This window comes from Gossypium hirsutum, chromosome A02 (genome assembly GCF_007990345.1).
Source record: "Gossypium hirsutum isolate 1008001.06 chromosome A02, Gossypium_hirsutum_v2.1, whole genome shotgun sequence".
Lineage (NCBI taxonomy): Eukaryota > Viridiplantae > Streptophyta > Magnoliopsida > Malvales > Malvaceae > Gossypium > Gossypium hirsutum.
Window position 1 is genome coordinate 57,218,854 of NC_053425.1, and position 72,089 is coordinate 57,290,942.

The window sequence follows — 72,089 nt, forward strand, 5'->3', positions numbered from 1 at the left end:
AATCCTTTCCCATATGTGTCAAAAAAGCATAATTGCATCCATCGTATACCTTTTTCCAAAATGATTACTTGGATTGCTATTAAAAAGAACATAATGAAAAAAAATATTGCATCTTTAAAAAGTGAATATTCTAACCAAGAAAATTGTTTAAACCATGATGGTGGAAAATAACGAGGAAACTTTTTTGAATTAGAAGCAGGATATTCTAAAAGAATAGGTTCATATGGTGCATCCTTTGTAACAGCCCAGTTTAGACCCTAGTCAGAATAGTGATTTTGAGACCATAAATCTGAGGTCAGAAAATTATTTTCTTATTATTTTTGGTGTTTATAATATGTGAATTGATATGTTTGAAAGTTTCGTGTGGAAATTTTATCGTTTGTCGCAAAAAAGACTTAATCATAGAAATGCAAAAGAATGTGTTCTATTTGCTAAAGTGTCAAATTGTTATGTTTTTATATAGTGGGGTCTTTATGATGCAATTATACCATTGAATTAATGCATGGACATTAATGGACATGAGATAATGGAGTTATAATGAAAATAAAAAGGTTAAAAATGTAAATGGCTTATTAATGTTAATTAAATTAAAACAAAACATGAAACAAAGCCATTATCATCTCATATTGCCGAAAATACAAGGAAAAGAAAGAAAAATACAAGCTTAGGGTTTTGGCACTTTGATTGGTGATTAAGGTATGAGTTTTGTTCAGTTTTTGATAATTTCTATGTTTTTATGATCGTTGCACTGAATTCTATCAAGCCCATGCCTGAATTTTGGAAATTGTTGATGATTTTGAGTTGTGTCATTGTTGATATTATAAGTTTTATGAAGTTTGATGATAGTAAATGAAATATATGTGTTAGATAAATATGTTTTGTATTGGAATTTTTGATGAATTTGAGCATTTCAGGCTAAATTATGAAAATGAGAAATTGAAGGACTAAAATGTGAAATAAGTGATAAATATGGGATGATTGGGACTATAGGAAAGTTCGACTAAGGCATGAGTTTGATGAATTTTGTATATTTGGTGTTTTGTGTAATAAGGACTAAAATGTCAAAATGTTTAATTTTAGGGGCTAAAGTGCAAAAATGCCCAAAGATGTGTTTGTATATTAAATTGAATGTATTAGTGATTAAATGAATTAATTTTGAATACATATAGATCAAGAAAAGAGGAATTCGAATTCAGATCGAGGGAAATCGAAGGTTATCGAGTAAATGATCCGAATCGTCAATTATGAGTACGAGGTAAGTTCGTACGTGATAAATGATGCTACAATTTAAGTTTTAATGCTTTGATAATGTATAAATTGTATATATTTGATTATGTTTTGAACACGATGATAAATCGACTATGTTCGGCACTAAGTGTGCGATTCAAAATAGCTTCTGCTATAAATAGCACTAAATGTGCAAATTGGAATAGCTTTGGCTATATGAGGCACTAAGTGTGTGATATCGAGATAGCTTTGGTTAGTTGAGATGGTACTAAGTGTGCAAGATTGTTACAGCTTCTACTAATCATTAATGCACTGAGTGTGCAAATTCCTAAAGCATGGAAAGACTTCTCAACAAATTAATGTATTTGAACGAGAGATGAGAATAAAATGAATAAATACGAGAAAGATCAGGTATGTACGATACCTATGTGGTAAATGTTATTATGTGTATGAAGCTTGATAAACTTGTATGAACAAGTTAAGTGTGATGGAATAGAATTGAAAGATAATTTGTGATTATTAGATGATGTTTCGTATTATATAAACTGTTGATTATATTTGGTATGAACTTGCTAAGCTTTAAAGCTTAGTGTGTGAAATGTTCTCTGTTTTACAGTGTTATAAAGTTAGCTCGAATCCGGGGATCGTCAGCTACTGATTCACACTATCAGACATCTATTTTGGTACCATTTTTAGAGTTGTATATATGGTATATGGCATGTATAGGCTAGATTTATTTTGGTATGTTTTGTGTTATGAATATTTAGCCATGTTATATAGCTTGGTTTTGGTTGTGTATAAGAATGAAGTATGGTTATAATCTTTGTGATGTAATATTGTCAATAGGCTATATTTTGATGTGTATAAAAAGGGCCTTGTGAGAAATGGTTGATTAGATATTTTAGAAATGTGAATTTGCTATGGAACATATGTCTTGGTATGATTATAACTTATGATTTGGCATGATTTGGTATGGATGACAAGCATAAAATTTATTGATGATGGTATGGCATGAATAGTGTATGTTTTGTGTGTGAATTGGTTGAGAATTTGATTTATAATGGTTTGTTTTGGAGCTTGTAGGGAGGACTCAAAATGGGTGGCAAATTTGGTTTTGCAGATAGCCTATTTTTGTCCACAAGGGCAGAAACGGGCATGTCTCAGTCATGTGTGACACACGGTTATGTTGCACGGCCGTGTGTCCCCTAGAGCTCCCTACAATTTTAAGTCAGTATACCCTACAGTTTTGACACGGCCTAGACACATGGGCGTGTCTATCAGTCGTGTGTGGCACATGGGCGTGTAGTAGGCCGTGTGACCCAAGTTAGTAGCCTCCTTAATTTTCACACGACCTTGCACACGAGCATGTCATGTGGCCATGTGGACAAGCCAGTATGTATGCCCTGTTTTGCCATGGCTTAGACACACGGGTGTGTCTAATGCCGTGTGAGGCACACGGCCTATTCACACGAGCATGTAACCTTTATAACTTTGAAAAATGTTTAAGTTATAAAAAAAATTTATGCATTTGGTTTAGTCCTGACCCCTTTCTAAAACCCCTTTCTAAAGCATGTTTAAGGTCTTGTTGACCTACGTAAAGGACTCTGTATTGATGTATGACTATGATGCTATGATGATTGTGAAATGAATGCTAAATGTTTCAATATGTTCGGTAATGCCTCTTAATCCTTAGTCCGACTACGGATACGAGTTAAGGGTGTTACATTTGATTGGTATCAAAGCTACGGTTTAGTCGATTCTAGGACTAACGTAGTGTATGAGAGCCTAGCTATACATTCCATATATATGAATTGTGATATGTGATGATTCCTAACATTTAAAATGTGTTTTTCATATAGCAAATGGATCTCAACGAGTGATAGCTGATAATGTTGAAAGCAATATCGAGTGTTGGTAACGCAAAGGATGTAAAGCCTGAGTGTCAACAATGTGGAAGACGGCATTTTGGAGATTGCTAGGGAAAAAGTAATAACAGAGCTTGTTACAGTTATGGTTCATGAGATCACTTTATAAAAGATTGCCCAGAGTTAGCTGAAAAAGATAATGCTCAAAACACAAGGCCGAGTAACATAGCACCACTGAGAAACACGAGAAATATGAGTGGTGGTAGAGGTGTGACATGAGACACTACAGCGAGATCTGATGCTAAAGCACTTGCACGAGCTTACGCTATTCGAGCACGCGAAGAAGCGACATCTCTTGATGCTATTAACGGTACGTTTACTCTCTATGATACTAAAGTTATTGCATTGATAGATCCAGGGTCTACTCATTTGTATATATGTGTGAATTTAGTATCCAGTAAGACTTTGCCTGCAAAGTCTACTGAATTTGTAATTAGAGTATCGAACCCCTTAGGCAAGTGTGGTTGATAAAGTATGCAAGAATTGTCCATTGATGATTCAGGGTAATTACTTTCCGGCTGATTTGATCTTGTTACCATTTGACGAGTTTGACATAATCCTGGGTATGGATTGGCTAACATTGCATGCTGTTGTAAATTGCAAACGAAAGATGATTGATTTGATATGTCAAAGTAATGAGATTATTTGAATTGAATCAGATGTTTTGAACAGATTATCAGTTGTGATTTCAATGATGTTAGCTCAGAAATATGTGAGAAAGTTTTGCGAAGCTTATTTAGCTTATGTGCTTGACACGAAAGTGACTGAAAAGAAGATTGAATCAGTGTCAGTTGTTTGTGAATATCCAGATGTGTTTCCTGATGAGTTATCGGGTTTACCTCTGATTCGAGAAGTTGAGTTTGGTATTGAACTAATATTGGGAACTACTCTAATATTGATAGCTCCGTACAGAATGGCACCAACTGAATTAAAAGAGTTGAAAGCTCAATTACAAGAATTGACAGATAGAGGTTTCGCACGTCCGAGTTATTCTCCCTGGGATGCACCAGTTTTGTTTGTGAAAAAGAAAGACAGAACTATGAGAATGTGCATCGATTATCGATAGCTCAATAAAGTGACGATCAAGAACAAATATCCTTTATTGTTATAGATGATCTGTTTGATCAGTTGGAAGGGGCTACAGTGTTTTCAAAGACAAATTTGAGATTAGGTTACTATCAGTTGTGAGTGAAAGACTCTAATGTGCCAAAAACTGCTTTTCGAATGAGGTACGGACACTATGAGTTTTTAGTTATGCCTTTCGGATTAACGAATGCACCTGCTATTTTTATGGATTTAATGAACATAATTTTTAGACCATATTTAGATCGATTTGTTGTCATATTTATTGATGACATTTTGATTTATTCGCGTGATGAAATTGAGCATGCCGAACAATTGAGAATAGTGCTACAGATTTTGCGAGATAAGTAGTTATATGTGAAGTTTAGCAAATATGAATTTTGGTTACGAAAAGTTATTTTTTTGGGACATGTTGTGTCGGCATCTGGTATCTGAGTTGATCTGAGTAAGATTTCGACTATTTTGGATTGGAAGCCTCCGAGAAATATTTCTAAAGTCTACAGTTTTCTAGGACTTGCTGGTTATTATCACTGGTTTGTAAAAGGCTTTTCTATAATTGCGACACGGTTGACAAAATTGTTTCAAAAAGATATGAAAGTTGAATCGTCTGAAAAGTGTCAGAAAAGTTTTGATCAGTTGAAAGCTTTGTTAACCGAAACTCCAGTGTTAGTTCAGCCAGAATCGAGTAAAGAATTTGTAATATATAGTGATGCATCTTTGAATGGTTTGGGATGTGTTTTGATTCAGAAAGGCAAAGTCATAGCTTATGCCTCAGACAATTAAAGCCGCATGAAAAGAATTATCCAACGCACGACCTTAAATTAGCTGCAATCACTAATTATTCGGTGAGAAATGTCACGTTTATTCCAATCATAAAAGCTTAAAATATTTGATGACTCAGAAAGATCTAAATCTACGACAACGAAGATAGTTAGAGCTGCTAAAAGACTACAAACTTGTAATTGACTACCATTCGAGAAATGCCAATATTGTTGCTGATGCTCTAAGTCAAAAATCATTGTTTGTATTGCTTGCGGTGAATACTTAGTTAACTTTGTCTGATGATGGTTCGATTTTAACTGAGTTGAAAGCGAGACCATTATTTATTCATTAGATTAATGATGTATAGAAGGTTGATACTGAGATAATAGCAAAACGAACTCAGTGTGAATTGAATTCTGATTTAGAATTTAGAGTTGATGATGATGATTGTTTGAGATTCCGAGATCGGATTTGTGTTTCTAGAAATTCTAATTTGATTCAGATGATTTTAAACGAAGCTCATAATAATCGTTTATATGTACATCCGGGAAGTACGAAAATATATAATGATTTGAAACAACATTACTGGTGGTCTGAATGAAAGAAGATATCTCTAACTTTGATTCGAAATGTTTGATCTGTCAACAAGTTAAAGCTAAAAATCAAGTGTCATCTGGTTTGTTACAGCTGATTATGATTTCAGGGTGGAAATGGGATAGAGTGACGATGGATTTTGTATCGGGTTTGCCCCTATCTCCATGAAAGAAAGACGCGATCTGGGTTGTGGTTGATAGATTGACGAAATCAGCTCATTTTATTCCGGTATGATCTGATTACTTGCTTGATAGATTAGTTGAGTTATATATTTCTGATATCGTGAGATTACACGGGGTATCTTTATCTATTGTGTCAGATAGAGACCTAAGATTCACTTCGCGATTTTGGAAGAAATTGCAAGAGTCTTTAGATACGAAATTACACTTCAATACTACTTTTCACCTGCAGACAGATGGTAAATCCAAGCATATTATTTATATTCTCGAGGATATGTTGAGATGTTGTATTCTTGAGTTTGAAGGTACGTGGGAACAATATCTGCCATTGATTGATTTTGCTTATAATAATAGTTTTCAATCAAGCATTAAAATGGCACCGTACGTAGGCTTATATGGTAGAAAATGTTGTACACCATTGTATTGGTCAAAGCTTAGTGAGAATAAGATACAAGGGGTCGATTTGATAAAAGAGACTGAACAGAAAGTAAAAGTGATCCGAATTAGTCTAAATCATATGCAGATTTGAAAACAAAAAGACATTGAATTTGAGATTGGCGATAAAGTGTTTTTGAAAATGTCTCCGTGGAAGAAAGTACTTCGATTCGGCAGAAAAGGCAAATTGAGTCCGAGGTTTATCGGACCATATGAAATCATAGAGCGTGTTGGGCCAATTGCATATAGATTGCTACTGCCGCCTGAGTTAGACAAGATCCATAACGTATTTCACGTATCGATACTGAAGATACAGATCAGATCCTTCGCATGTTATTTCCGCAACTGAGGTTGAAATTCAGCCTGATATGTCTTATGAAGAAGAACTGATACAGATTTTAGCTCGTGATATCAAAGAGCTGAGAAATAAAATAATAGTGTTAGTGAAAGTATTATGGCATCGACACGGAGTTGAAGAAGTTACGTGGGAACCCGAGGATGCTATGAGACCTTAGTCAGAATAGTGGTTTCGGGACCACAAATTCAGGTCAAAAAATTATTTTATTATTATTTTTGGTGTTTATAATATGTTAATTGATATGTGTGAAAGTTTCGTGTGGAAATTTTATCGTTTGTGTGCTTAATTCGTAAAAAAGACTTAATCGTAGAAATGCAAAAGGATGTGTTCTATTTGCTAAAGTGTCAAATTGTTATGTTTTTATATATGTGGGGTCCTTATGATGCAATTATACCATTGAATTAATGCATGGACATTAATGGACATGAGATAATGGAATTATAATGAAAATAAAAAGGTTAAAAATGTAAATGGCTTATTAATGTTAATAAAATTAAAACAAAACATGAAACAAAGCCATTATCATCTCATATTGCCGAAAGTACAAGGAAAAAGAAAGAAAAATACAAGCTTAGGGTTTCGGCACTTTGATTGGTGATTGAGGTATGAGTTTTGTTCGATTTTTGATAATTTCTATGTTTTTGTGATCGTTGCACTGTATTCTATCAAACCCATGCCTGAATTTTGGAAATTTTTGATGATTTTGAGTTGTGCCATTGTTGATAATGTGATTTTTATGAAGTTTGATGATAGTAAATAAAAGATATGTGTTAGATAAATATATTTTGTATTAGAATTTTTGATAAATTTGAGTATTTCAGACTAAATTGTGAAAATGAGAAATTAAAGGACTAAAATGTGAAATAAGTGATAAATATGGGCTGATTGGGACTATAGGAAAATTTGGCTAGGGCATGAGTTTGATGAATTTTAGTATATTTGGTGTTTTGTGTAATAAGGACTAAAATGTCAAAATGTGTAATTTTAGGGGCTAAAGTGCAAAAATGCCCAAAAATGTGTTTGTGTATTAAATTGAATGTATTAGTGATTAAATGAATTAATTTTGAATACATATAGATCAAGAAAAGAGGAATTCGAATTTAGATCGAGGGAAATCAAAGGTTATCGAGTAAACGATCTGAACCGTCAATTACGAGTACGAGGTAAGTTCATACTTGATAAATGATGTTACAATTTAAGTTTCAATGCTTTGATAATGCATAAATTGTGTATATTTTATTATGGTTTGAACACGATGATAAATCGACTATGTTCAGCACTAAGTGTGCGATTCAAAATAGCTTCGGCTATAAATAGCATCAAGTGTGCAAATTGGAATAGCTTTGGCTATATGAGGCACTAAGTGTGCGATACTGAGATAGCTTCGGTTAGTTGAGATGGAACTAAGTGTGTGAGATTTTTATAGCTTCTACTGATCATTAATGCACTAAGTGTGTGAATTCTTAAACCATGGAAAGACTTCTGAACAAATTAATGTATTTGAACGAGGGGTGAGAATGAAATGAATAAATACGGGAAAGATCAAGTATATACAATACCTATGTGGTAAATGATATTATGTGTATGAAGCTTGATAAACTTCTATGAACATGTTAAATGTGATGGAATGGAATTGAAAGATGATTTGTGAACTACTAAGTGATTATTAGATGATGTTTCGTATTATATAAACTATTGATTATATTTGGTACAAACTTGCTAAGCTTTAAAGCTTACTGTGTGAAATGTTCTCTGTTTTACAGTGTTATAAAGCTAGCTTGAATTCGGGGATCGTCAGCGACTCATTCACACTATCAGACATCTATTTGGTACCATTTTGAGAGTTGTATATTGGTATATGACATGTATAGGTTAGAGTTATTTTGGTATGTTTTGTGTTATGAATATTTAGCCCTGTGATATGGCTTGGTTTTGGTTGTGTATAAGAATGAAGTATGGTTATAATCTATGTGATGTTATATTGTCTATAGGCTATATTTTGATATGTATAAAAAGGGCCTTGTGAGAAATGGTTGATCAGATAAGTTAGAAATGTGAATTTACCATGGAACATATGTCTTGGTATGATTATAGCTTATGATTTGGCATGATTTGGTATGGATGACAAGGATGAAATTTATTGATGATGGTATGGCATGAATGGTGTATGTTTTAGGTGTGAATTGGTTGAGAATTTGATTTAAAATGGTTTTTTTTGGAGCTTGTAGGGAAGACCCAAAATGGGTGGCAAATTTGGCTTTGCAAATAGCCTATTTTTTTCCACACGAGCAGAGACACGGGCATGTATCTCAGCCGTGTGTGACACACGATTATGTTGGACGGTCGTGTGTCCCCTGGGGTACCCTACGATTTTAAGTCAGTATATCCTACAATTTTGACACGGTTTAGACACACGGGCGTGTCTATCGGTCGTGTGTGGCACACGGGCTGGCACATGGGCGTGTGGTCTGCCGTGTGACCCAAGTCAGTAGCCTCCCTAATTTTCACACGGCCTTGCACATGAGTGCGTCATGTGGTCGTGTGGACAAGTTAGTATGTATGCCCCGTTTTGCTACGGCTTAGACACACGGGTGTGGCTAATGCCGTGTGAGATACACGGGCGTGTGACCTTTATAACTTTGAAAAATGTTTAAGTTTTGAAAAAATTTATATGCGTTTGGTTTAGTCCCGACCCCTTTCTAAAGCATGTTTAAGGTCTCGTTGACCTCTGTAAGAGACTCTGTATTGATGTATGACTATGATTCTATGATGATTGTGAAATGAATGCTAAATATTTTGATATGTCTGGTAATGCCTCTTAATCCTTAGTCCAACGACGGATACAGATTAGGGGTGTTACATCATTAATACAAGCTCTTCTAATTATATCACGCGAATTTAACCGGATTATTATATATTTGCTTATGTAACCTAGGATCACGTTCTAAGTTAGACTCATCTTCAACTCTAGGAATTTTTGAAGGATTAACATTAGAGTTTAAAGGAGTAAACAACGAAGGTGGTACCTCAATTTGTGATACTCTGAGGGTGATTGTATTGTCTTTGTATTTTTCTTTTCAAAAAATGAATCAACTGTTTTCGACTTCATAACTATAAAATCTTAAAAGATAAAAGAAATTAATAACTATAAAATAAAAATAAACTATAAACTTAAAATATAATAAAAACGATAGTAAAAAGATGAAAAAGAAAATTCTTAAAAGATGAAGTCAATACCGTAATTGAAGGACAAACACGACATTGATAACATTATTTGTTAGTAACAGTAGTAAAAGAGACTTCTTTTTCACTAGGTAACAAATTAAATTTTAATTGTAATTCATATTTAATGTTAAATTAAAAAATGACCAACTATCATCCAAAAGAGGCATACTAGAGTTTAAATCATGGAGACTTATGGGACCTTTTATATAATATATTATATAAATATTTAAAGTTAACATAAGAAAAAAAAAACATTGTTGACCCTTCAAACTTGGAAGTGGCCAAATAGCAACTAAAATAGAGGCCAACTTTTAAAAGTCAAAGAGACTAAATAATAAATATACGTTTTATAATTTTAGGAGGCAGCCGCCCGTCATCCCCTACTTTACCCATTGCATTAAAGAAACCATTGAAGAGCATTCAAAATCACCTGTAAAGTAGTAACTTTTTATTATTGATAATAAAAATTGGACGTGAGAGGACTTCGGATTAGTTATTGATAAAAAAAACTTATTAATATTTTTACTTATTTGTTTATTTATGTCATTTTCACGTTGCCTTTTAATTAAGGATGAAGTCAGAATAAATTTTTAGGGGCTGAATAAAATTTTAATCTTTTATAATTTATATTTTTATAATTTTTAAAGGACTAAATCAAATTTTTATAATTTTAGGAGAACCAAAGTACAATTTACTAATTTAAATTTTTTAAAAAAAAATTAAAGGCTTAAATAATAATTTTACATTTTAAGGAGGCCAAAGTCGGGGCTGAGCCCCTAAATCCGCCTCTGCTTTTAATTAATTTTGTGTTATATTTTAATATCTTTCTAATTTTTCATTGTGAATTCAATCAAAAAAATTTTAATTGCATAAAGCTTTATAGTGATTCAATTCGTCAATTATTTTTCATTGTTTATCATATTGTACTGATAAAAAATAAATGATTTTATTTTATATATCTTATGCAATTAATATTATGTTCCTTTACTTTACTTTAATTTCCCGAAATGAAATGAGGGCTTATATTCTAGTAAAATAGTTAATATTTTAAAATTGTATTACGATGACATATTCACAGAGTTAAGTTATAGGTTAAAAATTTAAGATAGTTTATATAAAATATATTAAACTTAAAATTAGATATAACTGAATCTATTTAAAATATAAATCAATCCGAACTCATGGTTTAATGATTAAAGGTGTTTAACGTATTCATGAATTAGATCCAACTCAATAGCCTTAAATATTTTTATTACGCTAATTAAAAATGCAACCATTTTTCATAATATTATTTTCCAATTTTATGCAAAAAAGAAATAGGTCTACCATGGCTGTTTTCCTCAATTAAGCTCATAACAAACCGCCCTTTCATATAAGTTCACCACTAAATCAGAATATAAACATGGTTGAAAATATTTGATGATCATAACGTATTTCTCAAAAAAGTACGTGTTACAACATGTCAAAGGGAAATTTATATTACGAATGACATAGAGACATGTAAAAAGCGGAATAACGCTGCCGCTAGATGATTCTTCGACTTCGCCACCACAGCCCATCCCTGCCCATAACTATTATACATAATTTTAAATTCTAACCATTAAAAAAATGGATTTTTCATTCTTAAACAAATTAAAAATGCAACTAGCAATTATTATATATTTTGTAAATCAAACTTAAAAAATTTTATACATGACTTATTTTACTATTTAAAAGTTATACCTAATTCGTTTTAATTAAAATGAGTTGTTTTACTGTAAAACATTAAATATATATTATTTTCATAAATAAATTTAAATAAAATTATTATTTGTCTTGACTTAAATAGAATGACAGTTTAAAATTGTTGCCCGACATTAATTTAATATAAATTCAAACTGTGTTATCCTATTCCACTCTTAAAATTATTATTTAATGTGACTTAAAGTAAAAAAATTCTGTAGGGGCTACTCATTTATTATATTTTAATTTATCCTTTTAATTGATTCTTTATATATTTAATTTGTCTTGTACATAATTACACAAATACAATTACAAGTACTCAACATTCAAATCAAGGTTAGATTAGCACGTTGTTGAACTTGAAAGAGTTGTATTATGACCCAATCTCATTGGCATTCTGAGAAAGAAGTCGAAAAAATCTCTTTCGATAGCTTTGGTGGTGGAGTGTTTTTAACATTTTTTAACAGAGGTGGATGGTTTGGTTTGAGAATGAGATGAAAGAAGACAAGCGGTGCATCCTACGTGCCTTGGAGTTGGAGAATTCATTGATGAGCTTTGCTTTGGCTCACCCTTTTAATGCCAAACAATTTGCTTCATTCAGCTTCGTCTCCCTACATAACCCAAAGGGAAATTTACCTCCCTAAAGTCTAAACTAGGGGATATATCTCCAAACATCATATTTTAGACTCCAAAACAATTATTGTTAAACGTATAAACATAATACACATCAAATTATGAACAAAATGCAAGTAGATGTCTGCTACTCTTTCTTGAAAATAATACAAAATTTCCACCTCTTTCCTAATTATTATAGGAAAACTTTTTGAAAATGACAAAAATACTCACCTACAATCCCGAGTAATAAAACAGAGTTTTACCTGCCCAAGAGTAGTAGTACAGATTACTGAACGAAAGGGATTTATTCCTGCTATCAAGTAAATGATGGTGTCTCCACATAAAGCTTTTCCAGAAAGAACAAATGAATTGCTGCGTCTCCGTATATCTTCAACATTGTGGCTTTAAGATGAATTTGCCAGTTTCACTGTAAGTTTGCTCCAAGTGCTCCAATTTGTTGATTTTGAAACCCCTGATCCTCAGCTCCTCGGGGCTACTCGAATCTTTGTAGTGAATCCTCTCAAGAAGCCAGCCCTTGTTTTGTATTGATCCTTCTACTTTAACCTGTTTCCGAAACCATTGTTATTACACAATTGTTCTCCAACTGAACTAAGCTTGAATCCCAAAGTAAAATTGTCCAGAAATGCAAAATAGCCTTCCACACTTGCAAGTAGAGAAGACTCATATTCTTAACTAGTTTAATATATCATCTAATGCATGATAAGTGGACTGAGTGGATAATGAAATGATAAGAAACACAATGATCAGGCATGAATTTCGAAGAAAGAAGAATGTAAGAAACTAAAAGCCATGAAAGCCAACATATTTTATGCTACAACATCTCTTGCGATATTTCAAAATACGGCACCAAATTACAAGATATATGGAACAATCAAAGCTTAAAACATCAGATTATGACAACAAATATATTAAACTTGTTGCAAAAGAGTGCAAGGAAAAAGATCCAAGGAAGAACATATTAAATAATAGAATGCACTGACCATCAGTTTATAATGGCATACCTCTGCACCATCAATAGAGTTGATGATAAGAGCTCCATCCAAGGATAGATCTTCAAGAAAGATATTGCGGCCCTTAAGGACCATGGTAGATCTTTGAGACACCGAGCAACTTTGACGAACTTTGCTTTTGATCTCAGAAAAAGTAAGCCCCCATTTAGGCTTCCATGTAATACGCGGCCACACTTCCACCTCTTGTCCATTGAAAACCTGTTGTACTGGACCCTCCACTTGGACACCAGCCTGTCAAATGTAAAAAATTTGACACCAAAAGATTTAACAATAACAAGAGAGAGCGAAAATATATTCTAAATGAGACAGATTCTATCACTTAAAGTTAGCCTAAGAGCAGCATGACCACCTTTACAAGGATGAGACTGTTTGCACGATAAATGGCCATTTCTCCAGAAGTTGCACTGTGATATGGGTTTCCTTTTGGTACCTTAATCAAGGTTGAAAGAACATTAATAGAATCAAACAGACAAAGGTAATGATTAGAAATATTCAAATAGGAGCCTCGGTACAAAGAGAGTAGAGACAATAAACAGCCTAAACGTTGCTTGCTTGAAGATTAGCCAAGAGCAGTTTAAGGGAGATGGAAATTGAATAGGCTAGCATAAATCCATCTAAATAACTTTTACCATATCCCTTGAAACTGTGTTGTTCTTTCCAGAAAATAAAGAAAGAGGTAAAATGGTTTCTATTAAACTTTGCGGCATAATTATACCAAAGAAGGTTATTAGCATATTAAGGCTGTATGATGTGAGAGAACAAAAAGAAAAACGGTTTTCAATCAGAAATTTTCACACTCTGAAATAGACTCCTGAAAGAAAATGCAGAACATAATCTGCATGTTAGAAATTTTCATATTTTGATCTTTACAGAAGACCCTAATTAGACTGTTAATCAGTTGTTTATAAACCAACCGACACTAGAAATCATGGATTTGGGACATACTAGATTGTTATAATTGAAAAAAAAAACAAAAAGGGGTTAAATAGAGAAAGATGGCAGAAATTAATAAAACATCATTTCACCTTAGAAGCATCCTCAGGGTTGTTTTTCACAGGTGCATAAGCAAGCCATTTATCCATCACCTATACAATAGCATGGCAGCAGGTTTAGTGATGAGAAAATATTAAATAGCAAATTTTACATAATCAAAATAGAAGCATCTTCCTTTCTCATGGCAGATCACAAGAGAAGCACGTTCGTATTGGATGGAAGATAAGTAAGGTCTGTCAAAGACCAAAAGCTTAAGTGAAATAACAGGGAAGGCTTGAAACCATCAATTACCGTAAATCCAACTCTTGCCGTTGGAGGCAATGTTTTAGGGTAGTCTTGCATCATACACTCTAGTCGAGTTGAGGACTTAAATGATGTTTTACTGGCATCTTTATATCTGCAGTAGCATAAGACAAAGGAGATGGCATTGTCAAGACTCACTCACTTCTATACAATGAATTGTATAGGAAAAATTCACAAAGTAGGATCCTGTGATATCAACTGTCAGATAAATGTTAAGTTGTTGAAGATTTTTCCACCATGATTTGGAATCAACAGAATCTAACTTCTTTAATGGCTAGGAAACTAACACTTATAAACTAGAAGACATTTCTTACAGCAAGAAGTTCTAGGAACTAAATACAGTTCTTGAATGTTTGTGACAACCAGCCATGCGAATTCAACAGATGATGCAGATGAGAATACCGTGTATTTCAAAAATCCAGCATTTACATTTTTTTCCAGAAATTCTGTTTTCCTCATATGCATATAAGCTTTTAGGTTTATAAAAGAATTATCTAATTAAAAAAGAACTACAAACCTTTTAATCTAAATTCTTGTTATAAGCAACAAGAAGCTGTAAAATAATCAATAAAGCAGAAGACTAACAAGTTTCAATCATAATTAGCAAAGATGAAAAGGAAGAATTACTTAGGGTTAACAAATTCCTTTATCGCCCCTCCTGTTTTTGTCAGCTCCTCAATGTATGGACCAAGCTCCAAAATAAGCTGTAAAACAGAACCAAAATAATAGAACGTGGTAGTAAATTATACAAACCAAGATCAAATTTCATGAAAGTCACCATGATTACAATGACAGTTTCAGTAGGTGAAAATTTCATTAGTCATGCTATTTTCTACCATCTTGATTATAAGTAAAGAGTTCATGCTATAATCAAAATAAACAAATCAGATAAAACATCAAAAGCCTCATTTTGTTTATACATCATGATAGACATCCCCTGGAAATGAAAATAATTATTTTGAGCTTACGTGGTTTATATTTCCTGGGAAAGGAGAATAACCAGTCTCACAATCAGCATCTCCATCAGGATGTCCAGCAGCTCTAAGCAGAGGATCAAGCTGATTGTACTCCACATTGATCACCATTGATCTTCCTGAAGCCAATTTCATGGGACGTTACTAATAGTGAAGCATAAATTACTGGGCCTTCAATGCCTAAAAGGCCTATATGGCGTAGTTGTATTATATCTATGTGTGTGAGAGAAAACAAAAAGGAGTAGGTGGAGAAAAAGAAGCAATTATGCACCATGCTATCTCCTCAGCTACTTTAGAATGAACTAATTATGGCATATCCAAGATGTAGGAGAAAAAAAAATATGTAAAAAAATGTATTTATAGAAAAATTATGTAATGAACGAATGAGGCTTTGGTTGAAATGGTAAAGTCGAGGCTTTGGAGACTATGGTGTCCTAGGTTCAAGTCCAACCATGTGTGGGTACTTTTCTAGGTTTAAATTGATTTTTATAGATTTTATATAAATATGTATAAAGACAAAATACCTTCATGTAATATTTGTTACTTTGTAAAAAAGTTGAGTTTTTAGTCATTTCTCAACTGAGTTGATGTCTGGTTGACTCATGAAACCAACTCAATGAGAGACTTAAATATATAGTATAGATGTAAAAAGATATAATACCTTCATATAATATTTGTTACTTTGTAAAAAGAAAAAGTTTTTAGTCAACTAAGTTGATGTTCAGTTGACTTGCGACACCAACTTAGTGAGAGACTTAAATATAGTATAGATAAAGCACAAGGCAAAAGTGACACCAAGAAATCAGAAATTACTGAAGTGTAAACCTATTAGTCAAATGTTCAAATGTCAACATCCATAGAGAAATAGGTTAATAAGAAAATACACTCACACACGCTATTGGCAGTTCTAGGTTCCAAGAATTATTAGTGTTTCATGTATATACCATCACTATGAGTAAGTCTTGTAATTCCTCCCATGGCCTCTTTTGCTTTCCGTTGAACAGCAAGAGAGTTGACCTGGTATTGATTAGTAGCACTGACTCCTAGAGATGCTGGAATGGCCTAACATTGAAATCATAGAAAATTTTATTTATAACCAGTTTTCCACTGTTAATATAAGAAAACTATAAATGAAAAGATTGCAATTTTAGCTGTTAACCTTGAAAAGAAGTCCATTTGTGTCTTGAAAAAAGAGAACCCATCTCAAACCAGCATCAAGCCTAGAAAAAAATGAATATACAAATATGATGTAAAATATAGAAAGTTATAGTTAATCCAATTTCAAAAGGGTGGCATTTGACTTCTTTATGCAATGTCGATAATGTTGAGACAAGACAAGTGGGCTTTACAAAAATGTTACTTTTCAGTACATGATTGCTTGATTTACCACCTCATGCACAGGGTCACAGTTTGTTTGTTTCAATATTATAGCTTAAAATGGATCAGAAACCACAATTTTTTTGCCTTACTAATATAAGGAGAGACAATGGCAGGAGCAGACACAAAATATCATCTTATAAACTTTGAGGAAACTTGCAAAGGCATGAAAGAAATTCTCAATGCCAGATTTTAGAAGCATTGTAAGATTTTGTGACATACCATACTTTCAGAAGGCCACTAGAGTAAAGAAGGGAGTGCACATCACCATGGCCATGAGGTTTTGTCTAAAAAGGCCAGAAAATAGTTCAGGAAAGAACCTAATGGTTTTATCAATTAAAATATAACCACTGTTTTGCATACAGTGTTTACAATGGTTACCTGAATTTGGTATTTGTTATGAGGGTCCAAAGCAAGCCTAGCATCATTATCATCTAAACATGCAACTTTTTCCTGCAAGAAAATATGACATTGTATGTAAAGCAACTTAACAACAGCTTTAACCAAAAACACATCAATGAGTGATTGCAAACCTGCTTAAGAAGTTTGACTTGTGTAGGTTTCATCCCAAAGTAAGAATTTGATTCCAAAACCTCCAATGTGCGGGTATGTGTGTCATCCGATGTCATGATAACAATTAAGAATTTGATTCCAAAACCTCCAATGTGCGGGTATGTGTGTCATCCGATGTCATGATAACAAAAGGAATATCTTTTTGAAATGTGCCTAAAATTTAGACACAGAGAGAGAATGAACTTAAGTAAATAAAAGAGCAAATAAGTTATAAAATGCAACTAGCAATGCAATATTTTAGAAAAGAGGTTGTTTAATTCCTTTTAACTTATAGAGGCAAATATGAACTGCTTCTGCTAGCTGGACCAGGGAGATTGTTTACAAAGTATTTAACAAGCTCAGGTGACATAGATGGTTGCACCATAGCTGTTTATATAAAGCAAAATTTTCAAACAGATACATATATGCATGCTTTCTTTGAAAGTGGCCTTTCTGATGATGGCTAGATTCTAAACCTAAGTTATCCAAGTGGCTTTCTTTTCCATGGTTCAGGCACTAAGCAATTGCTCATACATTTCAACAAGTGAAATAGAACTGCTCAGTTAATTCTCATTGATTGCTGCCATTCATAATACTGAAGGGAAATAACACTTGATTTTTCTTGATCACATGGAGAAGCAACATTTAAAATGCTATATAATGAGGAACGGCTACTAACAAATGAGAGATGTCATACAAACCTTGTGTGAGCCTACAGCTACCTTCCTGAAGAGCAAGAATAGCCTCAATGTAGACTTGTAAGAAACATGTTCCGGTAGTGGCCTCTGCTAAAAGTGCCACCTACAAGGTGTAAAAAGTAGCTAGTCAAATATTTTCTTTGGGAAGCAACACTGGTTAAGGGTGTTTGAAAAGGTTTAATTGGTGCAACATCAAATATGTGATCAACCCTCTTTGAGGAAAAAGAGGAAAAAAGTGTCCATGCTATATCTAGTGCAGACAAGCATGAATCATGAAACCATCACTAAACACAAAAAATATCTCAAAATTTTATTTCAACTACATAAGTTCTGTAGTTTTTATGAAATCAAAAATTTAAAATTAACAGCAAAAGCACAATATTATCCATCCCTGTCACTCTATCTACCTTAATTCCGTTGTATCCAAGACGTTCACCAAGACCCCCTGCAACAAGAACAAATGCAGCATTTTGGGCTTCTTTAACACCTGCCTCCTCATATTTGATGAAATTATCATCACCAAAAGAGAGAACCTCTCCTGTGGGAACCTGCAAAAGACATCCGCTGTGTTTAAGACGAAGTTGAATGCAAAATTGAAGAGAAGGACATTACAAGGGCATAAAACCATATACTAATGTCAATTTACATCTGTTAAAGCATCCAATCTAAAACCAATTGAGCTTCTGTCAAAAAAAAAACAATTGAGCTATGCTACCCTTTCCAGCCCAGGATAAATTGCAATACTTAATAATAACACCAAACTTCTATATACGACGAACACAGAAACCCAATACTTAACAATAACACCAGTTAACAACTGGATGTTGATTACACCACAAGAATCTGAAAAAAAAAAAAATTAAAGTTTCAGCGTGAAAGACTAATTTCGTTACCGAAGGTGTGAAGCCATCATATGGGCTCTTCCCTACTTTTGAATCCGCTAAGAGCTCCCTAGCATTTTTAATATACGATGCCAAACCGCCAGGATACCTTGTATTTAGCTTCGCAACCTATAAAAGAAAATTTATTCAAAAATATAATCCACAATACATATTTCATCAAACATATCTAAAATAGCAGAGACTTGAGGGAATGAAATACTAAAAATCAATTTGATGATTAAAAACAATTTAAATCACTGTAGGATTCGATAGCTATAGAAAAAGAAAAGGAGACCTGATCGAAGAATGCTTTCTTTTTGTCGTCCTCGACGCCAGCATCTGTCCATTGCTGAAACAAATGGCTCTGCCCCATCTCCACCAACATCTTTCCCAATTCAATCTGCCAAAAGCACATAATTCACATATTCGTATATCTTATACGTATATATCTATACAGCTTTTTTTTCTTTTGGAAAATGCAAGACCTGGTCCGGAGAAAGGAGGCAGAGATTCTTGACAAGATTAGAAGGCCAATCCCCGGCGTTGATGTTGAGGTTGGAGAGAATGTCCGCCTCTGAATCCACCGTCGCCGAAACCATTCTGGCCGGAATTGTACTTTTTTCAAATATAAATAAATGAAACATAAAGTTGAAAAGAATTTTACGTAATAAAAAAAATTCAAAAAGTGAGTAAGAAGAGAGGAGGAGAGAGGAAGAACTTAGAAGCAGATCCTAGAGAGAATGTCGCCGAAATGATAGTGACTGATTACTAGATATTACAGGTCACCAACCGTTAGTTTATTTGAAACCCACCTCTTCACTCTTCAACAGATCTACAATTCCATCAGCCTTCCTGCCAAACCTTTGTTCCTTAAATATTTTCAAATTCATCATTTTAAAATTAATTTTTATTTTATTATAATTTTATAGCCGATAATAATATTCAATTTATTGTAAGTTTCACTAATCATTTGAGTCTCTTCCTACTTTTTTCTCATTATTTGCTTTGGTTCAATGGTTTTGGTTGAGCAGATCTTTCTGAGCTTGTTAAATTTTCATTATTTATTCAGCATTCATACGGTTTAAATGGAATTTCTTCTTATAGAAAGTTAGTCTGTTACTCTTTGCAGACCCAAGATGAAAATTGAAGAATCCAGGCATTGATCAACACCAAATTTAATCTTTTCCATTGACTTTTGGAGGTTAGTGTTTCTCATGGATTCCTTCGTTTTCATCCTGCCCAAGGCCTCTTTAGATGCTACTATATTTTCTCCGGAAAAATCTAGAGCTGGGGAAAGAAGAGGGTGGATTTTGAAACTGCAGTTCTTTTGCATTGTTGATGAACCCAGTTTAATGGAATTATCATTCAGTGAAAATAAGACACTGGATTAATGAATCCTCAATTTGCTTCTATATTTCAGAAATGAAGATGAAACTTATATTATTGGGCATACTTCAATTTTATCCAATGTACTTTAAAGTTGTTTTGAATCAAGATTAAAATTTTATGTTCTTAGATAAACCGGAATCACCTAGCTATAAGCACACAATAATAATAATAATAAGTGTATAAAACACTTATTAACTTGAACATACATGTCCATAGCATTATTAATAACTCTTTTCTCGTTCAGAAATCATAAATATTTGCATAGATTTTCGTGTCATTATTAATACACACATGGTTGCTTGATGCAAATTGCATAAACAGGTGTTTATAACTATTTCCCTTTTTAGCAATGCCTCTAAATCTGTAGTACTTGGTCCTAGGTATCAGATATGTCTAAGAAGGATATGTTCAAACTTTTTCTGAGATTTTCATGTATTTGAGGAGTCTTTGCAAGATTATATCTCCATACTCATATCCAAATATGCATCAGACACGGATAATAGTTGTGTTTGTTTGTCAGATGCTGCTCAAGAAGGTGCATTTCAACCTGTACAAGTAGTATATGAATGCTTTTGGATGAGTTGAGATTTTATTTAAATTAACATCAATATCCCTGTATTATAAAGCAAATCTAGTGTAGCAATGGGCACACATGCATAAGGCCTCACCTGTGAATATTTTTTACTATTAGTGAATGTAAACATCAGGTTTCTCTGCCAAATAGGTAAGTTCCGATGACCATAGATTCTGCACTTGATACAACATTATGAAACTTAATATATGGCCCTCGTCTGTCTATGCCCTTTTTGTGAGAATCGTTATCATTTATCCATCTTGAAACTGCCCATCATTGTTGTTATTGAATAGAATGCGCGGCTTTCCCATGCTGAAGTTTAGTACCTTGGCATCCATGTTGTATTTAATTTCTCCATCATATAGTAGCTTCCTGATATAGTGCTCTATGTCTGAACCTATCAATCGAAGCGTGTACTCTGTCAATGGCGCTCCCTGTTCGCATATCATGCATTAGTTCTCTTTAAAGCAGAAAGTTGAGCATGCTAAACAAATCGAAAGGCAGTTGTTTATCATCCGTCTGACATTTAATTATGGGGTCAGATAGAAATTTTCATTTTTGAAATGATTAGGCTGATCTAGACATGAATGCAAAGCTAAACGGGTTCAAGAATTAAGTACTACGATTGAAAATTGAGCTCACTCCCCCAAGAAACTCAGCTAAACCCCAACTCAGAAATCCCTGTTCCTGGTTCTGCGATCCTTTAGCTATGTATTTCCCAGTTTTGATAGTGATAGTTCCTAGACTGATTTACTAATATCAGCCAAGACTTAATAGTTTCCACTAACCAAACTCAATCATAGAATCAAGAAAGAAAAGTGGGTTACCTCATAATGATCCACAAGCTCTTGGAAGTACGAATAAACTTTATTGCAAGTTTCAGGAGTCCAAACAAACTCATCAGTAGGGTCAAGTATAAGGGTGAGTTTATCCATCTGAGTTTGATCGAACTCAGAGGTTTCAGGATCAATGTAGGCAGCATAGATCCTGACGTGCCTCGTAACACTGCTAAGCCACTGTCCTCCATAATCTTTGCCCATGTTTTTGCTCTTTACATTCAGTTGTTTTTCCACTGGCCTTGGTTGTGTAGGTTGTTGTTGCTTAACCTTTTCTTGCTCTTCCTGCACTTTAGCTTCTTGTGTTTCACCAACTTCAGCTTGCTGCTGAGCCGAAACCGAAAGAACCCTTTTCATTCTCAAGTCTCTTTTCCCTCCACTCCAACCCAACATGGAGAATTTTGTGCAGGCCACGTAAGAGGAAGTTGCAGCCATGTTTGAAATCTTAAAGGTTGAGTGGATTTTTCAGAAGCATAATGCTTCTTTATGTATTTCTTCATCCCGAAATTTCATTTATGGGCCTTTATTTTTGGTGAATTCATATTAAGCTTGTCAAATTTGATCCTTTAGTTTTGTGGATAAGTCTTTTTGTTTTTTTTCCGAGGGGGGGTTGGCTTGGGCTGAGCTTGCTTTTGATTGTGGTGGAGAAACAAAGGAGATTGCCTGCCATCAATTCGGATAATTTGGCCTTTGGGCAATAATAATCTCTTTAACTTAAATTAATAAGTTAAATTTTTTATATATGCATAAATTTTGATGAATTAATAATTTATATTATTATCTTTTGAATGTTTTAAGTTTTTTTTTTTTGCTCTATTTCGCATAATCAGATTTTAATCTAACTTGAACAATCTGAATTCTTCTGCAATATCTACTTCCTGTTTTAAGAGAAAACTGAAAACTTACGCTCTCTACTCTGTACACCATTATATATCTCCCTCTACTGTAATGTGATCAGATTATATCCAAAATTGATTGCTTCATCACTTGGACCAATATTACATAACTAGAAACTGAGCAAACGGTTCTAATTTGGTAAAAGACTGAACACCCCAACCAAAAAATTAACCATTCTTTTATATATTTTTATTTTATTAAATTATTGTTTGAGTTGCAGTTTAACCCATTGAATTGTTTCAATAAAAATTCAATGATTTGATCAGTTCAACCACCGGTTCAGTTCTTACATCATTGACATTCTTAGCTTTACTACACAAAAACAACTTAATCATCTTTCAATTTTGTTGAGATTTTGACCTCTCGAGAAGAAGTATGTGAAGTGTTGTCCATCGAAGAATAATGGACCCCCTCAACAAGTCATGTATTAGGTCTAAGTTCCTATGCTCGATTTATCCTAGGATTTTTTCTCCCGACTCTACCAAGAGTTTGAGGAGGTAGCAAGTTCATAAAGTAGGAGTTCCACCTTCATCCGTTAACGAAATGTCAACATTTTGCTCTCAATGGGATTTGAACGTGCACCCTGTATGGTATTTGTGGGTAAGCTTAGAACAAATGCCATGTTGACATTTCCTTTATGCGCAAAGGCACTCCCGCTCTATGAACCCACCACTTCTCAAGCTCTCAATGAAGTTACTATGCAAACCCACTCAGGCTCTTAGTAAAGTCAGGAGACAAAACTAAGGCTAAAATCGAGTATAAACACCCCGAGCCTAATGTTAGACCTATTGAGGGCTTCTGTCAACTCTTGACGAATGACATTTTGCAGACTTCTCTCCAAGAAGTCAAAATCCTCTTAACAAATTTCTATTAGCATTTAGTTCCAAAGTCCAGACATGGAGTTAAAAAGCACATTAAGATAATATTTGAAAAGCCACCTAATAATGAGATTTGGGTGTAATTGGTTGTAATTATATAAAAATGACATGTTTGGATAACTATTGTAATTAATGGGTCCCACCGAATTAGGTGTAATTCGACAGTCAAATTACACTTTTCAATTCCTAAGTGGATGTGAGAATTTAAAGAATTAAGTAGGTAATTACACCCAAATATAATTTTAAAACATTATTTTTATACAAGTAATATAAATTATAGTATAAACATAAACATATATGAGTGTTTGGGATGGTTATGACAAAAAATTTCTTATATTATAAATCCTAAAAATTATGTTATAAAAATAATTTATATATTTTATAAAATTATAAAAACAATTATATTATTTAAATCCTAACAAAAATTCTAAAGTTATGGCAAAAAAATTTATTATAAAAAATATTTTACATGTTATAAACGTATTATAATATATTTAATCATAAAATTTTCTGGCCAAAAACTATGAACATATTTTTTTATGGGTCCATGCTATATATTATAAAAATAATATATTTATTCATAAAAAATATTATAGTTTTTTATTTTTATCATAACTTATTTATTAAAAAAATAGCTTTCTAAAGTGATGATAAAAAATATACATTATTTATAAGAAGTGTTAATAAAATTTATTGGACAATTTATAAAACCTTTTTTATATAGGTTATATATTATAAATTTTATATTATTTTTTACTTAATTTATGTATTATAAAAGAAAAGATATAACCCAACATAACTTTTTTCTCCAAATTAACTATATATAAGTTTTTATAATTAAAGCTATAAACTATTTAGATTGTGAACCCAAATATTATAAGGTTGATGCTAATTATGCAAATATAAAATGTTTCTTACACCATATTGTAGGGTATGATACCATTTGAGAGAATGGTGCCATACACAAGCACTATAGCTAGCTCATGAACTTTTTAATTTGAGACATTCAAGGCTTCGAAATGTGACTGAGAAGATATTTATTGTTCTAAAAAAATATTTCCCTTATTAACATCACCTTAGTATAGCATAAAAAAAAAGGTTGGATCGTACTAGCATATTGCATATTTCATAACTTCAATCATAGGTGGAATTAGGATGATTCATACTTCGAGGAGTACATGAAGAAGGAGATCTTAATAATCTTAATGATACAAATTCAAATGCAGATGATGATGAACTCGGTCAAAGATGATAAGAAGCATATGTTAAATATTAAATAGGGAATAACCCAACAAATATGCACTAGGACAATTAGATAAAATTGCATATGATGTTTATTTTTCTTTTTATTTTATTAGTAATCGTATTATCAATTATTTTTTTAGACTAACATAATATATATGATGATTTGATTTTAATTTTATTACTTGTTTAGAAATTATTTTTATCATACTAATAATTTTTTATAGTAATTAATATTTTTTAAAAATATAATTTGTTATTGTGTAATTAAAATTTGTACTACCAAACATTATTTAGGGGATTACGATATAATTATACTTTGTCAGCCAAACACGTCTAAGGAATTACAATTCTTTATAATTACAAAAAAGTGTAATTACTAGGGTAGTAAATACATTTTCATTTAAATACTCTGTGTTGTCCAAATAGACCCTAAAATGAGAATAAAAATCACATGTGAAGCACTTGATATCCTTTTAAAGAACAACTTGAAGAATCCATTTGGTAACACAATGAACCAATAAAAAATATAACTTCTCGTGCAACTTTAAGTATTTACAAAATAAATCATTGTAGCATCTTTTTAAAACCATACATAACATAGGTTAGATAGATTGCCATCACCTCAAAGTCTAAAAAATAAAAAAGAAAAGATGAGTGTTCTTCATTGTATAACAAGCCAAGATTTTGACCTAGAATTCTATCATGATGATTTATGAAAATACACAAGTACTTTGCCTAACAAAATGTGGTAAAGCTCTTATATTAAGGTTGATTTTCTAATGTTTTAATATAAGAAATTGTATCTAAATTAAATTTGGTAAAATATTTTTTTAAGAAATTATTTTCAAGCTAATTTTAAAAAAACAAATACATATTTTCAAGATGCACCAGGTTAGGTGCGGTACCTTGACCAAAAAGGTGTGGTACCCAAGAGTTAGTAGGCAAAGTGACTTAAGGGGTAATAGACCCTTTTGTAAATGGAGTGATATCTAAAAAACTATGAGTAAAATGGATGCAGAGATATTGTACCCCTTCTCAAAGGAATCGCACCCCATCTGGTTCTTTAAGACACAATATTGCCTAGGTACTGCACCCTCCATGAAGAAGTACCACACCAAAAATGAAGAGGTACCGCACACATCCAAGCTGAGGTGCAGCACTCGTGGCTCCAACAGTCACATTTTGACAAAAGAAACTAGACCCTTATGGCTTGGGTATTGATACTTAAAACCTTGCAGAAGAATTTATTATTGCAATTAAAGGCTCCAATAGCTTCAATTTATTTCTAACTTGTAACACCCCGATACCAAGCTCGATCATCGAGTCCGAGTTACAAGGTGCCACATTCATTTCTAGAGCAACTACGATCAATTTACATTCAGTTTCAAATTGCTAAACATTCATATGTAACTAAACAAGTGTATAAAATGATACATATTCATTTTTGGGTCTTATATGAGCTTACGAAAGCTCATTTGCTAACCTAAAGTCAAAATAGGAATAAATTGTAAGAATTTCAAAATCTTGAGTTGTTGTCGCGACACCACATATTGTCTTAACTCATATCGATGTTGAGAGTCAGTTGTCGCAACGTGACTCTCTGTCCAGCCCTCGTCATGATGTTGAAGGACCTATGTCACGACGTGATCCCCTGTTTTATTCAAAATCCAATTGCATACATTGCTCCACAAGCATATTTCACAAACACGAATGCCTTTAAAGCTACAATTGATCGTTTACCATAATCCAACATGTTAACAACAATATGCCAAAGCATCAACATCCTTTTTATGTATATTTTTCAACTATTTCAACTATTTACAATACTAACTTTCACAATGACTATTGGAACATTTGAACTAGAAAAACCTAGGCACATGCCATTTGACCAAAGTGAGATAAGTTACAAACTTAGTTGATAAAAAATGAAGGTCTGAATGTTGACTTCAAGTCTCAAGGCTACAAGAATCACCTCAACATGTGCACGGAGGAGACAAATCGTACACTGAGCAATAGGCTCAATGGTACTTTAATAATTCAAAATAGTAAAGCATTACATTTTCAATATACCATGACGCATACAACTTGAAATCTATCCATTTATGACTTGTAACATCCCACTTGGTAAAGCCACAATATTCGAGTACTGTTATTAGAAGTAAGACTTATAGAATAGGTTCTGAGTGAATATTGTACTAGATATGACTAAGTGCTCGAAGACTATAGAATACACCTTTGGGAAAAATCTTTATTAAAGTCAGCTTAGGAGTCTAGTAGACTCCCTTACAGGGTATACGCCACCCCAGCTGATAGACGTTAATGTTTATTCCTTAAGTGATAAGCTTTTAGTTTAAAAGAATAGTCGGTTTTATTTTTATTTTATTTAGAACCATTTAGATGGCCTAAAGAGTACTAGTTAAAATGGGATAAGGTTTCTGAAATTGAAAGGACATGCATTTAAGATGAAAGAGAATGTTATTAATCACGGGTACCAAAGGAAGAGTGGTGGGAGGATAAACTTGCCCACTAAGTTTTCCTTTCATGTGCACCTGTATAAAGCCAACATTGGCTTCTTAGCCAACATTGGCTTCTTGGCCAAGTTTTGTGCTTTCTTTAGGAAACTTAATTTTTTTTTCTCTCCAAAAAATTTCTCTGTATTTTCCTGAAAAACTTGAGAGCTAAGACGTTCCTGAAGGATCAAGTTCGTTATATTCAGCAAACTCGATCAATGTTGGTACCTGGTAAATACCAATGAAACTCAAGTTATTTTCATGGTTATTTACACGGCCCTATTTATGCTTTAGGGTTAGTTTAAGGGAAACAATGATTAAACTTTCAAATTCTATGTTTCCTGTTAACACTCTTGTTAGACATGTTTAGTTTCTAGTAAAATGATCTGATATGATAACTCTTTATTTTATAGCTCAAGAAACTCCTGAAAGCTCCCCAGATAAGGGCAAGGGTCTTGTTGTCTAATCTTTTCTGCAACTTTTCTGGTGAATTCCTTCATACTCTGTGAATGTGTTATGCTTTTGTTCATGTCTAGTATAAGGTAAGTTTATATATTCTACGAAGGTAATGTGTTTGCACCAAAGTAACGAATGCTTATTATGAAAAGTCTAGTCTAGCATATTTGTATAAACGTTATAAGGGTTTTGCTTCGCGTTGAGTTGATATCCGTATACTCTAAAAGGAACCATATGGTCTAAACAAAAAGGAAATGAAATCATGGTTTTGCCTTCAATAATATGAGCATTGAACTAGTAGATCGTGATACATGAGAATGGTTATGTAACCTCTTGTAGGGCAAGTGTAATTGCAAACCAGATTGGCAAAGCATTACAAAGGAAAAGATATGCATGAATGATATAATAGGAGAAGAAATGTATGAATGATATGAACTCTGAACACAAACTAGGGTTTTTGCCCAACACGAAGAAGGTTGTCTGCATGAATGCATGGGCGTAATGTATGGGCCAAAGGAACTTAGTCTGCCATAAGATCTGTGTAAGTTTGGTATTTCACCAATGGGCGAATTATATAAAGTCTGCTTATGTCTAGTATTTGTAATAGCTCATTTTTCAGTGGTGACAAAAATAGTAGTTTCGGGGCCACAAATCTGACAAGCGAGTTTATAAATATTATTATTTAATATTTACAAGGCAAATATAGTATTAAAATAAATTTTGAATTAGCAAATTATGTTATTTGAATGACTAATTAAGTTCAAGTGGTATGACCCTAAAGTCAAGTGTTTTTAGAAAATGTGATATTGGGACCTCGTTTTCTATAAATCGAGCCGTAAATATTTAATAAAATATTTACGGAGTGTTATTAAGGTCGTATTAAAATTTGGTTAAGAAATTTTAATGTTTAGATAGTTAATTAATTAAAAATGACTAATTTGTAAAAAGTACGAAAGTCAATTATTATTAATATTTAAGTCCCCATTTGTATAATTTAAAAATAGATGGTTTAATATGGCAACTTAGCCATAATTGGTAATAGTGGACGGTAATGTAGTTTAATTTTTAAGTTATTATTTGAAATGTTTTATTAAATTAATGTTTAAGTAAAAAATAATATAAATTTATTTAGTAATAAAAAAAATTCTGTCTTTTGACATGAGGGATTCGTCTGTCTATTGACACGGGTTTATTGGTTTTCGACTGGTTTTTTAGTTTTGTTTAGGGTTTTTGTTGGTTTGGTGCTCTCTGTTGCTGGTTTTCTTCTTTGCTATGAAGGAGGATTTGGGTAAGTTATATTTGACTAATGAGGAAGAGGAGGCATTTCATGAGGATGCAGGGACTATTGATCAAAACTATTCTCTTTGTCTGGTGGGATGCTGTTTGACTGATAGCATTTGTAACAGCCCGATTTTGGGCCTAGTCGAAACAGTGGTTTCAAAACCACTAATCTTAGGTTGAAGAAATTATTTTTAATATTATTTTACGTTGTATAGCATGATTATATGAGTGCATGAAAATTTTGGTGAACTAATTTTAGCGATTGCTTGCTTAATTGCGAAAAAGGACTAAATCGCATAAACTGATAAAGTTTTATTCTACTAGCTAAAAGTGTCAAATAGTTATGGAACATTAAAGTAAAGGTCCTTACTGAGTAAATAGACCAATAAAATATTAGTGGCTGGACATGGAGCCTTAATTCAAGGGATGGTCAAATGTTAAGTGACAAATTGATAAAAAAATAATAAACCTAAAGACTAGCTATCATCTTTTTCATTTCTTCCCTTCACCACCGAAAGTATTAGCCATTTTAGGGGTTTTGGAGCTTCAAAATTTCAGTCACTCTTTACTCTTGCAAGTAAGTGATTTTGATGGTCTTTCTTGATGATTTTTATATTTTTGGGACCTTTATAGCATAAGCTAACTAATGGGGGGACTATTTTGCAAAATGTTTGAGATTTTAGGGTTTTTCCATGAGAGTACTCATGTTGGTTGCTGAAATTTTATAGAAGAAAATGAGTTATGGTTGTTAAATAAACAACTTTTGTGAAGTAGTTTTCATGAAAATCCTAACTAAGGACCATTTTGCATAAGTTATAAATTATGTGGTAAATGTGTAAAATAATTGGAATTGTGGGCTACTTCTAGTTTACAAAGAATTCGGCTAGGCTTGGTTAGTGAGAAAATTTGATGGAAATCGATTTATGAGCCTAGAGATAAAATTGTAATTTTGTGAAAGTCTAGGAGTAAATTGGTCATTTTGCAAAAAAATGTGGTTTATAAAATGTCTTGATTAATGTAATGATTAAACTAGTAAGATTTATCATTATAGATTAAGAAATACGAAATTCAGACCTAGACCGAGGGAAAGCCAAGCTAGTGGATTAAAAATCGGCTTGTCGCCCACCTTTTGTATACCGAAGCAAGTTATACGTAAGTAAAACAACTTTATCATTATTATGTGTTGAATGATTGATTTTGCATAATAATGTTGAATATGCGTATGAATAAAGCATGATGAAATTTAATGTGGTAAATTCCCGGTTGAACCTAGGAATAGACTGGATATCCATGCCATTACATTTGGGTGATATGTGTGCTAGTGTAAGACCATGTCTGGGACATGGCATCCGCCACATTATGAGAGCCAGTGTAAGACCATGTTTGGAACATGGCATCAGCCACATTATGAGAGCCAGTGTAAGACCATGTTTGGAACATGGCATTAGCCACATTATGAGAGCCAGTGTAAGACCATGTTTGGAACATGACATCGACCACATTATGAGAGCCAGTGTAAAACCATGTCTAGAACATGGCATCGGCATCGAGACGAGAGCTAGTGTAAGACCATGTTTGGGACATGGCATCGGCCTTGACATGTGAGCTAGTGTAAGACAATGTCTAGGACATGGCATCGGCAGTTTACCCTCTTGTATGAGGCTTATTGGATATCCTTTAGTATTCCAAATGGGTTCACGGGTTATTTTAAAGCTTATCATAAAGATATGGAATGATATAATTATGTTCTGAGTGGTACAGGTTCTTATTTGAAACTCATGAGATGTGAGTCTTGTTATGTTGCCTTAATGGTAAGAATAACATGAGTAAGTTCTATCTATGAAAATGATTTTGGGATGATTTTGTAATCTTTGGCTTACACTTGTTATATATAAGTATGTAGAGATATCTACATTTGTTCACTTAAGAATGTTGGGTTGATTTATAATATACTATGTGTTTAAATATGCATGGTTGATGTTGATACTTATTTACATGCAACTTACTAAGCTTTATGCTTACTCCCTCACTTTTTCATTTTCATATAGTGTCGCGAAGCTAGCATCGAGAATCAAGGGACGTCGGAGGCATCGATCACACTATGACCTAAAGCTTTTGGTATAGCTAGTTTAAATGATTTGAGTGTGGCATGTATAAGGACTTGGTCTTTTTGTTTAGTGTTATGTTAATTTAGCCACATGTGTTGGCTTATATGGATGTGATATTCATCTTGTATAGGCCATAAATGTTGGTTGATATTGATTATTATTAAATGCATTTGATGAAAATTCTCATGGTTGTGGCTGTTTTGGTTATGTATGTTTATGCTTGGATTGGTTATGTTTGATATTGTGTAGGTTGGTGCAAGTAAGGGTGGCAAAAAGGGCTTGGTAGATAGCCTTGTTTTTGTCCACATGAGTAGACATACATGCGTGTGTCTAGACCGTGTGTGACACACAGTTTACCCATGGGCGTGTAGTCATGCCGTGTGTCCCCTACACCTAAATTTGCCAAAACAGAATACCCAGTAGCAACCACACGGGCAAAGATATGGCCGTGTGTCTCAACCGTGTGGAAGACACGGCCTAGTAAACGGGTATGTACCATGGCCGTGTGCCCTTAAAGGGTTGTTGACGTTAGAAACAGAATGTCAAGATTTTTGTATACGGACTGAGACAAGAGTGTGTCATGCCGTGTGGGGGACACAGGTCATGGACACAGGCATGTGCCAGGCCGTGTGAAAACCTCTGTAGGTTCGAATTGAGAAATAAATTTGCACGGGCTAGGAACACGAACGCGTCCCGATATGTTCAGGCCGTGTAAGCCACACAGGCCTTCAACATGACCATGTTAAGAAGACACACGAGCGTGTGCCCCTGTCTGTTTGAAATTTTACAAAATTTTCTAGAGTGGACAGATTAGTCCCGAATCAATCCCAAAGTGTGTTTGGGGCCTCGTAGGCCCATAGTAGGGACATTAAGGTACTGTGAAAATTTTTAAGTTGGAGCGAAATTTTATAAATAGGAAATGTATGTTTGCATGTGTTGAGATGGGTAGCGCCTCGTACTTTGTTCTGGCATCAGATACGAGTAAAGGGTGTCACAGTGTTGTTCATGCTCCTTCTTTACGGAATACTTTGGCAGATCTTTGGCATCCTGCTAAGGGAATCTGTATTTCAGATTTGGAAGCGAAACGATTCATTTTTCAATTCTTTCATAAGGTTAACATTCAAAGAGTACTTATGGGTACTCCATGGTTTTTTAACAATTATTTACTCTTACTTCACAAGAACTAGGTGAGAGAGAATCTTTTGATAGTCCCGTTAAACCTAGAAGAATTCTAGGTCCAAGTTCATGATCTTCCCCCAGGCTTGATGACGGTTCCTAAGGCCAAACAATTTGGAAATTGTTTAGGACAGTTTATTGACTATGATATGTCATTTCCGTCATTAGGTTTTCAAACTTTCATGCATATTCAAGTTCGTTTGGAAGTGTCAAAACCGTTGAAAAGAAAAAAGAAAATTCTTATCGGTAATGATCGAGTCATCTATGCCGGATTCCAGTATGAGAAACTTAGCCTATTTTTCTTTATTTGTGGCAAGCTTGGACATGGTGAAAGTTTCTATCCCCTTGACACAGTAATTGAGCCATCTAAAATTGTCTTTGGATGGGATATTACTTTACGAGCGGTGCTACACCGGTGAAATGTTTCGACCAATAAGTGGTTGTGGGAAGCTGACGGGTCGAAATTGTAACGCCCCCACGCCCGAGACCGTCGCCGGAGTCGAGTATGAGGTGTTACTAAGCTTAATTTAACATTTTTAGAACTTTGGATTATTTGTTTCTACATTCACAGCTTTTAAGCTACTTGCGTCACAGTCACAAGAAAAATCATATCTCGAGTTAGGAAACTAGAAATCAAGATCCGTAAATTTTCCCCGAATCTAGACTTATATACCTATCTACTAATTTTTTTATAAAATTTTTGGTTTGGCCAATTAGTACAGTTTATTAGTTAAAGTTACCCCTATTTCAGGACTTGACTGGTCTAACCTCTGTTTACTACGAACCACATTTCTATCTGTAAACAATTCATATGACTATGAGGTTTGTTTCTACTAAAACTAGACTCAATAAGGATTCTGAGTATATAAAATACACCACATAATTATATCTTTACAATTTATGGTGAATTTCTAAAGTAGGAACAGGGGATTCAGAAACTGCTATGAACCTGTTTCACTAAAATTCAAATATCTTCTAACATATAATTCCTTTACCTGTTTCATTTGTTTCATGTGACACTAGACATAATAAGCTTCAATTTGATATGTAGTCCATCACCAAATTCAATTTCTATGATTTTTAGTAAATTTTCAAACTCGCGTCAGTGTTGCTGCAGTATTCTGTTTATGGCAAATTTCATCCCTCTTATGAGTTTTTATGCACTAAGTATCTTAATAATTTTCCTTAACATCAAACATAATCTAAACTTACCATTTTCATAATTTATCATTATCAAATATTTTCTCAACCATTCTGTCACCATATCATAAGATCATTTACACAAAATAAGTATATTGCTATACATGCCATACTTAAATTTAAGTATATTCCACTCCACTAGTACATTTTCTTCAAGTCATTATACATCTTCGTACTGCTCGGATGAACCGCTAAACAACTATTATGTGCTTCATGCAAAATCTTTTGAATCAACTCATCATTTTTCGATGCAGAAATCTGATTTTTAAACATCAAACAACCATCAGAACCGATTCTGAAATCTGATCCCGTATCAACTTCACACTGTTTTCTCTTGGCTAGCAAATCTTGATCATTTTTCTGAGCTTCAAAAATCTCTTATAAAAACATCGGTATTGCTCTTAACTCTGCTAGAATCGAACCATCATCTGACACTTTCAACTGAGTGTTCATAACTCTCAAAGCAAACAACAACTTTCTGCTCAAAGCATCAGCAACCACATTCGCTTTTCCCGGATGATAATCAATAACAAGCTCGTAATCTTTCAATAATTCCAACCATCTTCGCTGTCTTAAATTCAAGTCTTTTTGTGACATCAAGTACTTAAGACTTTTATGGTCGGTATATACCCGGCACTTTTCACCATACAAATAATGTCGCCAAATTTTCAAAGAAAACACCACTGCAGCCAATTCCAAATCGTGAGTAGGATAATTCCTCTCATGAGGTTTTAACTGCAAATTTCATTCAAATCAAATTCATTCATACACATGCAAATTGTCCTTTATATGGGTCTACGAGGCCTAAAACATACATCGGGGGTAGTTTGGGACTAAACCAAGAACTTTAAAAAACTTTGGGAAAACTTAGAAAAATTTTCATGAAACAGGGCACACGCTTGTGTGAAGATAGGAGACACGTCCGTGTGCCCGAGACACGCCCGTGTCTTCAGGCCGTGTAACTCTCTATTTATGACGTCAGCACCAAAATATAGTCACACGGCCGTGTCACACGCCCGTGTGGCTAAACCGTGTGGTTGATTAAAAAATTCATAATTTTTCATAAAATGGTGCGGACTTCACACGGCCTGGGCATACGCCCATGTCTCCAAGTCGTGTCCCTCACACGGCCAAGACACACGCCCGTGTTTTTACTACTAGGCATTCTATTTTGCAAAACTAAAGTGCAGGGGACACACGGGCGGACTACACCCCCATGAGGGCAGACCGTGTGTCACACACAGCCTAGACATATACACGTGTGTCTACCCATGTGGATAAATTCTAGGCTAATTTCCAAGCCATTTGCCACCCTTAAACACTCACATACATAATCTCACTTGATGGCATGCAACATAGTCTATTTAGTCACTCAAATATTCACAATCATGATTTATTCATGACTTTGTAATGTCAACATATCACATGCTCAAACCATCATGCTTTCATACGGCATTCCACACCAATTTCATATTTATTCAACCTTATAAACATACCTTAAATCTACTAAATTATACCATAGCTATGGTCATTCCTATTAGTCTCAATTCATTCATTAAGCATTTGTGCCATTTATCACGTCCATTTTCAACAAGCAACCATCAACCACATCACAAAACATAAACACATTGAATGCATGCATAGCTAATTAGGGTTACAACCCGAGAAGCAAATATAAGCCACATCTCATGACCTTATACAAAATGAATCATAATACCATCATGAGCCAATACATTTGGCTAATCAATAAGAAACATAAAAAAATGACCAATTCCCCTATACATGTCGTACTCAAAATGTTGAGACTAACTATACCCAAATGTCCAATTGATAGTATGATCGAGTTTCCGATGTCCTTCGATCCCCAAGCTAACTTGGCGACACTATAAAAGATGGGAAGGAAATGGGGTAAGCATTAAAGCTTAGTAAGTTTATATGCAAAAAATATGCAATCTAAACAAGTATTTAACATACATTTAACATAATGAACGTAAATTTGTATTTCATCAAATCACTTAAACTTACTCATCACATAACCAATCTTGTCATAAGTTCATCACATACCAAGGCATTACTTATGAGTTCGGTATACATACCTGTATCAACTCATAACATAATCTCTTACTCATTCTTCTCATTGACTTACCCCTTGGGTCTTCTGTCAAGTTACTCGATAATTTACCTGTTGAACACTCGAAATTCTATTGGATACACAGAAAGCTCGTACATAATTGCCACATATGTAGCTAAAGCTACCTCATATCACATAACACATAAAAGCTCATTCTCGAGCTATTTATGGGTCTACTCACACAAGCTGTTGATCATGACGTAGCTATACGGGCTGCTTACATAAGCTGTCAGGTATCACAACACATGCCGGACTACCCAGCCACCGGTAGGACGTACAAGACTAGCACCCGGAACCACATAAACATATATCACATATCTCATGAGCTCATAAATCACATGGTTCTAGTGACATGTTACTTGTATCTTAAACTATTCCTAAAGTTCAAACGGGATCCTTCGATATCACATCTCTGTCAACCTTACTCGTAATGTCGATCTCAATATCCATAATACCAATCACTTACTCCTGGAGCAATCAAAGCATAACTCATAATAGCATTAAAGAATTTAAATTCACATAATACTCAAGCATCAAAAATATAACATAACATCACATTATTTGTATATGAACTTACCTCAGTACAAAATGATGAAAATGAGCCTATTCTTCGTAAACCTTATTTTCCCCCGATCAAGACCCAAATCACGTTTTTCTTAATATATAATGCCAAATTTAACTTGTTTATCACACACATTGTTAAAATCGACCCATAACACATATTTTAGTAAAATTACCTTTTTACCTGTAACACCCCATACCCGTAACCCAGGCCGAGTGGAGTATAAGGCATTACCTCACTTGATCTCATATTTACGGACAATCTCAAGTTACTGAGATTCAGTCAAATTTTAAAACTTTTTCTATATCTACTTTAGACTTCTTATTATGGGTCTACGAGTCCTAAATCGATCATCAAAAACTAATCGGGACCATTCGAGTCCCTAAACCAACTATGAAAATTTCGTCCTTGAACAGGTCACACGCCCGTGTGAAAGGGTAACACGCCCGTGTAACCATTTTAACATGGTCGTGCTGATGGCCCGTGTGGCTCACACGGCCTATGAACCTACGGATACTCTCATGTCCAATACCCATGTAGAATTAAATTCTAATTCACACCTATAGAGGTTTTCACACGGCCGGATACACGCCCGTGTCAATGGCCCGTGTCAATGGCCCGTGTCCTTCACACGGCCATGACACGCCCGTGTGAAAAAACTTGGACATTTTGTTTCTAACTCAGCATCACTAAAATGTAACATGGCCATGGCACATGCCCGTGTACTAGGCCATGTCCTCCACACGGCTGAGACACATGGTCGTGTCTCTGCCCATTTGTTTTATACCATACATACTGACTTGAATTTTTTACGTGCAGGGGACACACGACCGAACTACATGCCCATGGGGCAGACTGTGTGTTACACACGGCCTAGACACACGCCCGTGTGTTTACCCGTGTGGACAATATAAGGCTATTTACCAAGCCTCATTTCCACCCTTATATACCTAGTTCCATGCAAATACCAACCAATACCAAGACAATACCTCTTTTATAAATCAAAATGAGTGTTAGCCACCATTCAAGGCTTAATACAAAATGAAGGGTCCCAAACCCGAGTCATTGCGATTGGCTAATTCTCAAAGACACAAAATGATAAAGTCTAAGGCCTATACATACCATATTCAAAGATATAAATCCAACTATACCGATTCTTCAACTGATAGTGTGATCGATATCTCTGACTTCCGGCAATCTTGGAGCTAATTAGGCAGCACTGAAAGGAAATGAAAAGGAAAGGGAGTAAGCATTAAAGCTTAGTAAGTTGCATATAAGTAATATACAACAACAATGCATCAACAATCACCATGCTCATGATACTAAGGTAGGCATAAGTATAACTTACTCATTGTCGTCCATACAACCCACAAATCATGTATATAGAGTTTATATCTCATACGTACCAATTAGGTACCTGTACCACTTACAACACGGTTATATTTTTCTTCATTAAGGTAAAATCACTACTCTCATCGTTGAACCATTCGGAACACTATCGGATATTCCATAAGCCTCAAACATGGGCAAGTTGTCGATGCCATGTCCTAGACATGGTCCTACACTGGTTATCACCACCGAAGCCGATGCCATGTTCCAGACATGGTCTTACATTAGCTCTCACATATCCGTGCCAACGGCATGTCCCAGACATGGTCTTACAGTGACACATTTCGTAGCCGATGCATGTCCCAGACATGTCTTACACTGGCTTATGTCCCGAGGCCGATGCATGTCCCAAACATAGTCTTACAATGGCTCTCATAATGCGTCCGATGTATGTCCCAGACATGTCTTACACTAGCCCACAATAACCCATATGTCATGGCATGAATATCCGATTTATTTCCTAGGTTCAAACGGGAACTCTACTATCTCTATTATCATCATGCCTTCTCAATTCCAAAATCAAGCAATTTGTGCTATGTTAGTTTCAAGTATAATTTAGTACATACATTAACAATGCATTTGTATTATTTATATACAACTTACCTCAAATGACAAAACGTACACGACTAGTCGGTTTAGTCGATTTGCTTGGGTTTCCCCTAGTCTTGGTTCGGATTTGACAATTCTTGATCGATATTAGCAAAATAAACTCATTTAATCACTAATTACAATTAGGCAATTGAAAATTTACATTTTCGATAAAATGATCATTTTGCCCCTAGACTTTGGCAAAATGATCATTTTACCCCTATGCTCGAAAATTGATTTTTATCAAATTTCTTTGCCTCTTAAGCTTAGATGAACTCTTTTTTTACTCTTATAGAAACTCCAATTTCTCTCTATTTCACACACTTATCACTTATTTTGCAACTTATGCAAAATAGTCCCTTTAGGTGTTTTCATGCTAACACCTTTCACAAAAGTTATTTATAAGACAACCAAGACTCAATTTCTTCCATAAAAACTCAGAAAACACTACAAATCCATTAATGTAAAAACCCTAAACTCTTAATCATTTTACAAAATAGACCCCTCATTTGAAAGCTTATGCTTCAAGGAGTCCAAAAGTATAAAAATCCTTAAGAGAAACTATCAAAATCACTTACTTGCAAGTGCTTCAAGTTGCTGAAAAATTTAAGCTTTCAAACCCACTTTCATGGATGATATTTTCGGTGGAAAGAGATGAGAAGAAAAGATATTGACGACTTTTTCTATTTTATTTCTTTTTGGTCAAAATAGCTACCAAATTTCCACCTAATTTTGAAAATTGTCTCCCCTATGTCTCATGGACGTCTATACTATCAATTAAGGGTCTATTTTTCCATTAAAGACCCCCAATTTTGGTTCTCTAACAAAATAACACCTTTAGCTATCAATTTAGGCATTTACACTTTATGCAATTTAGTCCTTTTTCGCAATTGGGCTCACAAATGGCAAAATTAACTTACCGAATTTTTCATGTACTAATATAAACATAATATGACTCTAAAATAATAATAAAATAATTCCTAAAACTTTAGATTTGTGGTCCCGAGACCACTATTCCGACTAGGCCATAAATCGGGCTGTTACATTACCCTTACCTTTTCACTTATTTACAAATTGGTCGTTAGGCTCGTAAAACAAAATGCATGCATTTTCTTTGTTACCCAAGCCTAGCTGATTCATATTCCTACTTTTAGCAGACCATATTTTTCTTTATTTCACATATTTACTACCTATTTTACAACTTTTACAAATAGGTCCTTTTTAGGTGTTTTCATGCAAAATCACTTTGTAAAAGATGTTTATCACACATCAAACTTTCATATTATTCCATTAAACCCTACTTCAAAATAAGGGTAGAAATGGATAGATCATACTTCAAGGATCTTAAAAATGTAAAGAACATTAAAAACGGGCTTAAAGGTACTTACAATCAAGCTTGAAAAGTTGAAAAATCCTAGCTATGAAGACCACCTAAATTTCGGCATGTAGGGAAGAATATGGACATGAATTTTGCTTCTTTTTCCTTTTTTATTCTTTTAATTACTAAATAACCAAAATGCCCTCTAGGATTTTCTTTCAAATTTTTCCTATTCATGCCCATTTTTGTCCAAAATTTTAGGACTTAGTTAAATTACTATTTAATGACCCCTAATTAATAATCCATAGCAATTTCATGCTTAAAGCTTCTAGAACTCAAGTTTTGCAACTTATTCAATTTAGTCCCTAACTTCAAATTGGACACTTTAGGCATAAAATTTCTTCATGAAAATTTCACACAAATATGCATTCATATCATGGATCATCAAATAATCATAAATTAATTATTTATACTTTAGATTTATGGTCCCAAAACCATTGTTCCGACTAGACCCTAATTCGGGATGTTGCATGGTTAGAATGGAACTAAGTTACTGTAGTTGATAAGACTAAAATTATGATGAGACTACTTAGTCACGATTATCGAGGAAGGGTTAATGGGATAATTTGACCTTTCCACTAAACCTTACTTCTGTGCTTAGTTGTATAAAGTTAGTAGGACTTCTTAGACAAGTTTTACGTCTTCTTTGCATCCATTTTTCCTCCCAAATTTTCTCTGCTCAAACCCTCTCTGAAAACTTAGACCAAAAACCTATTTGAAGTTGGGTTCGCTATATTCAGCCAACTTATTCGTTCGTTTTAGCACTCTGGTAACTATCGATGAACTCTAGGTTATTTTCTTGGTTATTTACGTGATTTTTAGCACTGCATCCATTAGTGTCAAAATAGTATGCAAGGAAGGAAACTTCATGGTTCTAGGTTTTATGATAATGCTTCTTGCAAGCATGTTAGTTTCTGGTATAATGATCTGATAAGTTTAACTATCTATATTACAACGCAAGACACTCTTAAAGGATCTCGTGATAAGAGCAAATATCCTGTTGTTTAGACTTGATGCATTTTCTGGTGAGTTCCTTCTTACATCTATGTGTGAATTGTCATTATTTATATTTTACTTAAGGTAAGTATTCATACTTTGTAAATATGAAATGTCCGTATATAAATGATGGTCATTCGGAGTTGTTAGTCTGGTTTTGGTTTAGATGTGTTAAAGCGTAAGAACTATTCTTCATGTTTAAGCCACTACCCTTTGACACTAGTGTATGTTTATTCTTTATGCTTCTGGAAAGATAATATGGACTAAAAAATAGAAATAAATCCATGGTGTTGCCTTTGATGGAATAAACATTGAATTGGCAAATCGCGATACATGAAAATGCTCATGTAGTCTCTAGTAGGGCAATAGTATGTTGCAAACTAGATTAGCATATCATGAAAAATGAATATAAATGAAGTGCACAATATGACTCTGTCTATGGACCTGGGTATGTGGCTAACATGAAAAAGGTTGTTTGTATGGTCGTATGGGTGTAATGTATACGCCAAAGGAATAGTAGACTAACGTATAGTTTGTCTGTGATCAGTACTTACCAACTGGCGAACTATGAAACTATGTTTGAGTTTGAAATAATTTATTTGAATATTTGATAACTATGGTAATGCCTTATTTTGGAACTTACTAAGTTCTTTGAACTTACCTAGTTACTTTCCATTCTCAGGCTTGTTGTTGAAATAAAGGAATTTGGGGGGACTATGCCAGAGGACAATTGTTGTTGTGAGATTTCTAGTGTTTTGTATTATGCCTGACATAGGGGTGATTCCAATATGTTTAATTTTGAAGAATGAATCTTCTATTTAAATTTATGCTCAGGAAAGTATGATTAGAATGAAATTACAGTGAAATATTTATGTTTCCTTTTTAAAATGTACTATTTTATGTAGTCTTGTACGCAGTTGGTTTATATTTCATAACATCTTACACTATAGTTTAATTAGTTTGTGCCAAAAATAGCTTTAAAGATAATGGTTTTAAGGTAGTGACACAACATTCTTGGATCCTCCTTAAGGATCATATTTGGAGTGTTACAAGTTTTGGTATTAGAGCCAAGGTTTAGCCAATTCTCAAAAAAAATTGAAGGTAGTGTCACACCCCTATCATACATAGTACACCTCTAGTTTAATCCTTAATGCTTTGTGCTAAGATAAATCTTCTTTTGTAGTGAGATAAGAAAATGTCTGATAGTTCTATAGAAGTCACCGGTAAGAAAATGGAAAGTCATGCACCTACCCATGAACAAGTTACTATTGCCAACAACATGGGTATTACAGAGAATGCATTTAGAAACATGTTCTTCGCGATGATGACTCAGTTGTTCAATCAATTTATAGGAAACAACCAAGAACCTCAGCTACAACAACCTCATCAACCAAAGCCTGAAGTGGTTCGTCTGGCTCAACCTGCTGCGCTTGTACCTACTATGACTCAACCTAAGGTTGAACCTATCAAAGAGATTTAGAAAAAAGAGCTAAGGAGTTCCTTGGTGATAAGGGAGATGACCCCACTGTGGTTAAGCAATAGTTATATCAGTTGTGCAGGGTTATTAAAGAGCTGAAATGTACCCCTGAAGATAATCTCCAATGTACCCCTCAAGGACAAGGTAACCTTTACAACACTATCTTTTCAATAGGCAAGATAAAGTCATTTCCCTTAAGGTTTTCTACCCAAAAACCTTAAACAAACCCTTACAAAAATGAGAAATAAGAATAAGGATTAAAAGCACTTGTCAAAGGAAGATATTACAATGATTAAGCTCACTAAATGATAATACAACACTTGAAAGAATGAAAAAGATAAATTCCCAAGTGTGTATATGAAGAACAAAGAGAATAATAATGAAAAGATTGGATTTTTGTACAATTTACTTTACAAACTTGTTTTTTTGTCTTCAGTATAGAGCTATTGACTTCTATTTATGCCTTCTAACAATCTTAGGGATGTTTGGAGGCGGTGAGAGTAAATTAGAGCCATTGCAACATTAAATTTGAGCATTAATTATAGATTGCAGACCACTTGTATCAATACAAGTGGGCTTGTGTCAGTAGAAGTCTGAGGGTTTCAAGGGTTCAGACTTGTATAGATAGTTGTATCGGTAAAGGTGTAGGGGAACCCAAAAATGCTCACTGACTTACTTGTATCAGTAGAACTTCTTCCAAGTATTGATAGAACTGTAGATGTATCAATAATAGAGCCCCCAAGTATCCATAGAAGTCTGGAGGAATACTTAGGGTGCTCTTTGGCTTACTTCTATCAATAAAAGTATCCTAGTAAGGTAAAAATAATCTTGAATCAATATTTTCCAATGGAATTTAACAATTTTGCGTTTCTAAGCACTTTGAAAATAATTTTAAGAGCTTATATCAATTTATGAAAATAATTTTAAGAGCTTATATCAATTTATTGCAAATTTGGTTAAGTGAGAATTTAAATTTTGACTTTGTCATATCAGAACATTTGAAAAATTAGGGCTAACACAGAGATTAATCCCTAGACATGTTAATTTTAGTTCTTTTATTTAAAAATTATATAAAAATATACAAAGAGTAAAAGGTCATCAAATTAATAATAGTAGTAGTCATTTAATAAAAAGATATGTTAGTCATTTCTTAACCGAGTTGGTACCCAATTATCCCGTAATACAAACTAAATCAATAATTTTATTAATAGTATAAATATCTAAATACTTAAATTATAAAATTAGAAATTTCATCAACTCATTTATTTCAAATGCACAAACTAATAATTTTTTTTAGACAAAGTGCATAAACCAATAATAATAACAATGGTATTAAACTTTTTATTTTTTTTATTTTAGATTTAATTAAAACATAAGAATAAGTAAAATTTATTATCTTATGCAATATATAAAATAATTAATTACTATCACTTGGAATGAAATATATCTATATGTATAAAAAATATATTATACAATGGTTAAATTTCAGCTATGATCCCTCTACTTTTTTATATTATATAATAATGGTCAGATTTTAATTTTGTTATTTTCACAATGTTCAAATTTTAATCTCCATAATCTAATTTTTCATACAATTTGATTTCACAACATTTATAATGTAAGGCCTTCCTTACATTACAAGCATCTAAGTCTGTTTTTTACATTATATGATAATGATTCAATTTTAATTTTGATCCTTATTTCTTTTTTAAGATTATATAATAATGATTAAATTTCAGTTTTGGTCCCTATACAATTCTAAAATTTGAGATTTAGCTATGCTTTTTTTTTACATAATTTAGTATTCTAACTTTTACAATGTCATTAGTTAGTCTAAATACTTTGTTTTAATTAAAATGTTTATGTGAATTTTAAGAATTGTTAAAATTGTTACAATTTTTTGTTAAATTTAGTTATTTAGGTTTATTACAATTTCATTTTTTTCACATGGCTACCAAGTGAGTATTTTTTTTTTTAATTTCAAAATGTCACTCTAGCGAACTTAGCAAAATAAATTTAACGGTGTTAACAACTAAACCTGAATTTTCAAATTCAAAAAGTTAAGGGACTAAATAAAAGTATGGGAACTAAATTCTATAGAAACTTAAGACATATTGTAACCTTAAAATTTTTGTTTTCTAATTTAGTCTAAAAATTTAACCCAATACAAAGCATAAGTGAACCATACTTGTAACTATCTATACTATTATTAAAATCCTTGACTAAGTTGGTGTCACAAGTCAACCGAGCACCAACTTGATTAGAAAATTACAAAAAATGACCTTCCATATTTAAAACAAGTTATATTATTTGAAGGTACTTTAGTCTTTTTAATTTAAAAAGTAAAAATATACATATTGTGATATTTGAATCCATGCCAATTACATTGAAAAAACTTTAAATTTATCACTTAACCAAGACTTCATTTTAATTTTATTATGCACACTTTATTTCCTCCATCAATTGTATATCTATACTATTTGAGTTGGTGTCACGAGTTAACCGGGAATCAACTCGGTTAGAAAAGTTACAAAAATGTCATTTCGTATTTAAAATAAGTGATATTATTCAAGGATACTTTAGTTTTTTAATTAAAATAATAATAAAAATTATGCATATGACGGGATTTGAATCTATGCTAATTGTATTGGTAAAACATTAAATTTGCCACTTAACTAAGGCTTTATTTTAATTTTTTTTATATTTTTTAATATTATTATGTACATTTTATTACCTATATCAATTGTATATATTAATTTAATCTAATTTTTAAAATTTTAATATCGTAAGTATTTCACATGTTATTATTAATTAGTTTCAAACCATACATTTTATTATTTATTATATGTTATGTTTAAACACGCATCTATATTTTAAATACGTGGTTTCCACAAACATACATGTGTGATAGAATTTATAGTATATAAAAAAAAGTGTGCAAGAATATTGGCGGAGGGCATATGTGGGGAAATAAATAATGGGCTAATTCTAGGATTCGATCCCTCCCATTTTGTTGTTTATGCGATAAGGTCCCTATTTGAAGCATGTAACACGTTGAATCAGGCTCATGCATTTAATTAATTAATTAATTAATTTTATTACTGAATTTATACCAAAATAAGTAACATTTGGTGAGTATAGTAAAATGTTTTTGTTTGAATAAAATGATAATAATTGAAAAACATTTTGTTAACAACTATATTTACAATTTGTAATGGATGATAAGTTGAATGTTTATAAAACGGTGAAGGAACCCAGCCCTACAACAACTTTCAATGCATAGAATGCAGTGCAAATGGGAAACCCTATTACATGACGCCTACAATTGGGCCTACACCCTGCTTTAAATCGACTCCAACTGCTATAAATGTGCAGTTTGCATTTTATCTTTATTTTATGCTTTTTTTTATTTATTATATTCTACACATCCACTACTAAAATTCCAATTATATTTCGAGAATACCATTTTTATTTCAAGAACAACAATCTTATTTTTCCAATTTTCTTTATATATGACCTTGGTTAAAAGCTAGTGACGATGATAAATATTAGGTGCACCACATAAACAATTTCATGGGCAGGAGTATGTTGTCAAACCCCATCAACAATGTTAAGGTCATATAACCCAAAAGGTTGAGACAATCTTGAGGAGTGTCCATAATGATGGTCATTTGATAGAGAACAAATGCTTGTTCTAGATAGGTAGATTATCCCTTTGATTAAGGCATTAACAGGGTAACTTTTTTGAGAAAAAAGAGGAGTAATACGATTTCTTTAGTGGATAAAAAGTTTAATACAATAGTGTTTGAGGATATATCAAAATTTAGTGATGATGATAATAATTTGTATGAGCTAATCGCTTCAAATATAAAAACATAACTCAAAATAATACCAATATATATATATATATATCTAGTTTGATGTTACGAGCTTTTAGAGATGGAGCCACTTGGATGAATTCGGATCACAAAACCATTTTGACTTGCAAATTTTATTCATAAACTTGATTGCATGCTTCATCACACAAGGTTATGCTACTATCTAGATTTTGCCATTTAAGTTTATATTACACATTAAAATATAAGAAAAAGGATGGTATGAAACTGCAATATCCGTTTTCAATGAGAGGATGACAAATCAAATTTTTCCTCATGATTTTTAACCTTTTTAGTTGGATTTGAATTTTCTCAAGAGGAGAAATCTGATTTGTTATTCTCCCATTGGAAAGAGATAAAGGATGATGTGAAATCACAGTTTTGTACAATCCATTCTCTAAATTTACTTACTCTTAAAATTTAATACAAATTAAATTAGTACTCTATCTATATTTTTTTATATGATATTTAAAATTACATATCATCCCTCTCAACAATAAACGCTTTTTAATATATTCGAACTTACATTTTTTTATATTAACAATAATAATATTACCAATCAAGTTAAAGCTCAATCCATTTCAATTTATAAATTTCTTAATAGTCAAGATGATGGAAGAAGATATACAACTCTATGTTATCTATAAATTAAATTTATGAAAAGGGAAAAGAGAAATGACCCATAAATAAATTGCCTTATCGAAAATGGGATGTCTTTGTGGAGAACCTTTATTTTTATATATATGGAAATTTTTAAAAAAACATTTATTTAATTTAAAATTAATTTCTAAATTTTTTGTGATGGGTTTTTTATTTTTAAAATTAAAATATGTTGATTAAATCAAACATAAATTTACAATATCTTCAGAAGATATTTTTATATTTATTTATTTGATGTTTAAAAGGTTTAAAATTCTGAGATGTTGTAATATACATAAATGTGTGTACATAATATCTATTTTTCTAAAGAGTTAAAAAGCAATTTTTTTTTATGGTTGAATTTGATATTTATCTATTTTAATATCTAAATTTGAATTTTCAAAAAATGTAATGATGTATTTATATCATTGATATTTAACTATTTTGATGAGTCAGCAACTTTGAATTTTTGTTGTCTGACATGATATGTATTCATTTAATATAAAAAATTAAAAAAAATGTTTTTTTTATTAACACTTAAAAATATGTTTTAAGAGAAATCAGGCTAATTTACTATTTTAAAATCATAAATTAGAAACAAATTGAAATTTGCTTGTTTATATGAAATTCCTTAGCTTAATGAACCCATGACTAGCTTTAACTATGTAAGAAGGAATTGCATGATTGAGAGAAAGTCCAAGAGCATTATTTGTAATCACCTAAGTACCTCTTGTGGTTATTTATTTCATGAAAATTGGTTTTTGAAAGGGATGTTACTGGGCAGTGAAATAAAAAAGGCATCATTACAACATTATAGTTTTATCTCAACACCCTTTCACCTAAGAAAATGATGGGGAGAAGGGACAAGGAAGGAGCTGAGGGAAATGAAGTGTCGGTGGAATAGTGAAAGGGTAGTTGTCACTGTGGCATCACATTTTCTTTTTTCATTTAGTAGCCTCTCTACTAAAGGTATTATTGTACTATTACTCATGACTTTCATCACCTAGTGAAGACCCAAAAAGCAAGAGGTTTTGCTGTATGGGTGGGTCTATAGGATCTTCTAATGGTGCATTAAAATCCAATTTAGTGCAAACATGACAACTTGGAAAAACATGAAAATGATGTTTGTTGGATGTATGAGCATTTCTATGAACCATTAAAAAATAAAAAGTTACAGCAGTAAATTTCAATGGAATAATTGATCAGTTCCAAGCAAAATTGCTCTAATCAGCCAAAGCCTTCTTAAGGGAAATTCAGAGCAATGTTTACATTATACTCACTTTTATGAGTGAAAAATGGTATGGGATTACAATCATTTCCACTCCTAATCTACTTCAACAACAACAAACAAGGGAAAAAAAATTTTATGTTATCCAAGTTTTGGATAAGCATCGCATATACTTTCATTCCATACCTATGCCCAAATATATGATTGACAGTTGGCACAAGTATCGGATACCAAAAAATATCAAGTGTCAGACCAACATAAAAGAAAATCGAAAGGGAAGGAGGAGGGCACACCATGCAAACAACCTCTCATCCAACACCTACCGTAAGCAATGAGCAATGCCATTGAAAAGTCAAACAAGGAACCGAAAGAATATACAAGGATGGGTGAAAAGATCCATAAATGGAAGAATGCTTATTTTGCAGCTTATCTCTGGCGGTAATGAAGTTAGTCAAAGCTTGATGAACGGCTCCATCGACCCTTGAGGTAGTCCTCTAACGACACAGGTTGCTCGATGCTGCTCATGGAGACCGAGTCTTCCTCCACATCAAGCAATGCGAGACTAAGATGGGATTGAAGGTTGGAGCGACCAGGACAAGCTTCATCATCCAATGTATCGGATCCTTCGGATGCATTCACTTGCAATCTTGCCCACTTGGTCACATCAGCATCACCTTGTAGGAGCTTCACAACCTTTGGCCATCACATTAAACAAACTTAATTATTAATCATCCATTTTCACAACCAAGTAATCCAAGAGTAAAAAAGATGAAAGATGACTTACAACGCCCATTTGCGGTCTAGCACGTGGGGCACGTCTAAGACAAAGGGTGGCAGCAAGAACCATCCTCTCCATCTGGTCACAATCATAGCCATCAGCCAAGCTTGGGTCTAATAATTGGGAAACTTTCCCACCACTTAAAATTGGCTTTGCCTGGACATTGGTCAAATTTACTTTAGATACGAAATTGAAAGATGGAGTGATACGAGTCACATCGGTTGAGCAAAAAGGACCACTTACCCACATGACCAAACTCTCTTGGCCTTTTGGACAGTCATTGCTTATAGGTTTTCTTCCAGAAAGTAGCTCAAGCAACACCACCCCAAATGCATACACATCAATCTTGTCGTTTACTTTCCCATACATGAAGTACTCAGGAGCCAAATACCTGAAACAATGTGGGATTTTTTTTTTCCATTTTTGTTATTTATTTTACCCCTTGAAAACAATGAATACAATTAGAAACCAAATAATTTAGAAGTGAAAATGACATACCCAAAGGTCCCTGCAACATCTGTGCAGGTTATATGCGAAGAAGAGGTTGATGCCCATTTAGCAAGTCCGAAATCCGAGAGCTGCATATATCGGGAAGCAAAACATGGGAATTTATTTATGCAAACATCGTTTCAGTTTCTTAAAAAAAAGAAAATACAAAACTGAAAGATACCTGGGGGTCAAAATCATCAGAGAGTAATATGTTTGAAGATTTAACATCCCTGTGGATCACAGGGTGGTCACTGTTAGTATGCAGATAATCTAAGGCCTCAGCCACCCCAATTGCCACTTTATATCTTTCACTCCAACCAAATGCACCACGATCCTTCTTATTACCTGAGTTATCAATAACCAACTTTAGAAACTACTTCCCGACATCAAGCGACTTAATTAATCATACAATCATATCGATTACTTACCATGAAGGTTTTCTTCGAGGCTTCCTCTTGATAAGAAATCATAAACCAAGAGAAGGTTATTATCCTCATAGCAGAATCCCAAGAGGGATATAATGTTCTTATGATGTAATGTAGTAATGATCTCGATTTCCATAACAAACTCCTTCAACACTTCTTCTGAAGGCTTTAGGATTTTCACCGCGAGTTCCTTGCCGTCTCGAAGGCAACCCTTGTAAACCTGACTGCTGCCTCCTTTCCCAATCAAGTTTTCTGCAAAAACACAAACCAGTAAAAGCAAGTTCAAGTCAATTGGTTCCCAAAGGAGGGTGTTGCAAAGAGGAATGATGAGTTTGAAACAAACCAGCCAAGAAATTCGATGTAGCCGAAACCAGTTCTTGGTACTTAAATAATCTGCAAGTTGCAGAGTATTTCTCATGAAGACCTTCCAATTCTTTTGGCAGGTTTATTGAGTTGTCATCAGGAGAAAGGGGTGCAATGGCATTTTCATTACCAACCGGAACGATCGCGCCGCTTTCTCCATCAAAATTAGAGGCCTTAAATTCGGTTTGATCACAATCTTGTTTCTTATCTGAATTTGTTAACAAAAGAGTACGCCTAGAGGGTAACCGCATCACCCACTGAACCACAGATATCTGCCTCGAAGATCGGTCAGGAACTTGATGTCGTCTATCCGATAAAACCGCACGGCGAAGTAAAGGCCAACCAGGTCTAATTTCAGGCAACTGTTTGATCAACATAGAAATCGAACCAGATGCAGCCTCAGTTCTTTCAACAGGCACTATAGCCAAGGATTTCTCTCTATCATTATCATCATCACCGCAGTTTGCAGATTGGTGACAAGAATCATGCAGCAATAACTTATTTCCAGATCCACAAACCGAGCAATTTTCCTTTCCATCACTCTCAAAGTTGCCCGAACCGGTTTTGGTTAAGGCCTGCCCGAATCTCTTGTCCTTGGTCTCATAGGAAACCAGATTGGCCTCGGCATTGGCAATCCCTTCACTTAGTACTTTGGAATTCTTGTTCAATGTTATGGTTCGGTGAAGCGCATTAAGCAAGCTATTTCGTTTATGATCTTCATTTCCTGGAGGAACAAAGAAAAAATTCCTTAAAAAACACGAAAATCTTACACGACATCCAAGAACTGGATGACCAACCAAAACAAAATCTTTACCTTTTGCCCCAAAAGTGGTCCCTGGAGAACCCTCCCTGCGGAACACCACTTTCCCATTATTAACAGCAAGAACAGAACAGTTGTTGGATAGTTTCTTGGCACAATACTTGGCTACCGATGTCGATGACCGGATTTTATGGAGTTTGGCGGCGGTTCCAACTATAAGCTTAGTTGCAGAATAAGATTTTGCTTCTCTCACTAAAATTTTGCGAATTGAAGAACCTCTGCATATCTTAAGTTTGAGATCCACCTGCAACATAATTACCCAAAACCGATTTATTTCTTTTTTCTAAGCCTTAAATTTGATACGTGAAATGCTTAATCAATTATTGTTAGCAGTCTAATCGTGAATTTCTTTTATTTTTTAATTCATCTCTTTTTGACATTTACTATCTTCTATCTGCTTCTCTCTTTCTCTAGCACCGGCCTTCTGTCTATCGTCACCTTTAACGTTATGAAAGCTTAAAAATGGAAATAGCGGGACGTTATTGCCGCTATCTATTGTTGTGATTTATATTCACAATCACTTTCTTTCCGATAGCGGTGGCGGGTGGCGGCGGTAGCGGTCACATTTTCGGTCATTGCTATAGTGTTGGTGAATTTTTTTTATTTATTTTAAATTTAATAATCACTAACATGATTATAAAAATTCTTTGTGTTTGTTAATTTTTGAGATATTTTATGATCTTATTTAATATATTTATAATGATATTTATTTATATTTGTATTTAAAATTTAATATCAGGTATCAATATACAGTTTATTAAGATAAATATAAATATGCATGAGCTAAAATATTAATCCCATCCCAATTTTTTCTCCTCAAAACTGTGCGTATTACACTCTTATTTTAATAAACACCATATATTTTTAACTCATTTATGAACTTTCCCCATCTTCACCGACCAAACTCTTCCCTCTCTTTTAGATCTTGAGAATCAGTTATTCATCAACGATGTTAGAAATCCCTCCCCTGACCTCCATTTTCTTTATTATTCTAGGATCCTAGGGTGCTCTTGTTTTTTATTTGTTAGAACCACAAAACGGGACGTGATTTATATTCACGGCCGCCGTGGCTGGTGGTGGCGCTATTGCTAAGTAGCGGCCGCTATTTCAATCCTAAGTGTAACTATAGCTAAATTGAACATGTAGGGAAAGACCAACTTTCCCATTTCTGATTTTCCTTCATGTTCCAATTGACCAAACAGGAAAGAAAAATGAAGTTAACAAATTCATCATAGGGAAAAAAGAAGAAGGCAGATTGTTATAAACAATGTTTTTTAACAAAAGAAAAAGAAAGAAGAAAGAAAAAGTAGATCATGAAACCAAACCTGTTTCAAATTACAGAATCCTTCATAAACAGCAAGAACAGAGTCAAACGCTTTGACAAGCGACAGAAGTGAAGATTTTCCATCTCGATCCACGATTTCTACACACACACAAAATCCAAATCCCACTTCAATAAACCAGACAAAAAATCAAACCCCAGAAATATTTTCAAAAGAAGAGAAAATTTAAACCCTGAAACAGGAAAAAAAAATTTACTGACCATTGTTACCAAGAACATGAAGAGCAATGACACAGTCACCAGGCTGAGCCACCTTAACCAAAGCCCACGTTAAAAGCTCTCTGCTTGGTGAATCAAGCTTTACTCCAACAACCACCGTCCCTCCACCACCACCACCACCACCAGCAGCAGCAGAAGCAACCATCTCTTTGTCTCCAACAAAACCATTCTGTACCATTTTCATTTCTGTGTCAAAACAGAGTATGTTTCAGAGAAGGTGTTCTTGACCAAAGTTGAGGATCATGTTAAGAGTTTATATATGGAAGAGTTAGGTTGTGAAGGAAGGTAGAGGAGAGGCAGAAGCAGTGTTTGAGAGCGTTTTTTTAGGCTTAACCGTCAGTAGTTTGCTTTTCAAGTTCTCCAACCACACTAGATAGAGAAAGGGAAGAAGAGACGACTTGTTTTTTATAAACACAAGTTGAAAAATTATTAAACAATTTATTTCTTTAATTGTTTATTTAATGGCGGGTTTTTTTTCTCAAAAAAAATTGTAGGAATTAATAATAATAAAAAAAGTGCAGCCCCTGTAAAATATAGATTCTTAGGTTTTAAATAATAATAAATTTCATTAAATGGGGATGGCCACGACTAAAATGCTACAGACCAAAGCTTTTGCATCATGCTGTGGAAAAAAAACACACACGGACCCAATTTTGTTATTTTCTCTCTTTCTTATTACTTGGGGTAACTTGTAATATTTAACTATGAGTTTGAAGTTGATAGCACGGCTGCATGCTATTTGCTAACGATGCTTCTCCTCTTCTCATATTTGAGAGTAAACATAACTCCCCACTAATTTATATATATACTGATATTTATGGATTTAGTTCTTTTTTTTTATAGTTATTAGAATAGACCCTTTTTTGAGAGAGAAAGAAAAAATAAGTCTTATAGGGTACGTTTTTAGGTAGCGATAACATTCAATGGTTACATCTCCCAACAGTCTTTTTTTTTTCTATATAAACCCCTCTAAACTTCATTCAAATCTATTCTCTCAATAATTTCATTTTAAATCTTTCTCTCAATCTTATTCTCTTCGATTTTATTTTATTCCTTTTAATTTCTAAAATGGTAAATTAACTTATTCATTTGTATAACAAGTATATCTCCAACGTCCAACTACAAATGGCAAGAAAATATTATTAATTTATTTAATTTTAATTAGTTAATTATTATGGTGTTAACATTATTAATTTTATCATTTTTTTATGTTTATATACTCAGGCCAAAAATCGAATTTTGGAGTCTATACACAATTTATGTGTGAGTGCACCCGTTGTCATTCATGGACATTTGCAAGATTTGGGATTCTTGTACATGGCTCGCATGCTCGGGGGGGCTAAATTGGATCCCCCACTTATAAGTGCTTTGGTGGAAAAATAGAGACCCGAGACACAAACATTCCATCTTCCCTACGATGAGTGTACAATTACACTCGAGGACGTTGGTTTATAATTCAGTCTACTAGTCGATGGGGAAGTCGTTACAAGGGCAGTGGTGAGTGCCAATTAGAGCGCAACATGCGAGCAACTATTAAGGAAAGTGTCAAACAAGTTTAAGGGAAGCCAAATCGAGATGGGATGTTTGGAGGATAACTTCAAGCATATTGATGCCTCTGCGAGTGACGTTGAACAAGAACAATTCATGCACGCATTCATTTTAAAGTTGATCGAGGGTTTGCTTATGCTAGGTAAAATTTGAAATCTGGTACATTTAAGGTGGCTACTGCTATTAGTCAACTTGAAAGAAGCGAGATGACTCAATTAGGCATCAACGGTGTTGGCGACATTATACTAAAAGATGTGTTAGGCCACAAAACCAAAAAAAGTTAAAATCGACGGTTACATGCTCCTTTAGTCGTGGGCATGGTATCAACTACATTTTTATAGCCCCGAGTAGACCCCCTTACGAGTCCTTACTCGTAATATGGTAAAATCCGTTTGATAATATCATTATCCTAATATTTTTTTTAGTGTTATAATTTTAAAATAACATATTATTTGAACAGGTGGAATAATTGCGCAAGAAACATAGGTATACTGACCAAGCTCGAGGATATTCGGTTAGCGTTAGATAAAAAATCAGAACAGGAGGTTATTTTATGAAATTTAAAGTTATATAATATTTACTTTAGCTTTTGAAATTAAATATTAGGCACATGCTAAAATTAATAAATTCATACTACAATTTGAATGGATGTCATATGTCGATCCAAGAATTCAAGAATGCATCCTAACCGACTTTTTGGCCAATCGCAACATCTAGCACGTCAAAGTGTCTTTGATCGTTTTTGTAATGGTTGAGATGTACGAATTCGACTAAGTGATGTGGCAGTTTGGATGTACGCAACATATTCCACCACCGCCCCAGGATCTCGATGACCTACACAAGATCGACTTGTAGGGGAGACTTGAGGAAGATTAGTCAAAATTCCACCAGAAGTATATCAAGATGTAGTAGTGAAAGTATGATTACTTGCCAACGCATGAACCATTTCTCACATCAAAGTTGGCGACATCTCTGGATTACATTACATGGTTCAGGCATAACGACATGTCATATCTACTATCAAATGGGGAAAGGAGTAGGCAACGTTGCCGTAGGAGGTGAAGACGAGTGTCCAACAATCCTAGGCTGGAAGAACAAGCCACAGGGGGAGTAACATTTGCTCCAGCTCCATATGAGAACTAGATGGGCGTGCAACCTCCTAATCAGTATGGTTCATTTTTTTCTGGTGCTAACCCAATTTTGTTTTACACAAGCACCACAACACACACCATCATTCACTGCATCAACACCTTCAGGTCTATTTTTAGCACAACTGCCACCCACAGAACCATATTACATGTCATTGTTGCCAGCAACACCGATGTATCTGGTATCACCGAAAATTCCCACATGTTATCCAAAATCGTCTTATGCGACACCATATAGTTATCTGTCGATAATGTCGTAAACAACCTCAGTATCGTTGTTCTACCGAGGTAGGTCATTGTCGCAACTGCCTATTAATATAACGAGGGATGTACGACAGGCTCTTAGGACCTAAACGCACTCAACCACGAAGGAATGAGATGAAGAGAGAGATCAACATTGAGGTTGATATGAAGAGAGAGATCAACATTGAGGTTGAGGTGAATATGAAGATAAAGAAGATGAGGAAACGACACCCTAACTTATTCGACAGAACCCTAGGCGTACCCAACGGTTACTTGGTTGTGGTACACATTCGGGACGCCAATAATTTTGTTATTTGTATTTTTTTTTCAAATAGTTCATTTTTTTAGTTTGTTAAATTTTAACTTGTGTTGTAATAAATGTTTTCATCCATAATGTACTTGTTCCACTTTCATTGACACCAAATTGTATTCTTTATTTTACATCCCAAATGTACACTTATTTATAATCTACGCAACAAATTTATTAAATTGATTTGTATTGTACCATATCATATGGTTAGTTCCAATTATTTTTTCATTTGTGTTAATTTTTCATTTAAGTTTTTCTCCTTCCATGTATTATTTCTCTGACACAATAATTTATTATAATCTTTTCAAAAAGCAAGGATTTAGTCACAAGGTACGAGCAAAAAAAAATGCATTGTAATATATGTTACTTAAATAATTAATATTAACTTACAATTTCTCAAAAAAATAAATGAATAAATGAACAGATCATTTGCTTGTTTGTTTGTATATTTGTTTGTTTTTTTTTCAATATTTATTAATGGGAATGAGTCAGTGTTCTAATTAGTTGTTCTTCTTGATTTTCCTTTTAAGTGTGGACATGTCGACTTAGTATGCCCTGGGTTTCTACAATGACTGCATAACCTTGGTTGGTCTGTCCGCTCTCGAAGATTTATATTGTCTCATATCTGAGTTGAGTTCAATCGACCTTTTAACTTACGCTACAAGATAATATCAATTACCAACTCAAAATGAGTGTGCAAGGTAGGCAACTACATCCTTTCATCCAAGACATGTGGGAATTTAAATTTTCAAATATTATATGTGTAGTCTAGTTTGTAAACTTTGTCAACATAACTCATGCAATTTACATGTGTCGAGACACGTGTCGCAATTACATGTGCGCATGGATAACGAAGTGCTTAAATCTCTCACAGTTGCAGGTCTTTTGTCTCATGTCTACATGGTATGCTCTCCCGATAACACATTCGTCTGATCTATAAAAATTTGTAAACCTAAATATTTGATTTGGACGTAAATGACACACTGAAGGCATAGAGTCCACTCTTTGTGTATTTTCTCCAATATTTTTCAGCACCGTCTCGCACCAAATATGAACGCTTTGTATCTGTCCCTCGTATTTCTCAGCTCGCTTTGGAAATAAAGTTGCTAAGTGAAAATACGTTTTTTTAACTACCAAGGTTACCGACAAATTATGTGTCTTCTTTAATATGGAATTAATGTATTCTACTAGGTTTGTTATCATGTGTCTATATTGTAGTCCTTCATCAAACAATTGCTTCCACTACTCATCGGGTGTCCCATCGAGGTACTCCCCACCGAGTCAGTTTACAACCCGCAATTTCTTCAACACTTCATGGAATAAATGTTAGACGAGCTCGTACCCTGTCAATGACAATAAATATTATATCCATGAATGCAAACAATATATATGTTAAAGAATAATATATAAAATACTATGTACAATGTACCTATGTTAATGACATGTCGTTGTTCTGCATTCTTATAGTATTGGCCCATGTAGTTAGACTCTATATGTCATATACAATACCTATGGTGTAAATGGTCTCAAAGGCTTCCACGTCGTCCAATTGCATCCTGTATTCCTGGATTTTGTAACATGGAAGTTTACCCCATTCTTTATGCTATACCGCTTCACTACAACAACTAAAGCGTCTTTGGAGGAAAACTTCATCTCAACCTCTAAGTCACCGAAAGTTGTTGATAAACTTGCATGCTCCAGTCTTCTATGAGGGAATTCTGGGAATTCTAACCCACCTTTAGCAGCAAGATCAAAATTACGCATGTGGAGTGGAGGCATGTAAGTCATAAAACCAGGATCGATCCTTCTAGCATTGTTCGGGTCTTCACCGTCAGAACCACCATCTTCTGGTTCAGTAGGAATAGGCTCTAGTTTTAAAATTACTGTAATTTTCGCACCATCCAGTTAGAATTCCTATATTAGGTTATTATCTATTTTAGACCCTCTTCATTCTCTTCGTTCGCAGGTCTCTTTTTGTTATCAACCCTAGTTGCACATTTAGGCTTGGATGTCCCTTCGTTGGTGCGGGTTATCGGGAGTAGATCATTCGTTCTTGTAAATATGAGGTGAAACCCAAAATCACTTTTCTTTGGCCCATCAATGTAACTTGATGGCGTACCCATGTAAGTGTTACTACATTGAACATCGACGTGCTGAAGTTAAAATAAAAGGCACTTACAAAATATCCTGTGGTAAGCTCGAATGTACGCCGAAGTTGCAATCGAGGAGTGAAACAGATGAATGTCTCGCCATTAATGATGATTCTAGAGTGTCCTGGTAAGAGCTTTGCAATAATAATATGAATCCACCACACAACCATGTGGTCGGATTTTTTACTTCTTCATTCAGGGTGAAATTTGGCGGAAATGTTCTCAAGCTTGGGTCACTTTTGTTGACATCGACAAAGTGGGCACATAACTCTAATACAACATTCCTATTAGAGCAATGGGAATTGATCACTGTCTTGAGCTTAATGTCCCTTGCGATCTCAAATATATCATATCTAACGGGGTTCAATGATGTTATACATCTACATTGAAGCTTGAAATTCTTCTCCGACTTGAACTCCCCACTTTCCGCCTAATTTTCAACCATAGCTCATGCAATTTATGCTCCTGTTGTTTGACAACCATTGCCGTCCCGATTCATGTTTCATCTTTTTTGCACTGCACAATAACTCATCCTTATTGGAAATCTTGTCGCCCTCAACTTTGTCACAAGTTATAGTATCAAGCTCATTGCCTTTGGTGGAGATAGATAAAACAAATTACTTGATTATACTGGAAAGCCCTGTGTTTTTCACGATGACTATGATCTTAGACTTTTGTATGGGTTTTATAAAGCATCCCCCTCTGATGGGGAGAAACTCGATGTCGCGCCCACATAATAACTGTCAACTGGGGGCTTCTGTTATACTCCATCCATTAATAGCATAACCTTTGTAAACTTAAAGTCCTAGTTATATTTCAACCTGTGATAGTATAATCACCGTCAACTGGGACCTTGAGTTGCAATGTGATCCGAATTCTTAGGTGATGGCTCCATCCTCACATAGCAAATAAATTTTGTAGATCATTGAGCTCCACAATATCATTGTAAATTCAAACATACCTTAAAACTATAACAATGTCTATTTCAAACATAGACAAAAATAAGTTCATAAACTCTAACTTCTAGCAAAAAAAAAACAATTTCTTAGAAAGAAAAACATGCATCTTGTAATGCGTGTTTTTACTTTCTCTCACAAAAAACGGCCTATTCTCATAAATATAAAAAAAAACAACCTAAATTCATAAATTTAATAGAAGTTCGACATATGTATAAATCAGTCCATAACTTACCTTAATTTTTAATATAAAATTCTATTTAATGTTAGTATTGAGCACTCTTATAAATTATAATAAAAATTAAATATATAAAAAATTGAGATACTTATTACATTTTCAATCATACATATGGAGTTTAAAAACTCTATAAATTATATATCAAATTATTACTATAATCATTAAACTTCATTTATGAGGTCTAAATTTTTGGTTATTTTCAAAAACTACACAAAATGAAAAAAAAATAGATGACTATACTATAGTATGACAATAATACATAAGAAATCATGAGTGTGATGTGGTGATTGCTCATCTCATTTCTAAGTGTGGTCGGGGGTTCGATTTTTACTCATAGAAATAAAGTATATTTTATTATCAATACTCGTGGTGAAGGGATTAATCAATGTTATTGATGGTGGATAAAAAAAACATTGTATTAAAAATTATATAAAATAAATTATGTTAACATTTATAAAAATATAATATTAACAACCCGATTTAACTCTTTACCCAACAAAAAGTCTTCCATTCTTTTTTCATTTATCCACCATCAAATTTAGCCTAGACATGCCTTAAGAAGCAGTATCAGTTGTAAATGATCTCATATACCATATTTTAATAATTTGAAATCCAGAATTTAAACCTGTGAGGAATATACGAGTTTAGTTATTACTAGAAATAATTGGGTAAATCAAAATTAGTGGTCCATATCAACTACTTTAAAGAGCTTTTGTTTGGTTAATTTGTATCAATCTCCCTCTCCTTCCCCACACTGCTTTTTCTCTCTTTCATTCTCCACTTTTTCTTTTCCTTTAATTTTTTTGGTATAATGATAATGATAATTTTAATATTTAATGTTTATATTTTATCATTTTAGCCATTAATTTTTTAAAAAGAATCAAATAATTTTTCTTTATTCAACGTGTTAATCATCATATACGTCATACTTATATAACATTATTTATCTTATAAACTCCAAACCTTTAACTTCTTTTTTAAGGATGCCATCTATTTGCTTGAAATTTTAGGTTAGAAATTCAAGTACCAAACACTGCCCTAATGCAACTGCCAATACTGCAACCACCAATAATGTGTTTGAATGATAGGAGAAACCGCACTCTGATTAATCCCACCTCCAACGAATTTTATAAATGTACCAAAATCCAAGTATACAAGTTAATATAATAAAAATATTTATTGATTTTTTAATTTTATAAATCTACGCCTCAACTTTTATAAATATCATTAGTTTGTTTAAATATTTTATTCTAACTAAAATAATGATGTGAATCTTTAAGATTTATTAGCATCATAAATTCTTTTTTATTAAATTCAGGTCCATTATAATGTTAATTTTTTGTTACATGAATACTAAATTTGCTTTCTTTCTTTTTTTTTTTCTAAAACGCCACACAATCACAAGACAACTCTAATAGTATTAACAAATTAACTTAGATTTTTAAATTCAAAAAGTAGATACAAAATTTCTGAAAAAAAAAGTATGAATATTAAATTTCAAATATACGAAAAAGCTCAAAAACTTTGAGCAACTGTAACTTTTAAATTTTTATAATATAATTTAGTCCATAAATAAATAGATAATTAATCCAACATGAAGCATGAATGAAAAACAACTAGTATAACTTCAAAATTAAAATAATTATTCTTCCATACATAAGTAAAATTATATTGCTTCAATGGAAGTATTTTTTTTAATAAGTTAAATTCTTTATTTTTATTTTTAAGAATTTAGTCTTTATATTTATAGATTTTAAATTTTAAGTCTAAATATTAACACTGTTAAAATTTTTTTACTAAATTTATTGATGTAATATTTTAAAAAATAAAAAGAATACTTATTTAATAACCATGTAATAAAAAATAATATTATAATAAATTTGAATTTAATGTAAAAATAATTTTAATGGTATTAAAGCTGAAAATCCAAAAAAATAAAAAGATTAAAATTTGGAGGGGTATAGAAATTGAAGGTAAGAATCAAAAAGTTTTGTTTTCTTAAAAAAGATAGTAAGAGCCACCAAAAAAGTGGGGGCTTATTCCTACTTTCATCTTAATTCCAATCAATGGGTAAGTTTTATGGTTTAATAATAATTTGAAAAGAGTGTATGACACATGCCATTTGTTTATTATAAATTTCAATGGATGGTTAATCAACTTTGAATTAAATCTATTTTTTTTTAAATATGAGATTAGGCTTTTATGACATCAACAAAGTGGATTTTATTATTACATTCAATGTGTGTGTCTTTTTTATTTATTGCACAAATGTAAATTTAATATAGTAAAATCTATTTTTAATTTATTTATCTTATGATGTCCTCGGTTCAAATTTTATTATAGATAAATATTTTTTGATTTATATAAATATGAAAAAGAAAGTCAAAAACGTCATCATAAGCATGTAATTTATTTTGCAAATAAAATATTTTTTAATAATTTTCTAACAGAGTTGGGATTTTATTAATGTGTGACACTAACTCAATAAATGACTTTATAAATAATACATATGTTTTCTTTTTTCAAAAAAATATTATGCTTACTATAAATTTGTGTCAACAATATGATCTGTTAAAATATAATTTATAATCTATATAAAAGGACGAATTTGAAAATTTTTTTAAACTGATTAACATAAACATTGTTGTTTATTAATTATTTGACTAATTTCTTTCCCATAAGTTAATTATGTTTTTCGAATAAAATTTATAGAAAACATTTTTTAATCTAATTTTGAAAAAAAATAATTTTTTAAATAAAAGTGATGGTGCAAAATAAAAAAAATATTTTTAAAATTGATTTTATAAAAAAAATGTTTGTAGAAAGTTAATTAAGAATGTATATTAAAATGATTCAATTGAGAGTGTAAAAATATTTGTAATTGTAAATAAGGTTAATTATAAAAAGAAAATTAAGGGTTAAAGTATAAAATTTGAAAATTGTAAATAAGGTTAATGTGAAAAATATTAAAAGAAAAAGCATAAGCAGTGAGAGTGAATTTTGAAGGAAAAAATAAAAATTGTTAAGGGCTTAATTATAAGAAATTTAATGTAAAAATATAAAAGATTAATATCATTATGGATCACTAAAAAAGTGGATTAAAAAATGAGAATTTATTATTGTGAGACTTAATTAATATTTTAAAATTACAATTGATACGATATTAAATTATGAGAGTTGCCGCTTATCCAACTTTCTATAATTATTTTATTATTATTTCTAAAATAACAATTTTTTTTAATTTAACAACAATACATTTTTTTAATGTCTATATATTTTTTTTACCAACAACAATATTGATGCTAACCAAGTGGATCAAATTCTTAATTCTTAAATTACTTAATATAATAAAATATTTAAATCCCGTATATTGGCTTAATGGTTAGAATATTTACTGCTTCAAATGTAACTTGAGTTTGAGTCACGCTAATCGTATTGCTATTAAGAGTTTACCCTCCTTTTATAATTAAAAAAAACCAACAAAGTTTGACTATAATCTAATGTTGAAAAACCAAGCATTCGTATCTTTTACTTTACAAACAGCTTTTAGAAATGATTCAAGGATAGCATCCCAAATCATTTCAAAATTAACATTGGCCTTTGGAAGGATGTTGCAGCCATCTAATAAATGATTTTACCTAATATTATTATATTAAATAATAATTTAGTTGTCAAATTTTATACTTTTCAAGGAAAAATTAATATATAAAGGATTATTATTATTTATATTTGTAGTGGATTTTTTTAAAAATTTCATTAAGAGACGGTAATGTGTCTCATTTATATTTTTAAAATATTTATTAATCTCTTAATTCCATTTGTAAAATAAAAAAAAATTCATAAATAAGATATACAAATCGTAAATTAAAAGCAAAATCAAGACTTGATTAAATCATAAAAAAAATTATTTCTTAAAATAATCAAAACCACGGCATTGCTTATAATAAATCTCCAAGACTTAATTAAATTGCTTTCAGAATCAAATTCTAGTTTCTAGATAATAGAATTACGAAATGTGTAGAGTACGGACGCTGCAAACAAGCGCTGCTGCCCGTGATTGCCTTACCAAAGCAAGCCACGCGTCTCCCTCTTTTATCACGTGATTCTCAATCAAATACCGCACACGTGGCGTCTTCATTTCTGTGAGCCCCACGCTAATGCCTTGCCGCTTACGTGCTCCACAACATCATCGCCACCTGCCCTTTCCACTTCTACTACTATCCTTTTCCTTTCACCAATTTTAACTAAACACGATCATTAATATCATATCCCTTCATTCTTCATATTTTTGCTTCTAATGTCAAATTTTTTTCATTAACTTAATAATAATAAAAAAAGGTTAGATTGACGTGTTTTTAATTATAAATTTTTAAACCTTTTATATTCATCATACTTCACATGTAATTTATAATATTTCTATTTTGAATTTGATGAATTTTTTATAAATTTTTTAATTTTAAATTATTCGTTGATATGACATATAAGATAAATAGTATTATATCAATATAAAGTATATGTAGACTACCATACAAATTATCACATCAACCTAATTAAAAAAAATAATATTTTAATCAATATTTTTATTAAAAATCAATTTAATTCTTTTTTAAAAGGTTAAAAGTAAATTTAACTAAAAAAAGATATAAACTTTGAAGGTCAAATTTGGCATTATGTCTAATCTAATTTATGTATACTATTTAATAAAATTCTTAACTGAGTTAGTGTTATGGGTTTATCCGATAAAATTCTTGAGTAAATATTTTTTTTAAAAAAACCTCTAACCTACAATAATTTCTCTAACCAAATTTATGTATATGGGTAATTAATTAATTTTAAATAATATGTTTTATTATTTATTATATATTATTTTTAAATATATGTTTAAATTTTAAATACGTAATTCGGGTAAATTTCTAATATATTTTACTGCAGAATCAAGTTAGTATAATAAGAACGTGGCAAGCTTTTTTAAAAAAGAAAATGATGATAACATTTGATTTTTAGAAGTAAAAGAATGCACACTAAAAAAACACTTCTAACCTTTATTATTTTATTATGCTTTTATTGTATCCAACTCTCGGCATTTAATTTATGTTAAAGCAAGTTGTGAACTTTTCGATTTTAACTTCGATGCTTGTTCTGTATAAATTATATGCGAAATTTGAGTTTAAATTTTATTTTAAATTTGAGTTCATATTTGATATTTTATATGTAAATTTTTAATTTAATTTTAATTTTTGTTTTATTATATATTAATTATGTAGAGAATTAATTTCAGTTTAAGCTTAGATATTCTACTTATCGACTCGATTATATTTTCTAATAGTTTATTATAATTATATATACTGATGTTATATCACTATCTATCTAGATTAGACACGTGGCATGCTATCGAGTGTGAATATGATATGCAATTTGTGCAAGTATACACGTCGAATCAAATAATAAAGTGATGAGTGAGTATGATTCCCACGAAAATCGGATTGAGGTACAAAATTGGTCAAGTTATTATAATAGAGTGTTTTAATGATATGGCAAAAACAACGATAAGTATGCAGTGGCAATTAAAGGAATAGTGATGTATGCAATATGTGGAATTAATGAATACTTGGAAATGCTATGGTAAAACAAGAGTAGGAACGTAATGGCAATTATGAGAATTACTATAGGAATATTATGTAAATGAACAAATAATTAACTAATAATGATGTGACAAAAATACTATGACAAAGAATAAATGATATACGATGTTGATTTGGAAGGCCGGGATTACTAAGAATCTACCCTTACTGTCAATAATGCCTCAACTAAATCATACTCAGTTAATTGCTCAAAAGAGTTCTAAAATGGTCTGCTTTTTTCGAGAGCAAAATCCTCAAGTTACCTTGCCCATGTCTATAGGCCTTAATATGGTACCTTGTATTGTTTCTTTCTGTATGAACGCTGCTCTATGTCTAAAGTCTACTACAAGTATCTGTCGAGTGCTTGCTCATATCATTCAATTTCGATCCAACTAATCCAACCTTTTCAGAATTAAATTAGTTTATGGGCATGCTACATAGTCGTCTATGTCTAAGGATTGAACGCATACAATTTAGAAATAAAACAATTAAAGAAAATAAAGGTTTCATCATGTAATCCCAACCCGATAAGATTTAGCTCATGGGTTGGCACATAGAATTCAAAACCAAACTAACATCCAACACCATTTTCATCATTCAATTCACGGAAGAACAAAGTAAGAAATACGAAAGACTTCGGGAAGACAACTGTCACGTGTCCAGTTCACATTCTAGCAGCACAGTGTCCTGCAATGGCTGAGAGTGACTACTTTCATCTTCCTCTTCCCGTCACTGCTCAACCACTACCCTCTATTTTTGCCAAGGCTCTCCACTCTTGTTCGTCGTTTAGGGTTTTCTCCTTTGGCTTTTTATAGCTTTTTCCCTAGGGTAAATCCAATAACCCATGTTATATTCTCCTCTTTTTAAATTCTTTTTTCAACAACCCAAGATTATCTTCTTTTTAAATTCTTTTTTCTAGGATAAATACTAGTAACCCAAGATTATCTTCTCCTTTTTAGGCAGATTTTTCTGATATAAGTACAATAGGGCTGAAACTAGTATGAGTTGAGTGCTGACTCGGTCTTCTTGGAATTGTCACGAAACTCATGCTGGCAAAATGTCCAACCTTTTGCCCCGGCAACCTTCACTCATTTATTTCTCATTCCTCAACCTGCACCTGCCAAACCACTAAACACAACCCTACCACAAGCAATTAAAAGTACCTAATATTCAAACACAGTCCAAGCTCCTAATGAAATGATGAAAATACGAATGAAATATCTTAAAATGCAACTGAATGTACTTAAGTATAAACAATTAGCTAGGTCTAAAAGCATGAAATATAACTTTTTCAAAAGTTATCACATGCTCAGAGCGTTTTAAGTGGACACCTGAAAATGGTCCCTTACCCCATTCATCGATCCATCCTCGGTAAATCCAGCCTCCCGAATTGACTATTCACCGTAAACCACCCACTGATAGAAGAAACATCCTCTCACCATTTGGCCACTTACTTTTCGGTGTGAACTCTCCTTCAATTCTAAACACTATCTTCAAGGACCACTCGGACTCACATGAGCGTAACAACCTCATATTGCTTGAAGAAATAATAAAATAGGCCCCACTATGCACGCCTCTCATGTACTCTATGATGATAACCACCTTGCCATGTCATGCAAACAAGCAAGAGGACCCCCTCCTATAAATACGTTTCCAAACGATGAGACAAAGACCCTTCTTCCCTAAATCAATCCTTGAGCACTTACTCTCTAGAACCTAGCCTCCTTAGCTCTCACATCCTTCTCCCTATCCTCTTGTCTTTCCTTGGAAGAGGCAAATCTAGGGGGGCTGGCTGGGGCCTCAACCCCCTTAAAATAGAAAATTACTATTTAGGCCCTTTAGAAATTTTTAAAATTTAAAATTAGTAAAGGTAAAATTGCATTGCACTTTGGCCCCCTAAAATTATAAAAATTTGATTTAATCCTTTACAAATTATAAAGATATTGTAACACCCCTAACCGGTCTCTGTCGCCGGCTTACGGTTGCGAAGCATTACCATGCAAATCCAATCACTTAATACCCAAACATTTCAATAATGTCATTTAACAAAAATCATTTAAAACTCATCAATACCTTAACGTACATGTATATTTGGGCCTTAATTAGGCTTTTAAGGCCCTAAAATCAGATTAAAAATAATTCAGGACTAATTCAAAACAAATTGGAAAGTTTGGGAAAAATTTGCAAAATTTGAAAACAGAGGTCACATAGCCGTGTGGCTAGGCCGTGTGACATAGCCTAGGTCGAGTAACAATCGAATAAAGGGACACATGGCCGTGTCTCAAATAGTGTAATTCACTGAGTAGGGTTACACGACCGTATGCCAGACCTTGTAACTCTATGACTTGTGACACACGACTGTGTTGCAGGCTGTATAACACACTGACTTGATATACCAAAATTAACAAGTGACACACGGACTTGATATACCAAAATTAACAAGTGACACACGGCCGTGCGACAGCCTACGTGCTCCATAAGTTGACCTTAAAAACAAGTCATTTCAAGACAAAAACATACCAAATCAAGCATCCAACTTGTAACAACCTAATTTCGGTGAGGTCGGAATAGTGGTTTTGGGACCACAAATCCGAGTTAAAAATAAAAATAATTTTATTTTATTTTATGGTTGGCATCATGATAGGAAGGTCACATGAAAATTTTGATGCAAAAATTTTATCGATTGTGTGGTTAATTAGGTAAAGGACTAAATTGTATAAAATGCAAAAGTTGGATTCTAGTAGCTATAGGTATCAAATAGCTATAGAATTCAAAAATTAAGGTCCTTATATGGTAATTAGACCATTGAAGGGTAGTTAGTAGATATTTTAATGACTCATCCATGGAAAAATTAGAAAAGACAAAGGATTAAATTGGAAATCACTAAAACTAAAAGATGGTAATTAAATAAAAAGAAATATTCATCTAATTTCATATCATCTTCCCCAAAGTTTCCATGGAAACCTTAGGAGAGAGGAAGAAAAGTTACCAAGCTTGAAAAGGTATGAAATCAAGTCCCGTTTTTAATGATTTTTATATTTTTGAAATCGGGATAGTCTAATCTCTCTATTTGGGGGATTAATTTGAAAAGTTATCATGGTATGAAATTTGGGTCATGGATGAATATGCTGAAAACTATAAATTTATAGTAGAAAATGAAAGTTTGTTCATAAATAAACAACATTTACAAAGCAATTTTTTATGAAAACTTGATTTAGGGACTAAAATAAAAAATGGTAAAAACTCATGGAAAATTCTAAATTTTTTGAAAAATGTGTGCCGTAAATGTTGTTTATAAATTTTGGCTAGGCTTGGAAAGAGGGTTAAATTTCATGAATTTCATTTTCTAAGCCTAGGGATGAAATCAAAATTTTTGAAAAGGATGGGGGCAAAATGGTAATTTTGCCTAGGATGTAATAAAATGCAAATGTATATGAAATGTGATAGATTAATAGTCAAATTTATCCATATAAAAATACCAACTATGGAACTATATCAAGGAAAGAAAAAGGTATCGGATTAGTTGAAATTAGAAAACGAACCATTTTCAAGGTAAGTTCGTGTAACTTAACTATGTATGTTAAATGCTTGAATTTAATTATATGATTGTGTTGATGTACTTGAGATAACATACATTATGAAATAATCATAATTTGTGAAATGTGGACAAATTGCCATTCGGTTGAATGTTGAAATTCGATGGATTAAGATGATATGCTTGAACGAGAATAATACTCCACATGTTATAAAAAGGATTTAGCCTGGACGAGTAATCCAGATATAAGCCACTTGAACTTATGCTATAGATTGGATTTAGCCTGGATGGGCAATTCAAATTAATCTCTTTAGAGCATATGTCCTAAAAGGATTTAGCCTGGACTGGTAATCCTATAATATAATATGTGGCTCGAGAGTGTGCTTGTTAAGTTTGTGCCCAAAGGGATACTTTTGAGTATACTAACCAGATGTCCATCGGCATTTTAATAGTTCAACGGAAAAAGGATCTTGAAACAAGGAAAGGTGAAAAATTTATGGAACTTGTAATGTGATGGGTTTATCTATGTTTACTTGATATTCGTATGAGATTATGTGACTAACTTGTTTGAAAAAGTGTATGTGTTTAGGTAACGTACCCAAAATTGATGGAATATATATTTATGTGTGCTTGTGTTAATAAATAAGACCAGTAAGTTTATTTTCCATTATACGAATTTACTAAGCATAAAATGCTTACTCCGTTTATTTTTCTCCGTCTTTGTAACACCCCTAACCAATATCCATTGCCAGAATAGGGTTTTAGAGTATTACCAGAACATTCAAAACATTTTACAACAATTCTTTTAAATTACTATTCATTTACTGAAATCATTCATAATGTCCCCTAATTGGGCCCTCGAGGCCCAGTATGAGCATTAGAATCGAGTCTGGACTAAATTAGACCTTTAATAATTTTTCGCGACTTTTCAAAAATTTTCCAAGGTGCAGGGCTCACACTCCCATATGGTCCAAGGGACACGCCAGTGTGACCCTAGGACACGCCCGTGTTGGAGGCTGTGTCCGACCCTGTGTAACTCTCTGACTTGCACACATGGCCATGCTACACGCTTGTGTGCCAGGTCGTGTGGTTAATTAATTTAATTTGAAATTAGGTGTAGGTTTCACACGGCTAAGACACACGCTGTAACACCCCTCACCCATATCCGTTATCAGGATAGGGTTCGAGGTATTACCGAAACTTTACATTTAAAACATACTGAATCGACTCAGCAAGTTTAGCTCAGATCTAAAACTTTTAGGCATTCACATCTTGTCCTTTTAATGGGCCTTCAAGGCCCTAAATATACATAGAGATAGTTCGAGATAAGACCAGGAACATTTAATAACTTTAAAAAAAATTTCCTTATTTAGAAGTGTCACACGCCCGTGTATGAGGGGCCGTGTGGTCACCCACGCCCGTGTGGCCTAAGGCAAGTCCATGCCTTTAACTCGTGGGCAACACTGACTTTTAGGCACAGCCAAGACACACGCCCGTGGGCTTACCCCATGTCTAGAACTTGAGCATTCTGTTAAATTAGCACAGCCTAGACACACGCCTGTGTATCCTACCCGTGTGCTAATTTGACTTAACGTTTTAGGTGCAGGGAACACACGACCATAACACACGCTCATGGGGATGGACCGTGTGTCACACACGGCCTAGACACACGCCCGTGTATCTAACCATGTGGACCTTAATAGGCTATTTTCTAAGCCTTTAGTCACCCCTTTCTACTTCTTTTTCTTAATAGATACCAAATTTAAAGTAAAACATGATTATACACTTGTAAATGATCTTGATAAAGTTAGTTGTATGGAAACCTCATATCATTGGTTTCATACAAAAATGTTATTTCCCATCTAGTATTTATGGGTTCTTATGTTATTGTAGCACATTCAAAATTTGGCTCGTTTTTGAACTCATTGCCAATTGTAGCAACCCATCATATAAGAACATAAACATGCATATAAAGGCAGGTCATAGCCTACTTCCAAATATGCCAATTTCCATGGCCTTATACAAAAAAATGAATACATCTTTACATGCCTTCATTTGGCAATTCAAATGACACATATGAAAAAATACTCAAAGCCCTATACATGCCATTAACAAAGTAGAAGTGTCTTTATACCAAAGCTTGACTAGTTGATGTGTGTTGCTTCTCCAATCGTCTTCTAATCCTTATGAGTCCTCGAGCTCTATAAAACGGGAAAAAGAGAGGAGATAAGCATTTTCATGGTTAGTAAGTTCGAATAACCGGAAAGTAAACTTACCGAGTAATTAGCATACATCTACACTTAAATCATGAAATCATCAATTATGAAATGATTTCCTATCACATGCACTCAATCAATAAGTTAGTCACATAACAAAACATCATGTAATTTATGTAGATTAGCTCATCATTCATCATCTTATTAACATACACATATTAATCTCGTTGAGTTTCTAAGAAATCTCGATGGAATACCCATTATCCGTCAATTCTTATGAATGATCATTTCACATATATGCACTCCCGCGAACCTCACATCTCATGGCAGGATTACCAGTCCAGGCTAAATCTCCCATATCATAAACTCATAAGGTGATGTCGGGATTACCAGTCCAGGCTAAATCCCTTATAGGGACAAACACCCTTAATGAGCTCGGATCTGAATTACCGGTCCAGGCTAAATTCAGACCCTAATAGGATTACTCGTCCGGGCTAAATCCTTAATGCACATATATTCTTCGGGAGGCTCGATCATTCAAGGAACACCCGTCCAGGCTAAACCCTAATCATAACATATACTCGAGAGATATTATATCGGGATTACCCGTCTGGGCTAAATCCTTTCTATAACAAGGTCATTAGGATTACTCATCTGAGCTAAATCCCTTCTGCAACAAATGCAGGACCCTATTTGTTTTGGAAAAACGCATACAATCATCGAAATTCAACCTTCAATCGGGACTTAACCCTTTATCACCATTTCAAGCATGTATTAAGTTTCTCATTGTAACATTCAAGTAATGTACATCAATGTAAATCACATTCCATACAACAAAAAATTCAATTAAATGTATTTACATGCCGGATTAAGTTACACGAACTTACCTCGACACTTGTTCGCGTAAAAGTCTACTAATTCGAAATCTTTTCTTTTCCTCGATCTAACATCGAATTAGTGTTGTTTGGATCTATATAAATGAATTTAGCTATCAATTCCACATATTTCATATTTAAATGGACTCAATTGACGTCCTAGGCAAAATTACCATTTTGCCCTTAACTTTTCCATAAATTCTGATTTTGTCCCTTGGCCCAGAAAATGAAACTTGTGCAAATTACTATCTATTCCAAGCCTAAATAAAGCCCCATTACAAATTTTCCAGCACATTTATTCATAAAATTTTATAAATTTTCATCAACTTTTACAAATTTTTATTTTAGTCCCTAAATCATGTTTTCATCAAAATTTGATTTGTAAAAGTTGTTTATCTATGAACAAACTTTCATTTTCTACCATAAATTTCTAATTTTCAGCATATTCATCCATTACCCAAATTTCATACCTTGATAACTTTTCAAATTAATCCCCTAAATAGAGAGATTAGACTATCCTGGTTTTAAAATATAAAAATCATTAAAAACGGGACTTGATTTCATACCTTTTCAAGCTTGGTAAGTTGTCTTCCTCTCTCCTAGGGTTTCTATAGAAATTTTGGGGAAGATGATATGAAATTAGATGATTATTTCTTTTTATTTAATTAACATCTTTTTAATTTTGTGATTTCCAATTTAGTCCCTTGTCTTTTTCTATAATTCCATGGATGAGTGTAACATCCCAAAATAGGGCCTAGTCAGAACAGTGGTTTTGGGACCAAAAATTCGACATTGAAATATTTATTTTATGATTATTATGATGTCTAGAATATGGAAATATGCATGTGTTAAAGATTCATGAGGAAATTCTATGAGTAAGGTGTCCAATTGGAAAATAAGGACCAAATTGAATAAAGTGCAAAACTTGGATTTTAGAAGAAATTTTCATGAAATTGCTTTAGATTATTAATTATAAGTTCTTAAAGAGCAATTTTCCCAATTTCTAAGTTTTTTGACAAAAATGGGCATGTATGGATAAAATTTAAAAAAAAGGGCTTAAGAGCAT

The 72,089-nt window shown here is 33.1% G+C and overlaps 3 protein-coding genes across 3 annotated transcripts; all 3 read right to left on the minus strand.

Moving 5' to 3' along the window:
* Positions 1 to 12,176: 12,176 nt before the first annotated feature.
* LOC107939552 (UDP-sugar pyrophosphorylase) lies at positions 12,177 to 19,774 on the minus strand. Its single transcript, XM_041086919.1, has 18 exons — positions 19,420 to 19,774; positions 19,230 to 19,334; positions 18,947 to 19,063; positions 18,461 to 18,601; positions 18,057 to 18,156; positions 17,462 to 17,529; positions 17,337 to 17,396; positions 17,185 to 17,256; positions 17,026 to 17,090; positions 16,586 to 16,646; positions 16,371 to 16,488; positions 15,421 to 15,545; positions 15,080 to 15,156; positions 14,441 to 14,546; positions 14,182 to 14,241; positions 13,506 to 13,586; positions 13,148 to 13,387; positions 12,177 to 12,689 (listed from the first exon to the last, which is right to left on the minus strand). The coding sequence occupies exons 1-18, from the start codon at positions 19,576 to 19,578 to the stop codon at positions 12,516 to 12,518; spliced, it is 1,929 nt and encodes a 642-aa protein (XP_040942853.1). The 5' UTR covers positions 19,579 to 19,774; the 3' UTR covers positions 12,177 to 12,515.
* A 1,206-nt stretch (positions 19,775 to 20,980) lies between these two features.
* Positions 20,981 to 22,379, minus strand: LOC107939553 (NAD(P)H-quinone oxidoreductase subunit M, chloroplastic). Its single transcript, XM_016872899.2, has 2 exons — positions 21,725 to 22,379; positions 20,981 to 21,331 (listed from the first exon to the last, which is right to left on the minus strand). The coding sequence occupies exons 1-2, from the start codon at positions 22,166 to 22,168 to the stop codon at positions 21,149 to 21,151; spliced, it is 627 nt and encodes a 208-aa protein (XP_016728388.1). The 5' UTR covers positions 22,169 to 22,379; the 3' UTR covers positions 20,981 to 21,148.
* A 25,346-nt stretch (positions 22,380 to 47,725) lies between these two features.
* On the minus strand, positions 47,726 to 52,804 carry LOC107939559 (probable receptor-like serine/threonine-protein kinase At5g57670). The gene is made up of 10 exons (XM_016872904.2): positions 52,166 to 52,804; positions 51,948 to 52,045; positions 50,617 to 50,866; positions 49,783 to 50,526; positions 49,443 to 49,691; positions 49,196 to 49,359; positions 49,024 to 49,103; positions 48,769 to 48,916; positions 48,532 to 48,681; positions 47,726 to 48,440 (listed from the first exon to the last, which is right to left on the minus strand). Exons 1-10 carry the CDS (start codon positions 52,365 to 52,367, stop codon positions 48,195 to 48,197), a joined length of 2,331 nt encoding a protein of 776 aa, XP_016728393.1. The 5' UTR covers positions 52,368 to 52,804; the 3' UTR covers positions 47,726 to 48,194.
* Between the last annotated feature and the right edge of the window lie 19,285 nt (positions 52,805 to 72,089).

Excerpts from the sequence above, each read along its gene's own strand:
- LOC107939559 (XM_016872904.2), bottom strand. The coding sequence starts at position 52,367 with ATGAAAATGGTACAGAATGGTTTTGTTGGAGACAAAGAGATGGTTGCT. Across the intron at positions 50,527-50,616 it reads GACCACTTTTGGGGCAAAAG|GAAATGAAGATCATAAACGA; the intron begins GTAAAGATTTTG and ends TTGTTCCTCCAG. Across the intron at positions 49,360-49,442 it reads CCTCGAAGAAAACCTTCATG|GTAATAAGAAGGATCGTGGT; the intron begins GTAAGTAATCGA and ends TTGATAACTCAG.
- LOC107939553 (XM_016872899.2), bottom strand. The coding sequence starts at position 22,168 with ATGGCTGCAACTTCCTCTTACGTGGCCTGCACAAAATTCTCCATGTTG. Across the intron at positions 21,332-21,724 it reads AGCTTGTGGATCATTATGAG|GGAGCGCCATTGACAGAGTA; the intron begins GTAACCCACTTT and ends ATATGCGAACAG.
- LOC107939552 (XM_041086919.1), bottom strand. The coding sequence starts at position 19,578 with ATGTTTCATTTATTTATATTTGAAAAAAGTACAATTCCGGCCAGAATG. Across the intron at positions 18,157-18,460 it reads TTGGATACAACGGAATTAAG|GTGGCACTTTTAGCAGAGGC; the intron begins GTAGATAGAGTG and ends TACACCTTGTAG. Across the intron at positions 12,690-13,147 it reads ACTCTATTGATGGTGCAGAG|GTTAAAGTAGAAGGATCAAT; the intron begins GTATGCCATTAT and ends TTTCGGAAACAG.